This window comes from Melospiza melodia, chromosome 9, assembly GCF_035770615.1.
Source record: "Melospiza melodia melodia isolate bMelMel2 chromosome 9, bMelMel2.pri, whole genome shotgun sequence".
Lineage (NCBI taxonomy): Eukaryota > Metazoa > Chordata > Aves > Passeriformes > Passerellidae > Melospiza > Melospiza melodia.
In genome coordinates this window covers 30,119,928-30,192,016 of record NC_086202.1, presented here as the reverse complement: position 1 = coordinate 30,192,016, position 72,089 = coordinate 30,119,928, and the positions used below count along the sequence as shown (strand labels likewise).

The window sequence follows — 72,089 nt, the reverse complement described above, 5'->3', positions numbered from 1 at the left end:
TTACAAAAACTCTAGATTAATCACAGGCTTATAAACAGTCCAAGATCAAAGGTTTGGTGGACTTATTCATGCCAGAGCACAGCTCCAGTAGTGACTGTCAGTCTTAGATTCAACTTTGGCCCAAGGATACTAATTTATAACACCTATAATGCTCAGACAAGATTAAAACTTACACAAAATTAATCCATATATACATAGAGCACCCACCATGTATCAGATGCACTGATGACAGGTACAACATTCAATAGTAACGCATCAACCTGACACAAAGCCAACTGAAATCAAGGAAATGAGATCCTCTCAAAATTGAGGGGTTTGAAATGACTATAGATAGGCTCCTCTGCTTCTCACTCTTCAGGATGAAACAATGGGTGCTGAGAGCTACTGGTGTGAAAGCACTCAGGGTCCACTCCTCAAAGAAGTAAGCCAGCAGTAACATTAACCTACAGAACAAATTGACAAGACAGCTCTTTCCCTCTCTAGTTTGTGAGAAGGATCATTCTGCTGAGAAAAGCATGGGATTGGCAGGGGGGAACATTATTTCGTTTTTATCTCATGGGGCCATAGGAGACTCATAGTTTTCAGTCTTATGTATATCCAGTAATTTATTTCTTTTAACAATTCAAAGTCCAAGATATCTAAACTGTCATACAGAGCAAGGTACACATGCAAAGACAAGACTGTTGGAATAATGGAAGCACTCTTATGAGAAAGCTGGAATGAATTTTGCAGGCAAGAGCAACCCTCCTGCTCTCATGATTTTGTATATTCTCAACTCATTTTTGACGCAGAAATAAATATAGAGCATAACTCACTTCCTTCAAAAGTAAGACTCTCCTTCCACCAAAGAACTGCAGCACCTGCCAGCAGGAACTAAAAATTTCTGTAATCCTGTAAGTCCACAAGCTACTCTGATCATTATCAGAGGCAGGACATAAGGTTAGGCAGACTTTCAGTCTGAGCCACCACAGTCACCCTTAAGTTATTTCAGTATTCCAAACAGTGGACACTTACATATGTAGGACCTGCCAGTGAGTACACAAAACACAGCATTGCTCAGGGCAAAAGCTAATGCTGAATCCAATGCTCACTGAGCAGGTATGTGTGCTGCAGACTCAGTGCTGTGCCAATCCCCTGGTGCTGTGAATTGTTCCAGCCTATGGCTATGGAGTGCAGCCTCTGCAGCGCAAGCTCCAAGGGCAGCACGTCATTTTTTCAGGTTATCAACCACCCAGCTCAGCTAACAGGTCATTTATATGTGGGTCAGCACACCAAGGCTCAGTGGCTCAGGGCTAAAGACCTGCAAGAAAGATAACATTTTAAATTATTTAAGGCAATGCAGTGGAAGGATTAGAAGCCCCTGACTGGAGAACTTACAAACAGCACATGCCCAACTTTATTTCAGACATGCTACACAAGGCTAATATGAAACAGAACAGAGAGAACACAAAAGTGTAAGGTGCAAACACAAGTAGTTCCAGAGACACACAAAGGAGCACTTTTACCAGCAGAGGTTAGCAAAAACAAGATGCACTTGTCCAATAGAGAAGTAAAAAAAACTGTTCTGACATAGGGCTCCCCTTCAAACTGACTTCATTTTCACACTAGAGTTCCCACTGACAGATCACCCAAAACTTCCTTTGGAGTGAGAGGTCAAATAGCCAGAGACAGAGAAAAGCACTTCCTTACAGACTGCTCTTTGCTTACCTATACCACATTGCTCTTCATTTGCTCATCAGGCTGGGCCTAGGTTTTTAAATTAAATTCTTCCTAAACCCCCAGTGTGGGAGTTTGCTATCTTGGGGACAGTTTCCTAAGGTTTTAGGTTCCCAGTTTGCAAGTTCTTTAGCAGGAACAGCATGTAGCCTAGGGATTTGTATGTTTAAAGGGAGTCACAGCTGAAACTGTGAAGTCCTTTCAGTCTAAAATCTTCTATAATCCAGCTTGGGTATTATCCAAGCAGCAATCAGTTCATAAAAAGAAAAAAATCTGGGCAGGGAGGAAGTGGAAAGCAGGCACGTGACTTTACCTTAGTGTCAGAAGATCCCCAACAGCATGTTTAGCATCAAATTTTACTTCATCAGTGTAAAAGCATCATTCCTCACATTGCTGGTGACTCTGGCTCAACTAAGATAAATGACACCTAGGATATTAGCAGCTCCTCTTTTTAAATAGCTTCTGGACAATGGGACACTGAGATGAGACTCTGGCCTACATGTGCACTGACAGAACAGACTATTGCTTGTTTGGGTTTTCAAAAAACTTCTCTACCTGCAGATAAATCCTGAGAAAAATCTCTTTCATCTGTAGTTATGTTCAATGAACTTTAGAAAGAAAAATGGTACATAAAATGCTCAGTTACAAGAGTACAAAGTTGGTTAACCAGGGAAATAAAGGAAAAATATTCTGGTAACAGAGAAAATAGAGGAAGGAAAAAATAAACGTGATGTCTTGCCTTTTTCAAACCTACACACACATTCTCATCTGTTATGAATTTAACTGCAAGTTTTTTATAGGAAAACAGTGTTCATCACCTGAGCTGGATTTACCCCCTCCATGTGGCTAATGAAAATTATTTTGTCACATACAGTCACTGGGGAACCTGGCAAAGGGTTCCTGATTACCAATATCAGTGGAAGTGAGAGAAAACAGAGGCAGACCCTGAATTCTGTCAATTACTTAACAGAATGCAGCAAAGCAAAAACAGTGCTTTTCTTCAGTGGGAAAAAATCCAACATTACACCACATGATGGCATTTTGTGCTGAAGATGGTATTGCATTCCGTTTTCATGATGGGAACATTTGATAGGTATTTAAGGGATTTGAAAAACTCAAAAGAGCTCCTTGAGAAATAGGGTAATATTGTGGTCTTCAGTGTTATAATCAACTGCTGAAATTCAAGCAGCAAAAAAAGAGAAGCATATTGTCAGAGGTATCAGCTCAAATTATTAATCTGCCTGTCTATATTGTAACAAAGCAAGAAGTAAATTAAGTTTCACCTGCTAAATCTGTACCAAAGTGAAGAAGGTGGTGTGGGTTTTTCTTTTTCATAAATATCTGGACAGTGAATGCTAAAAAGAAGTGCTTTTACACCAGAGGACAGCTTCCCCAAAATACAGGGAAAAGCCCAACACAGAGTAGACATTTATCTACTTGGAGAGATAATCAGTGCTTTTTGCATTTCAATTCTTGTCTTCATCACCATGGCTTCCTTTTTCTTTTGTTCCCCACACAGAAAATTTGTACACTGAGCACAGCTGTTCAAGCTGCACAGACACAGGTATTTCTGGTGCCAGGAAATAATGTGCAAATCTCCAAGTATAATAAAATTCCCTTTCCCAAGCAGGTGTTTTAATGCTGGTCTGGCTGCAATCCCAAGCTGCCAAGGCCCTCTCAAACTGGCCTTTGGCGTTTGCACATTTGGGTTCAGCTTCTGCCCACTCCCCTGAGTGGAGACCCAAGCTGAATTCCCATCTTTACACCTCCAAGTCATCCAAGAGCTCTCATCCCAAACCCTGGCAGCATTCATTACTTTTGCAGCTTATTTAGGACTCTCTAGGTTTGAAAGCCAGGTGCCTGCCAAGGAAGGCAGGAACCTCCTTTGGAATGGAGAATATTAACCCCCTTCCCTCTGAGTCATTATAACTCTGAATTTAAATCTACAAGCAATTACAGCTCATAATAACTTGCAAAAGCACATACATTAGAGCAAAAGCCAACTATTACAGAGCTGATTAAAACATCTCCACCCCTCCAAAAGAAACTCTCAGATAAGAGAAAGGCAGCCAGATGCCCTCCTCCCCTGAGCTTTTCCACTTTTTCTCTCTCTCATTAGTACCATGTCATTATGCCTCCTTAGAGACAGATGGGACAAAATTCCATGAGAGAGAGAAACAAAAGGACAAATCCTAAACCCCAACAATGACCTACAACAAACCCAAGCAAGAACAGCAACAGACTTAGAGTCTCTCTTTTCATCCCTCCCACATTTGATTTCTGGAAAAATAATTTATTCTGCAAAGACTATTTGATATAATTAGTTCTTAAACAGAACCATGGTGAGACATTATTAAAAATATATTTCTTTTCCACATGATTCTTGCAACCTTATGGAAATACTAAATTAATTCAGGAAGAAAAGATACAGCAGCACTCAAATAGTCCTAGCAGGAAAACAGATTTTAAAGTGCTGAATTTTTTTTTTTCATTTATAATTACTTGTACTTCTTGACAGCTGTTCATCAACATTATGGGAGCAAGGCTGGGTTTGGGGGTTTATCTTTAATTGTTTTTAGAATCATTTGTTATCCAGTTCCCTTTTTATTTTTAGCACTTGAAGGCTACAGTCAGATAATATACATAAATATTTCCCATCTCAGTAGGTACAGCTATGAACATAACACATACTACGCTCTGGGAAACACAGAAGATTTAAAAGCCCCTGCAGTAATCCTTGGAAGCACAAACCCTGGTTAAGAATCTATCGCTGGCATGAAGGTGACATAGCCCAAGGTAACACACCTCTTCTAGAAAACAGAGATAGAACAGAGGGGACCACAGAAATCCTGTCCCAGCTCTTTGCACAGAGTAAAGGAACAAACAATAGAGTCAGACTTCTTTTAAGTATAGCTGAAGAAAACACAAGACTATTTTGAATCGATTTTTGTACTACATTCAGAAACTTGCAAATTTTTTTTTTGGTGTGTGTGTTGATAAACTTGTCAAGTAAGTACTAGGACCCAGCTCAAATATTTGACCTAAACCTGCAAATCAGCCCTCTGGATTTCAGTGGATTTTGAGGAAACCACATTGCATACTTTTATATCTACACATTGCCACAAGGAGCAATTAGTAACTTGTCCTAACAATGGCTCTCCATAATGCAGAGCAGACTTCTTTCACAGAGAACATTAAAATCCACTTGAATGCAGGAAATATCATAAGCAACTAGCCAAAGACTGGCACATTTCTTGATGTGGTACTCAGTGGTTCCCAGAGTCCTTTCTAACAGTGTCAGAGAGCTGCCACCTTATATAGGATTTTTCTTCATTTACCCTTGCTATCATAATTAAAGACACAAAAATGCCCTAGTATTCTGAAATTCCTCTCCAATGCACTCTAGATAGATATTGCAGAAACATTATCATAAATATAGAGAAAAAATTGCTGTCAGGGCAGAACTCAAATTTTAAGAAATACCTATAAAAAGTAGTACAGAAACTCAATGCAGTTCAATATATTACATACTAGCAGCTGCTCATAGCTGGCTGGTTGGCCAGACTGCATTCCTGATAGCCCCCAGGCACAAGTCAATACAGAGCTGGCGGGTTGCATCCAAGTACTCTGTATTTATTTTAAAAAATTAAAATAAAAATAAAAATCAGCGTACTTATCTCAGTGAGCACTGCAGACTACATGAACTCCCCAAGGGACCCCCAAACCACCTCACCCAGTGACAGATGGAGACACCTCTTGGACACCTCCAGGGGTGGTGACTCCACCACTTCCCTGGGCAGCCCCTTCCAATGCCTGACAACCCAAACAGAGAAAATTGGGTTTTTAATGTCTAATCTGAATCACCCCTGTCTCATCTGAGGCCATTTCCTCTGCTGGAGGAGAGACAGCCCCACCTCAGTGCACCCTCCTGTCAGGGAGTTTGGAGAGTGATGAGGAGCCCCCTGAGCCTCCTCTCCTCCAGACACACAGCTCCCTCAGCCATGCACCAGCCTTGTTTTCCAGCCCCTTCACGAGCTTTGCTGCCCTTCACTGGACACACTGCAGAACCCCAATGTCCTTTTTAAAGTGAGGGGCCCAGAACTGGATGCAGCATCCCAGGTGTGGCCTCAGCAGTGCCCAGTGCAGGGGGACAGCCACTGCCCTGCTCCTGCTGGCCACACTATTCCTGATATTCAAGATGCTCTTGGCCTTCTTGGCCCCCTGGGCACACTTGGCCATGCCCAGCTGCTGTTGGCCAGCACCCCCAAGGCAGAAAGAGCCTGCCTGCTGAGCCACTCTTCCCCCAGCCTGGAGCTGCAGGACCTGGCACCTGCTGACCCTCATGCCCTTGTCCTCAGCCCATTGATTGAGTCTGCCCAGGTCTCTATGCAGAGCCCCCCTGCCCTGGAGCAGATCCAGACTCCCACCCAGCTTGGTGCTGTCTGTATATGTACAGAGTGTGCACTCAATCCCCATTCCAAATCATCAATAAAGGTGCAAAACAGGATCTGCACCAAAACTGAGCTCTGGGGAACACCACCAGTGACCAGGTCTATCTCCACTTTGTTACTTCTATGATGCATGGCAGTATAACAGCACAATACTTCCTCTAACTAGGAAAATACTAGTATGAACTTGGAAAGAAGTACAGAACTTGAACCTACTGAGTAGATATTACTTCTGCCAATCAAAAATCACAACATAAGTCTCTAGAAATGCTTTAGTTCTTCATCTAACAAGCTAATCCACCTGTAAAAGAGGGAGTGGGGGAGGATTCTTTTTGATAGATTTCTTGGATGAAAAAAAAGTGCAAATGCAGCAATATTATATCTGAGAACTGGTTTCTGGTAAAGAAGGGTAAGTGTTCCTACTGACGGGGGATAGAAAAGAGAGCAGAGAGAGGAAGAAAGAGACAAAGAGAGAAACAGAAGACAGCAACAGAACATCCCTGCTGTACCCCAGGAGCCCTGTGAGTGTTGGCTCTGCAGATGGAGCAGGTGGGCTGTGGGCAGCAATGGGCCTGCACAGCTCTTATGACCAGCCACGTGCCATTTCCAAGGGGCAGCAGAAGGCTCCCCTTTGTTATAGATGAAAATCTGATGATTGGCTCCCAGAATTCAGAGACAAATACCATGTGTACATTGAGAGAAATTTTGTTGATGTATAGGTATATTATTTTAGTTTGTTGTTTGGACACCCTCTGCTCTCCTCAGAGTCTTTTTCCCCGACCCCATATTGTTGTCACTGGACAGCCTGGGTTGTCAGGGTCACATGGAGGGAGGGTGTGCACATGTGCCCCTTGCCTGGGGCAGGTGGGAGTGGGCAACATCTCACCTCCAATCCAGCTGCAAGAAGGTCTCCAGCAATGGACAGCAAAGAAGAGTTGACTGGGAGATTTTGGGTAAGGCCAGGGTTGGCTGATGCAACCCCCAGGGGTATAAAAGGGGGAGCAGCCATTTTGGGGGTGAGCCTCTGGCAGTCAGCCACACTCCCAGCTTTCCTTATTCAGTCCTTTGTTGAGGTTTAATAAACCTTTGAGATTTGCAAGTGAGCAGTTGTTTCTCACACCATCACCTGCACAACCCCCTAGAATAATTTTTCACCCTATGTATAACACATGTTGTGGCACAAATAAAAATCTATCATCAGCTAATAAAAAAAGACATAACACTTTGAAACAACTGGTTGCCCAAACTGCAAGGACCTCTTCTGTATACTGCTAAAAACTACTAAACATAGTTTGACTTATCTTAGCATCTTTAACCTTCAACTACAAAGGCCCTCAAAACATTCTAAAGAATGTTTTACTGCAGCAGGAAGCATAGCATGATTACTACACAATCTCCTGGTCACAGCTATAAATGAAGAAAATCTCATTATTTCTGAACATTAGCCTTCCCAAATGCATTTATAATCAACATTGGAATGGTCTGAGAAATAAGGCCGTGATAATAAAGGCTTTGAGAAATGAGGTAGAAAAATCCCACCATTTCTGGGCTTCCAGATAATGCAAATTATTTGAGTAAAGCTGTATAATGGAACTGCAAGAGACAATTCCATTCATGAGGGTAGAATGAAGTATTTCATTATCAAAAAAATAATCAAATCAAGCATTACCTAATTAGGGATTACTTATGGAAGCAGCACTGGCAAAGATTCAGGTGTGTGACCACAGTCACAACAGCAGGAGGGCTGGGAGTCCCTCTGTGACACACAGGTGGAGGACCAAAGGCAGTGGGGACTAATAAGAGCATCTCTTCAATGTTTTCCCTGCATGTATTTGAGTTATTTCTCTAAAACTAACTACAATTTCTTTCCCCCTTTCCAAATCCTTAATCCAAACTGCTCTAAACTTCATGGCAAGTTCCTACTCCTGCAGTACAACAAGGCAAAAATATTTTTAGGAAGATCACTACCCCTGCCACACTTGGAATTTTTATGGGTTGTGTTAATAAGCCAGTTTTTTAAAAAGTAATTTGAAATGCAGGATAAAGCAAGCACTGCAGAAGTGGCTGATGACTGCCCCAGTTCTTTGGACTACCTGGTGGATAAGTGGATTTAATACCACCTGAGTTATAAGTTTCCATAATGCATTTTCAAAGTGTATCTGTCCATGAAGCTTCAAATCATTTTCCAATTTTATGCTAAATAAAAAACACATACAAAAATACTGCAGATAAATCTTCCCTGCCGGTATAATTGAAAAAATGCCACTATGCAAAGATAAGTTTGTACAGAACTTTCTTTTTAATAAGCTATACATGAAATATTATTTGAAATATTTCAACTGAAATATACTTTTTCCCTTTGGAGGTGTTTTAAAGATCACATAGGTGTAGAGATTGAATAATTTGGCATTGCTTAGCCCCAAGAAAAGGAGATGAAAGAGGAACAAAAGGACAGACTACAAAAAAGGTTGCTGCATAAAGGCAAGGAATAATCTGTTCAGTGTCCTTGTGGATAGGGACAGAGATAACCCACTTCCACTGGTGCAAAGAAAACCTAAGTCAGGTAAGAAGTGAAATTTTTAATAATTAAGGCCAGGGCAGTACTGGGGTTAGGCTTCCTGAGCTGCCCTTGAAATATCTGACATGGGAGGTGATGAAGAAGCAGAACAGGGCAAACATTTATCACTCAGGACTCAGGAGCAGCTGATTCTGGAAAGAAGACAAAAGACAGCATCTATTTTTGCCACTATGGATTTCTCCAGTTGTCTCCAAACCAGCAATTACCATCACCAAGCAGCAGCACCCTAAGAAAATTCCAGCACACAATACAAAGAAAAACATGGAAGGGAGAAAGCCATTTAAACCTCTCTTGAAAAGCAGCTACTAAAGGGACTTATGCCAAGGGTTTTATGCTTTATCCTGTGTGCAATAGTGGAGGAGGGGTTTGACAATGCAGCTCAGATGTGTGATTAACAGCATCACCAGATGGACACAGTTTTGCCTGAGTCTGAGGCAGAGAAACACAAATTTCAGCACAGGCACAGGCTGAAAACCCCAGTGTTCCCTGGTTTGACAGCAGAAGCCTCACTAAGAACCTCTGCCAGACTGGACAGGGGAGCCTCAGCTCAGCAATCTCACTTTTATCAGCTGTCACACACCCAGCACTCATGGAATATGCTGAATTGGAAGGAACTCACAAGGATCACGAGCTCCAACTCCTGGCCCTGCACAGCACCATCCCCAAGAGTCACTTCTGTGATTGAGAGCATTGTCCAAACACTTCTTGATCTCTGCCAGGCTTGGTGCCATGGCCACGTCCTTGGGGAGCCTGTTCCCGTGCCCAGCCACCCTCTGAGGGAAGAACCCTTTTCTGACATCCAACCTAAACTCCCCTGACACAGCTCCAGGCCATTCCCTGGAGTCCTGTCACTGTCACCACAGAGCAGAGATCAGTGCCTGCCCCTGCTCTTTCCCTCATGGGGCAACTGTAACTATGAAAACACAAGGAGAACTTGTTTGCCCTTATTAAATTATTCAGAACCATAACTCTATGCAAGAAGAACTATCAGAGGTCTTAATCTATTAAATAAATGCAGCATACTAGGTTAACAACTGGACTAGATCTTAAAGGTCTTTTCCAACCTAAATAATTCTATTCTTCAGCATTGACCTTCTTTTCTGGTACTGGGAAGGGAGGAACTTCTTTTCATGACCTGACCCCACTACCACAAATATGAGCCAAGAGAAACACAGACTGTTTCCAGATTGATCACCACATGGACTGAAGAACGCCTTCTTGACACTGAATTTGCTTAAAAAGATATCTTAATCATCTCACTGAGCTAGTTATACATAAACAAAAAGCTCTTAAACAACATGCAAACCAGATGGTGTCATTGTAAGTGCTGGCAGAAAATACACCTGTTAAATAAGAGAAATAAGTAAAACTTGGGGTTGAATCAGACACTTCTCTCAACCCTCTCTCTCCCTCTTCCCTAACCTGTCCCCCATCTTCTCCCTCCCCTTTCTCTGACTTTTACAGACCTGTTTTCTGCAAATGCTTTCTCAGAGCACATTCATGTCTCACATATCCTTTCATGCCTTGAGCTGCACACCTAAGCTCTTCACACTTTTCATTTCAGCTAAGTTCTGGAGCCAAGCTCCCCCAGACCCAGGGAATCAGGACAGATTATATCCTTTTTACTGACATGCATTTTACTTCCTCATGTGCAGAAAAGCACAGGGCTTTCACTGGAGACATAACATCTCATTAAACCACGTGCTACTCCTTGTTCCCACCTCAAGCCAAAGCCTTTTTGCCGTGAGAGCACACTCAGTGCCAGCCTGTGCATCAGCAAACATCCTGCCCAAGGGCAGCTGCATGGGGCTGATGTGTTTAGCACATTACTGACTTCAACATAAGGTCAGACACAATGCTACTTGACCACTTTGTGATGCCAATGCTTTTAGAGGCAGCTCAACTCCTTTTCTGTCTCACTTCTAAATACAGGGTAATAAAATTCTAACTAAACACAGAGTAATAAAATTCTAACTGTAAGCCACTGGAGTGCTTAAAATGATCTCCAAGTTTGCTGTGAATAACACAAACCTCCTATCATTTGAAGAAAAACAAGAATCAGGCTCCAAATTTAGGCCTCTTTTTGTTCCTTTTATATCCACAATAGTATTCAAAAAGCAGGTCAAGTTTAGTAGGTGCAATGATTATATTAAAACACATTTCATAGCCCTGCCTACTATCCTTAAAATATAAGGATAGTATTTTTATTCTATTTCAATACATTATGCAAGACAAAGAAGCAGCACCTGGAATGTTAGCACAATTTAGATATTTGTATCTTATACAGACTGATACTCTTCTGAGCTAGAATTTTGCAGTTTCACATACTCATACCACATATCTATAGGATTGAATCCAGAGGTAGAACTGCTTCCAAATAGTATCCTACTCCTTCTAACCACAACTGGTGAGAGACCAAGTCATTTTATCAGCTGCTCACCCTGTAAATGAGATGCAGAGGTTAAGTAGCTTATTGAACTGAAACTCTACAGATGATCTAGTTTTACTTGCTCATTAATGATAATTTAAGTACTTAGTTAATCCTTTTCCCCCCTCAGTTAAATAAAAGGCTTTGGTGACAGCAAGGCTTAAATAAATACCTAGTCTGTTTCCTTATGAAGAACTGCACATGCCATTTCACATCCTTCTCACCTCTAAATTTGCTGTTATGGACCTACAATGATTAGGCTGCATATTACAGATTAACAATAGTAGTAGCAAGAAGCTTTACAGGAAATAGTTCCTGTGCTTGTTCAGCAGTTTCTTTCTAAACTGTGTATCTGTACTATTTAATCTGAAGACCACAGCAAGCACCTCAAAAAGCTGGGCATACCTATTACATCATTCACCTTATTTAAACAGCCTCTTGCTTCTCAGCAAGCAAATCACACTTCTGTAACATGTAGAGCTGAGAAGCAGCATACAAAATCCAAAGTGAGCTACTACTTACATACAAAACTACAAAGTGAACTCTGCAAAGTTTTACTGATCCTGAAAAAAAAAACCAACAAGAACTTCATCTCTTCAAGAGCAAAGGCAGAAGTGCAGGGATTATCTCACTGGAGGTTATAGTCACAATGCAACTCACCTGAAGTGATAATGTATTTTTAATCAACAAAGCTTGAATCTAATATTTATTGATTAAATTTAAATGTTAATTCAAAGACAAAAGAAATGCAACAGCTTTGCATAACACTTTTAGTCTAAAGGCTGTATTTAGACACCTGTTGGGCTTAGACCACATTTGCAATATAGTTCTAGTAAGATTGTTCCAGTCGTTAAAACATCATTATAAACAGCAGTTTACACCATTAATTCTTCTCTTAAATGTAGAATCCATTTTACTACAAGCCAGTTGGAACAAGTGTCCCTGGCACTGCTATTTAAGCTGGTAATGATTCATTATGATGAGTCATTTCAGAAATTATTTTCCAGTAATTTCTTCTCTTTTTTCCCCCCATGTGAAAAATAGCAAATGCTTTGTACTGTCCAGAGGTGGTAGAACTAATCATCACTGGTGCACTAATTAATCCACTCAAAACACCCAGAACTCCTTCCTTGGGATAGGAGGAACACACCATATCAACAGGACAAACATTTAAAGGATTTTATCAAAAACTGTGTGGCAAAACACTATCCTAAATCCATATTTAGGCACAGTAAGATATTTGACTTGATCTGATTCACTAAGACAGATAAGCAAAATATTTTGATCAAATCCTTACTAAAGAAATCAGGTCAACTGAAATGATTCACAGAAAAATTGTATTCTGTATTTCACTCAACTGCAAAGAAATCCCATTGTGGGTTTTTTAAATGTGAGAATCAAAAATAAAATGTTCTTTCATTTCTAAAAATATGAGTAACTATATTTGCCTAAATGAAACATTTTCATTTCAAGGCACATCTTACCTCAAAATTGAAAATTCCAACACTTAGAAAGTAGAAATATTTTTTACTCCATTTAATTCTTACTTTTGTCTATGATTTTCTTCCTTCAATACACCAGTTTATCCACAGCATCCTGCTGATTACACAGGCAGCATAATTCACTTTCTGAAATACAAACTTGAAACCAGTTGAAATCCAAAACCAGTTACTGAGGAGGGGTCAGTGGAAGATCAGGCAATGTCCAACTCTCTACCACCACTGTGTTCCCTTTGAGTTTCTCCTTTTTTGGCTTATCCCTTGGAGCCTAAGCCAAATTTTTAATAAAAATGAGAGTGTAAAAGAAAAAAATAATAACTAAAATAAAATATTTCTGTTGTCCCACATGAGTAACAAGTGTTTTACTAAACTTGAAAGTCTTGGGGAAGTCAATAGATTTCTGCCAAAACAGTTCAACTCTGGAAATCAACCATCCAAACCAAAGTTCTGTTAAGAAAACAAACCACACCAAAAAAAGAAAGTCCGACAATGACAAAACCCAAACAAATTAACAAAATCATTAAAGAAATCAGGAAAATATTGTTGTCTTCTCCTTTCAAAGAAGTTCAAAGGTAGAACATAGGCAAACTTACAATCTCAGAAACAGATTCTCCTTCAGGGAAATTTTGCAGGAACACAAAGAAATACGATTCTGTGCTTTTGTGTGCCTACACACACACAAAAAAGATTTTACAACATTCAGTCTTCAGCAGACAATCTCTCATGTGGATCAGCAGGACCATAAAAACTCCCTAGTTACAAAAGTAATCAGCCATAGGTGGTTTTTTCTCATCGCCTAACTTTTTTTAAAAGTGTAGATTATTATTATGTCCAGTCAGACTTGTTTAACATGTCAAAATATTATTTTCCTAAAAAAAAAGGCAGAAATCATTTTCTTCATAGATAACAATTGTAGGGTACAGTAGTATACTTGTCAGATACAAGTCCTCCAGAGCCCATGTGCTTTCCTATCACATTCCCCATTATAACAGAAATATTGTAAGAACTCAATATCTACTACAGAGCTCTGAGGAGAGACACAGAGGAGCTCAGAGGATGCACTGACCGACCACAGGACTGCTCACACTGAGGGGTTGTGGCATCACAGGTACAGGGGAAGGCACAGAACCCAAGCCATCCCTCCAACACAACCTGCAGCATCCATGCCCACATTTCCCTCTTTGGCCCCTTGCAATCCCACCAGTTCCTTGAACACCTTGCAAGTAAGAACCAGGAGGGTCCCACCATAAAGTTAATTTGTACACCAACAGCATACACAGCACACTTTGAGACTAAAATTAAAGCATGCTGTAACTGAATTATATCCCTAAGGAGACCATATGGCATCCTCTTTGCTAATGTTCCCTCAGCACTTCTCTGGAAAAAGTGCCTATGGCTCAGGATTGAAAAGAAAACATTGACAAAGTGTCTTCTCTGCACTGAATTAATACTGGGAGGGAAAAAAAATCAAATTTCACCTCCTGCAGTTTTGAATATCAGGTTTGGATAATAGCAAATCTTCTTCTATCAAGCCTGCACAGTCTGAAGGAACAGATATGCCGCTGTCCTTGTTTCCCCTGTACAACTAACCCAGAGCTGCTGGAATGTTGCTGGCAGTGGCAGAGCCCTCAGCATCCTCTTGCCCCACAGCCTCCTCCTTTCCTCCTGTACCATTGCCAAAGCTTCTTCCAGCCTGAGTTGACATTTGGGGATGTCATCGGGGCCCTTTTTCTACTCTGACACCTCTCATCAATGCCACCTGTCTGTTCTCTTCTAAATCACATCTATCTCTAATTTGCCTTTTCAAGATCATTAGGAGCAAAATTGCCAATACAGTGCATTTTGTGTGGGTTGCCTTCCCAAGGGGACACTCATTCATGCTGACTCCATTCCTGCATCATCCAGGCTTCATACATCTGCAACCCATCACCTCATTTGGAGCACATGCAGACAGTCCTTATTCTGGGCTCTGCCTTCTTGAAATTCTTCCAATGCATGAATTTCTGTGCCTGCTTGAGTCTGACAGCAGGTCAGGGTTGTTATGTGCTCTTTGCTCGTGAGGTTGATTCACCTTTCATGTGGTGTCACGCACTAAATTTTTAATTCTCATTTTTAATGCCACAACAGGTTATCACTAGGTGTCATAAAAGTTAACAGGGGTACAAACTTGCCCAGCTGTATGCAGCTTCTGAGCCAAGCCCTTCTTTAAGAAGTTAGTAACCCTCTTCTGTTAGGCAGCAGCTCCAAGGCTTCACTTTTCAGACCTTCATTAGCTATTCATTAACATGGCAAAGTCCAAGTCATTCAGCACAAAAATGTCCCTTTTCATCTTATGTATCAAGCTGGGAAGAAATCATTTCCACATTGTGAAGGCTCTTTGAAAACAGCAGCACTGAATAACCATTAAATCACAGCCAACTGAGGCTCTACAGGAAACATTTTTGCACATGAACACAACACTGAAGGATAATGGATCTCCACAGAGCCAGCAAATTCTGCAGAGGTAAGAGATGTTTTACCTAAACAAATAAGAGCTGCCAGAACATCATTTGGAAAGAGAAAACAACAGAAAAACCTGTCAATAATGCAGCATGGAGACTCCAGCATTGCAGGGATCCTTGATGTGACACAAAATGCAAAGGCAGGCTGGCATTGCTGCACCACTGCAGCACAATGCCATGCACGTCACTGCATCACAACACAGGACACAGTCCCTGATGCCACAGCACCGAATGCCAGCCTGACCCAGCTGATTGCCACCTCCTGATGAAAGGCTGCACACAGCCCCAGAGGAGCATTCTGCAGAACCACTGGACAAATAATCTCAACATTTTTCTATAAGTGAAGGAAACCAGCATGTTCTCTTCCCATGCTTCCAGCCAACCTGAGTTCTGATGGCCATAATGCTGCAAGGAGACAACTCCTCCTAGTGAATAGCCAGGAAGAAGAGGAAACTCCCACCATCAAGCTGTTGTTAATGTCTGATGTTAATTAGAGAGAGATATTTTATAATGCAATGTTTGACATCATGAAACAAGAGTCAATGAAAATTGGTTTTAAGGAGAAAACAGTAGTTCCCTGTTCATCCTGATACAATTCAGAAAGATGCTAGCTTAGATTGCTGTTTCTCATTTTTACTACTCTGAATTTAATTATGCTAAACAAAACCCATCATCTAACCATTTCCTATTTAAGTCATTCAGAGAAAAACACAAAATGAAGGGGACATATGAACTGACTTCATGAATCAGTACTCTAGACTGACCATTAATAAATTTTTTCTCTTAAAAAAAGCCCCAAACATTAGTGGCAAGCTAATTTTTTCTACTGTGCTTCCTCAAAAAAAAAAAATCACTTCTGTTATAGTTCAGCATTTCCTCATGAAAAGCAGAGCTGAGAGCTTAAGTTTTCCCTCCTATGCCTGCATTGCCTCATTAACTCACCTCTCTTACCTGTCAGTGAAAAGAAGGGTTAACTTGGCAATTTTCTCTGAGAACTCCTAGTGTCACTCGATGTTCTATTCACTTCCTACAAAGTATACTCCAAGTGTATTCTTTATTCACAATATTTTAGTACTTTTGCAGCTTTGTTACATTTTCTCCCTTGTGTGATGCATCCTCCTTCTCAACACCTTTCTCCGCTAGGAAAGAGATCTAAAGCTGAAGGGAAGGGAGCATTTTGCAAAGAGACTAGAGTGACTGTGGATGTCTTGGAGGGAATTAAATGAGTTTCTGCAGGGATCAAGAACACCACACTAGTTACACCTACCCAGTGCAAAGCAGTTGGATTTTCCCTGATGAGCATTGGCTTTGCTGCAGATTTTTTTGCACAGTATCTCAGAGTGAGGAGCTGCACAGGGATCCATCTGTGGCAGCAGAAAGAGGGAGCTACAGGCCATTGGTTTTCTCTGGGCTTCAGCACTACTGCACAGAGCATTCTGCTTAAATGAATCCAGAAACAGGAACTTGGCAGAAAGCTCCTGAAATTCCCCACAAGAAACAAGGTGTTCACTGTAAAATCAATGAGGGAATCACTCAAACTTAAAACTCATATGGATTGGCCCCCAGGAGTAAAAAACATGAGCTATTTTCTCCACTAGAAGGTTGGTAGCTCGTTTTGCTTTCCCAAATCTCCCATGAGGACTGGGTCACACTGTGCTAATTGCTGTATAGAAACCTCTTCCAAACAAGTCACACTCCTGATTGCCTCAATACCACAGGCAAATATGAGCAGAGCTGGCAGCACAAAGATACAGTGAAACGTGGTGGTTACTCACACCACTCCCATGGGGCTCCATGATTCCACAATATCATCTGGAAAAGTGTTAACACTAAAATACATAAAGTGACACCTTCATTTTAATGAAAGAAATGGCATCTGGATGTCAGAAATCCAGAGTGACCCAGCTATTATCCAGGTTTAAGTTGTTACCTAATGTTTTGAGTTTTCAAGGATAAAAAATTCATGACTGCTATATTCTACCGTAGGCAGAAACCTGAAAGGCTCAGGGAAGAATGAAGAACCAGACAAAAACTTCAAGATTTAAAAAAAAAAAAAAAGCAGGAAAAGTGGGAAAACAGCTCATGCAAACAATCCTTTTACTTCAGCAGTAGAGGATGTTGTTTTGCAGATATCTCTTCTTTTATGGAGCAGGCAACAGACACACTCAATAATATTTTAGACAGTAAAGAGAGCAGCAGCTTTTTTATTTTTTTTAAGCATGGCAAAAATGCAGTTGAGATTGAATGTATCTGCTGTTATGATAGTCCATGCCTCTTGCTTGAAAGAATGAAAAATCAAAAAGCAAAGGGAAGGAGTTTCTGCTTGAGACAAGCTGCTTTCTTACCTGCAGCCTCCTGTCCTGAGGCTGGAAGGTTCAATGCTTAGGCTTAAACCCCTCCAAAAGCTGGACACTGTTCAGCTGCTTTGTGGTAACAAGCTCATAGCAGTGTTTAAAAAAGTCACCTGAAGGTTTCTGAAAGAAATCAAAGAAGTCCAAAGGGAAAAAGGAATAACATTGAGAAAGATGAGGAGGTAGGCAGGGGTTGGAGGATAAAGGGCAGTAGGTCCCAAGCAAGTTCTCTGCAGCTGGTTAACCTTACCCAAACACAACCCTGCCAGCCTACATGTGCACACAACAAATGCAAACTTTCTATGAGTATAAAAATTATGCTTTCTGGTACAAGCATGGCTCCTGATAAATGCAGTCACAGTTTCTTCACCCACTCTCAGCTTCAGCATATTGGAGGGAGGCTCCCCAACTTCCACCCAAATTCAGTCAGATTTCAGGATATGTTTCAAAAAGTGAAACTCTAATGCAAAGAAAAGTACTCAGTTACTCCATAAGATATTGCAAATAAAACCCACTCAAGCTTTAGACAAGAGGAGACAAATATGCTTATGGAACTGCATTTAGAAATCCTACTGTCCAATGGTCAACTTTTCAAAACAATGGGATTCCCATTCCTTTGGCAATCTCATAGTTTTACAGTTTGGGTTTTGGGTGAGCTGTCTACAAGGCTGTTAGAAAAGCCATAGTCAATATTCCCTTGTTCAAGCTATTACAGCAGTATTTTTCCTGAGAATGTTACCTAACTTTATGTATCTATCCAAACATTGGACTTACTCCTACCTTTAAGTATTTCATTATAGTTGTTTGTCTTTCAGCAAGAAGTCTGCAAGAACAACAAATGCAGTTCCTGCAACATCATTCTTTTCATCAGCTCACATGAGACACAGACAGCAGCAGCACACTCACAAGCAGCTATAATATGGATCCAGGTTTTAAGGAACAATGCAGGTCTGTCTGCAAGGTTCTGGCTTGTCATTCTTTTTCCTTCTAATTCTTTATTCCTCTAAACACCCAGAGCCACAGCAGCCACTTCACATTCACTACTGCCCACTTCAAAAAGCAAAGGAGACCAATGGGCAGCACCCACAATTTCAAACCCCACAGGCCCCCAGAGGCAGGCAGACACTAAGCACACCAGGAGGCAGACACAGCTGTTTCCTCTCCAGAACCGTGCTCCTCAAACACCCAGATTGTTCAATGCCCCAAGAATTAATGAGATTCTTGAGCACACTTGTACATAGTACAGAGGTGGCTGAGAAGAAATTAATTTGGCCTGTGTCATGCAGAGAAGGAAAACCTTGCACTGTAATATCCTCTCTTTACATGTAAGGCCATGGGGTGAATCTGCCACCTAATGACCCTTTTTATTTGGTTAATGGCAGCAGATGAGGCAGCCCTGAGGTGCTGTTGCTCTCAAACACTCACTCACCCCCTCTACTGCATTCCAGCAGGATTTTTTGCCATGGCTTTTGCTATCCAGCAGCTAAAAATCCTAAAATCCTAAAATCTAAAAGGGTTTCCTTGCAGGATTGAGGGATTCTCCACACCTAAACATCTTCTAAAACAATACAAACCTTGGCCAAACACAAAAGCATCTGAATTATACAAGCACCCTTGTAGAAAACAGTATCAGTGAGCTAAATTTACATATTTCAAAAACTTTAAGAGAACAAAAAAGCCCTTCTAACCTGCCACTCCCAACTTCACTAGAGGGCACAGACCTGTGTCACAGGGAAGACTTTGACCCTTGTGGCTTTGGAAGCAGAGAGAAATTCATTCAGGGAGTGCCATAAACTGAGTAACTATCCCCAGTGTTGGGACTGGGATGTGATATAATGCCTTTCTCAAAACACACAGCTAACAGAGTGCTCTTCAGGAAGTGCTTCCAGTGTTTTGTTACTGCTGCTGAGAGACTCAGATTTATAATAAACACTGGTTAGAGGGAACACTGAGTCTGCTTCTCTCACTAAAGAGCCACCCCATAAATCTGGATTGAATCATCTCTCTGCACTTTATGTACAGATGGGATCCCACATTATTACCAAGAGGAATAGTGAATATGTGGAATAGTGAGTATGTGGAGTGGCTCACTTGGAAAGAGTCAGAATACCAATCCAATTTGTTAAGGAAACCAGTATCTAGGCTACCAGCATGGCAGGTTGGGAAAAGCTTTAAGGAAGTTTCTGGTAAATATATTCCTCACTGTCTTGGTCTGTTTAATACCTTTCAGTTTGTACTTACCAAGGTAACTTTGTGAGGCTATCTGGGGAACACCTGGTGTAAGTGTGCCTTGAGGTCACTTGAGCAATGAGGCAATCCCAAATTATACTGTTGAACTCTTATTAACCTTTTCCAGCATTCTGTGTCTAATATGTGCCAGTGTAAGGTTTCCTATTCTTTGAGCCAAAAATCCTTTAGGGAGTCCATCTAGAACTCTAGATTTTTTTTCTCAAATGCTGAATTCTAACTTGCTATCAATAAAGTGATGGAAAGTCAGTATTATTACAATAAATGGACACCAGGGAGAGCTCTGGGGGCATTGCAAGGCCACACTCTCCTGCTCCAGAGAGAGACATCTCCGGGGCATTGGCTGCTTCTCCTTAACCTTGCACAGGCTGTCAGTGACTACATTTGCTTAAGAGCACTTAGATATGGAAATAGTTGTGCTCAAAAAAACCCAAACCCCAGATATTGCCCACAGTTCATCCAATCACTGCTTTCTCCAGACAGAGAGACCCAAAAGACCATCAAAATAGGCTCAAGAGCAGCATTTCTACAGCAAGTAAAGGAAAGCATAGATGCTCTTGCTGCTGCAAAGACATTTCACTGAATCTGGACCATGACAAGGATGGCAGTGGCTCCCCCAGAAACTCAACAGCAGCTGCAGAGGCATGCAGGAGTACTGTGAGGAAAAAGCAGTGTTCAATGGCCCAGCAGGTTGGTTTTGGACCCAGCTCCAAGGACAGAGGGACAGCTGTTGTTAAACACTGTGCATTTGCTCTTCTCTAAAAGTGGCTCTCACAAAAAACTTACTTTGTGCTCAGATGACGATGTATTTAAGTGATCAACACACACATTCTTTAGAAATAATTATCATATCATTGATATCATGTGCATTAACATTCACAAGCATCATTTGTGGTGATGCTTGTAAAGCACTCAGAGAACTTTCTAGTGCAGAGGGGCTGCAGAGCAATACCAGTAACTTCCACTATGAAAAGCAACTTGATGCAGACAGTGAAGACATAGCCTTACTGAGAAGTTCAAGTCACAAATCTTAGAATAGTTTCATCTTACAGACTGCTACCCACATTTCCCTGTGGATTAAAAAAGGCAGGACAACAAGAAAAAGCAAGGCCACCACAGGATGCTGTGCAGAGCCTCTCCTTAACACACAGACTGACCCCAGCTAAGGAGGGTCAGCCCACAGGGACAGACACAGAGCTGCACTTTGCTGCTAATCAGCCCCACGTGCCCTGACAGCTCCAGCACAGTCAAATCTCTCAGGCTGTTCGTGGGAAGCTGGAAATGAAAACAAATTGCCCAAGAGGTGGGGGAAAAGGTTGTTTTTCTCCCTTGCTCAGAGCTCCAAATACTTGCTTTTAATCCTCCCTCTTGGGCTGGGTTATGTTTCCAGCCACTGTCAGGGACTTGACAGATTTCCATGCTGGCATCCCCAGTTGCTTCACTGCTGATCCCATTTCTCACTTGTTCCTCACTGTCCAGCCTGACCACCTCAGCTCAGAAACAGCAGTCAAAAAACTCACCAAAAACTTCCCCACCTCAGCACTATTTTTCTGCTTTTACCAGTTTTCCTTTTTTTTTTTTGCAGTCTCCAGAGGTTTTCCCCACTGACCTTTCTTACGCTTCTCTGATTCAACAGCACACATTTCAAGGCACAAAATCTGCCTAACAAACATGAGCAGAGTCAAGAGCCAAAAATCAGTAGCTTTATTCTGGAAAGAACATTGATATGAGACACTCCCAGAGTACTGAGACCCTCAGGCTGCATCTCCTAGTGATATTTCCTGCAGTGGCTGTCAGAAAGCTTCCTGTACAACAGCTTTAAAATCTCAGGCTCCCACAGTGGGTATGGGCTGGTCACCCATGACCACAAGCTGCTGGGCGAGCATCCTTAGCCTTAGTCCAAGAAGCTGTGTTGGTTTTTTCTGGGCTGCTGGGTGAGCATCCTCAGCCTTAGTCCAAGAAGCTGTGTTGGTTTTTTCTGGGCCCATTTTCTCCAAGCTGAAGGTAAATACATGTCTTGGTACAACACGAACTTCACAGGGGCTGGGGGATCACTGATGTGCCCAAGTCACACAGTCCTTACTAAAGCAACACCTTCCAGAAGTGTTTGTTCCAGGTAAGGAGATCCCACCTGGCGCACATCACCACCAGGACATGTCTGGCTGCAGGAGATGCCCACACCACGCTGGTTCTGTTCCAAGTAAAACATTCTTTTCAAGTTAAAAATCTCTGCTTCAAGGAACTCAGATTTCATTTTTCTTTTCCTAGCAGCTCACACACTTGCTTCATTCCTTATCGTCAGGTATTTTCTGCTTTTAAGTTACAACAAACCAGCCCTTAAAACTTTTCAAAAGCCACTTTTGATGCAGTAGGTAGTTTTCTTTTATCTATAAACACAAAAGTCTTCAAGCTTAGTTATGTCAGTGTATCACTACAGAGAGGAAGGCTTGAATGTAACAAAGACTCCAACCTTCTTCACTCATTTCCAGCAATTAGCAGATGTTAAAAACAGCATCATTTCTGAGTGAGCCTTTCCACACTTACATTCACATGCAGGAATCAATCTGGAAACCTAAACTTAGTACAGCCTCATAGTTCTCCTGGCTGCAGGAACTCTTAGGATGGTGAACCAACCTTTCTGTTAAACACCACAGCATCAAACCTCTCCCAAATAGCTGCTGCTGCCCTGAATTCCCTCTCTGGTACAGCAGAATGCTTTTCAAAAAAGGAATTCTTTATATCCAGAGCACTGCTGCCAGCTTAACATAAACAGCACCAAAGAGTGCCAGCTCCATCACATCCTCTACAGCTTAACTGGGCATTTTAAAGATGATTTCTATCACAGAAGTGTTTTTCCCAACAGAAATCTCTTCCCAGGTGCTTATTCTCACAAAACCTTCATTGTTTCTTTACATAAAGATGGAAAGCAGGACAGGTGGCAGGGACAGAAGGACCTACTGCCTGATGTCCCAGACAAGCATCATCTTCTCCCCATGTGCAGTCTCTGCTGAGGCTTTTGCACACCATCTCCTGCTCCATTGATCAGCAACACTTGCAGTTCTTATCCCTGATCTATCTTTATCAAACATCAATTTTTATTCCCTTTTCCAGCACACAAACTTTTATAGCCCCCAGTAGGAACAAACTCTCCAGTTTCACTGAACTTGGTGTAAAAGACATTCCTTCCCCCAAACCTGCCAGCTATTTCATGTTACATTCCCAGCTTTTGTATTAGGAGAAATTAGGAATGCCTTTCCATCTCATTAAATCAAATGCATATTGTAAAGATTAGTGCCCTTGGTATATAGCAAAAAATAGAAATTTTCAAAATATCAGCATGTGGCTTAGATTCCTGTGTATTTGATGAGCTTAAGCTAACTCCCTCTATACCACTTCCTTTTTTTTCCCCCTAAGTTTACATCTCTCCTCCCCACACTGTCCCAGTGCTGTACCTAAGAGGGGCAGCTGGGATCAGAACCCACCCAGCACCCAAACACCCAAGGACAGCAACTGCCCAGAGAGGCTACAGTGATTCTGAGGGAAGAAAACAAGGCTGAACATTGAACAGATTTACATTTTAAACTCCATTCTGAAGTCAAACTTTTTGATACAGGTTGAATTTTTACAACAGCATATCCCTGAGAAATAACCACATCTCCACAAGCTCTTCCAATAACAGAAATTTGAGGTCAGAATTTTTATGTTAACCTATTCAGTATTTCTTAGGGAAAAGCAGCATCAATCACAGAATCCCAGAATGGTTTGGGTTGGAAGGGACCTTGAATACCATCCCATTCCAACTCCCCTGCCATGGGCAGGAACACCTTTAGACCAGGTCAAGACCAAACCCTGACCAATCTGGCCTTGAACACTTGCAGGGATTGGGAAGTGGCTCTATTATCCAGTCCCTGTCACAACATCAGCCACAGTATTTTTTTACTAAGAATTATGAACCAGGAAACATCTGGGATCACCATGAAAATGTACTTTCTGCTTTAGAGAATCTTTAGCAGAAAAATCTTTGTCTTCCTAGCAATTATGCCATCACCTTTTCATGTTAGCTTTCCTGAAGTGTGATAAAAAGCTCTTCATTAAAGCACCTTGCTGGCAGTGGTCCAGTGTTAAGTTTAATAAAGGCAAGCAGCTGAACCAGAGTTTTTAGACCTAGAGGTGAGAAATAGATTTGTAAAGAATTTTTTTAATTTGACAGAAAGTTCATATAGTCTTGAACATTTGTAGGTAAACATTGAGATAAAGGGTGTTGACTTAAGAAGGTTATGGAATAGAGATGATGTTGAGGGAGAGATTGAATTAGAAATAAGTTTAAATATGTTTTAAAATACAGCTTTGTTAGAAGATATTTTAGAGCATTAGAACTGTGAAAGATGTAGTAGGACTATGAGGGGAAAAAAAGTAGGTGATTGGTGTTAATAATAATGTGTGGTAAAAGTTAATAGGTTGAAAAACATAAGGTACCATAACTAGGAAATAGGTTCATTTCTGATGGAATAACATTGACTTTTATATTTCTTGTGTCTCACTGTTGAGACTAATAATAGAATAAAATATTTTTAAATGCTTCTCAGTTACCCTGTTTTTGTAAAAGTTGAAATAATTAACAAAATGGTGTTTCTGTTGTGAGGAAGCAATAACTCAACTATCACAGAATCACAGAAGTTCAAGGCTGGAAGAGACCTATAAGATCATCAAGTCCAGCCAATGTTCTAACTGTTCAACTAGATCATGGCACCAAGTGCCACATCCAGTCTTTTTTTGAATTCTTCAAGGGATGATGACTCCACCACCTCACTGGGTAAATGATTCCAGTATCTGACCACTCTTTCTGTGAAATATTTCCTTCTTAATTCTAACTTGCATCTCCCTTGGCACAGCTTGAGACTGTGTCCTCTTGCTCTGTCTGTTGTCGCCCGGAGAAAGAGGCCGACCCCAGCTCAGCACAGGCACCCTTCAGGAGGTTGTATCTGTTGAGCAGTTGGAAGGCCTCAAAGTCCTTTTTGTTCAGTGCTACTGAGAGGAAGCAGGACCCTGAGGAATTGATTCTGCTGCGAGGGAGAAGCAGAGAGACTCCTGCCTGCATCCCTGGCTCAGCTCAGAGAGAGACACCAACATCACCTTATTGCACAGCACCAGGTGGGCTTGGGGACATCACCAGGCACAAGGTGTCCAAACAACCCAGGGACCTTTGTAAAAGCCTCAAGGCTCTGATCACCCTAATTCTTATCATGATGCAAAACAAGAAGTAAAGAATTTATCTTGAGTTGAACAGCAGTTTCCAACTATAGATAATATTTCTGTGTTCACCTTCTAAGATGCAGTTAAACTCAAACCATGCAATGCTTTTACCATTAACAGAAATAATACCAGCACCAGGCCACTCCCTGCATACCAGACTTGGATTAACATATTTAAACAATTCCCAAAACTGTATTCCCAAAATTTCTCTCCCCTTCAGTCCTAACCAGAAACCTGAAAACCTCAAAGAGAACCATGGTACCCTCACTGCTCCCTGTTTTTTCAGCCTACAAACACCACTGTTACCCCCACCTCACCCATGGATCTGTCGACCCCACCTTACAAAGAAATAAGAGAACTCTTCACAAAAGAGAGAGAAATTACTCTATTAGCATTTAAAAAAAGCCATTATCTACCAAAAAAGAAAAAACACATAATTTACAAACTTATTGGTATAGAAATCGAACAAGACACAAACTCTAGTTCAAAAGAAGAGTCTGACCCATCACATCCTGGCCCCATAAATACAAAAGAACTAAATTCAATTCCTCCTACTCCTATCTCAAAAAATAATTCAAAAAGACTAATTAAACTAAGATTAGATGTAATCTCATACAAGATTTTAATTCACCATACAGAGAACTCATTATACCAGTTAAATATAAGAATACTATTCCTCAGTAAAAACCTACATCATATTATAATATTAAAGAGTTAACAAAACTAAAGACAACAACTTCAACTCCCCATATTTTAATAATGTAATGAGAAATACATATGATTCTTATTAACCTAACACCTTCAAACTACCATATCTCATCCATAATTTTAACAAACTCAAGATATTCTGTCATGTTTAGAATAACAAAAACACCTTAACAAAGTAATAGAAAACTATACTGAAAATCCTAATACCCAACTAACAATTAGTTAATTAACTAGAGATCCTCCAAATGATAAAGCTAAAAACCAAACTAAATCTCTTTCTAAAACCATAATAAAAGATGTTAAAAATACAACACAAAACTTTTAACTGTACAACATACAAAAGCCCATAAAAACACCTATTCTCTAAAACTAGACCTTACAGTACATTTTAAAATCACTTCACACAAACAGTTCCAAAACCATATCCTAATAAAAAAACACATCCTCATTTAATTAAAATCCTCACCTTTTCAAACACAAACAATATAAAAAAGTGATTTTAACTACACCAAACCAACTAACAACACCACAAACACTCTCTACTTACAATAAACTAAACACTCCACAACATATTGCAACCATACAAACTAATATACTAAAAAAAACTTTAAAATTCCCAAGATTCATTAAAAAATAAAAACAAAAAAAACTATTAAAACTCAAACCAAAATTATTTTTAAAATGTTCAATACTTTATGAGTAAAGCCCATTAAAAACCTATTTTAACTATAAAAAAACTTAGCCATTAAAAAGTTATGAAACAAAAAACCAAAAATACCTGATATTTACCCTCAATACAAAAAGAGACATCACACTAATCACTATCACTGTAAACATAAATGAGAAACCTCTATCAAGAAACATCAAAAAAAGCCACACACCACCACATAAAACAAAAACAACTCAATCATAAAAAAACCCCAAACAACCCAAACCAAGTACGATTTATAAAATCACCAATCCCCCAAACAACCCCAAATTTTTACCCCCAAAACCACAATATAAGCTAACAACTTCTAAATTAACATATTTTTAAAAAATGCTTATCATTAACTTATACCCACAAGAGTAACTAATACTACACAACCAAACCAAAACTTTTTTCTTAAATTTTCAGTTCTTCCAACTATTTTTCCAATCAATTATAACAAAAAACGAATAGTTTCAGCTCTTACTTACTATACTCCAATAACAATTCAACCAAAACCAGTAATAACTATTACATTACCAATCAGTAATAACTATTACATTACCAATCAGTAGGGTACCTTTTTACAAATAAAAAGTTCTTTGGTAGTGTTTGAATCACTTTGGCAACTTTCACACCTGCATTTTAATGAGCAATTGTGACAAGAGTGCTGTTTTGGCCAATTTACAAGCCCAGATGCAGCTTTTATACAGTAAGAACTAAACAGCCAGTGCATGGTCTAGGGAAATGTCAGAGCACAGGTTATGTTTGAAAATTGGTGACCTAAGGTAGTTATTCACCAAGGACAGCAGGGTAAGAGAAAATATAGTTTTGAAGGCCAGTGTATTTGTATGTATTTATTCCTGAAAATATGGAACAAGAAAAGGGCATCATGTGCCAAAAGCCAGCAGCAAATAAAACCTGCAAGGGCTGCCACAGACACTGGCAAAGCATTGCTGACATCTAGTGCCACACCACAGCTTGTCAGCATTCAACATGCACCACAGAAGCACCTATTTCCTTCTAATGCAGAGAGAGAGCTCACAGCTATACTTGAGACAACACTAAAATAAAGTGTTACTAGGCAGGACTTCCCCCATTTTGGCAAAAACTGGAAGCATCATTTCACAGCCATGCACTACAAAGGAGCTGCAGTGCCACCAGTATGTGGAAATCTTGGCTTCTACAAGATGTTGTCTCACCTGACATTGCTGCAGCATAAAAGCAAGCAGCAGCTTGCTCAGAGTGCTGAATCCTAATTTAGCCTCTGCTTGACCTCCCTCTGCAGGTCCCTACAGGAACACAACAGCCAGGAAGGAGGTGACAAAGTGCAGGCAAACCCTGCCAGATCAAAGCCAGGCTTTTATCACAGCATAAGCCACATGTCACATCAGAAGGCTTCAAGTGTCTCTTCTTATTCTTCAGCCCAGCCTTTTATACCCCTCAATGTTCCTGCCTTGCACCTGTGTGCCCTCTCTACCTTTTCTTGAATGATCAGTGCACCTCAGCACTCCATGGCTCATTGCTTTTGTTATAGATAGATACTGTAACATTGGCTTTTCACAAATATTAAAATGGATATTATATGTGTAGTGGCAAAGCAACTTTTTTATGAAGATATAGTTTTTATTTCTGTTGTTAATAAAGCTTAGACATAGTAGTAAAATAGCTGATATAAGTATGCTCGTGTTAAAATGCCTGGATGGGATAACATTCAATGAACATATGAAGAGGACACCTGTACAGATGTGCCAACTCTCAGCACTCACCATCTGGAGACAGTGTGGACTCAAGCCCAAAAACTGGAGCTGATAAGAATGGACTAAAACCACAACCAAGGATTACACATGCTTGGAAAAGGCAGGTCCAAGGAGGAGATATGCTAAAAAATTCTTGGAACATGTAAACTAGTTTGGGGAAAAGTTTACTGGGCATAAGGATCTATGAATATGCAACAGGCATAAGGGAAATGGTATTTAAGGGGCCGAGTGCCAAGACACACCCGTCCGTTTTTAACCCTTTGCTTTATTTCTGTCTCCTACTGTCTTTTTATTAAACTTTTTAAATTTTACCAGCAAAGTGAACCTTGTTTTTCACACTTTCAATACTGTCCGCCTGCTTCCCACAGCTGTAGCCCATTGGGGATGAGGCTCGGCCGCAGCCCCACGCCCAATTCCCACAAACTGTGTGCCTACCCACAAGAGTTTAAACACAAAAAACATACACCTATATGCCCACCATACCCCTTAAATATGATTCTTCCCTTAATGATGAACTAATTAAGACAGTCCCAAATTACCACAAATTCTGTGCCGACAAGATCTGAGCCCTCAGCTCACCTGATGGAACAGCATCGCTCCCGCTGGCAGCGCTGCGACAGGATTTACCTCCAGGACTCAAAGCAGATCCCAGCTTAGATGAAAGCAGCGTCCAGCAGCACACTGATGGGATAAGCTCCAGGCTTTATATTTTTTGCACTTTCAAAATAGTAAAACAAGCGACACAAGGGAGTCCTGCCCCGCAAAACCCCATGAGAGCCGCTCCTGTCATTGCACAGCCCAGCCTGCAGCTCCCCTGAGCCGGGGGGAAAACAAACGCCCCATGAGTGGGGTTCCAAGGGCTAAAACAAACTCTCCGTGAGCCAGGCTCCAAGGACTAAAATAAACTCTCTCTCTTGGAGCCAGGCTCCAAGGCTGTGGTGCAGGCAGACACCTGAACATTGGCAAATTTGAAATTCACCTCTCGATCCGCAGCTGTGTGCCCGCGGAACGGAGCGGCTGCGGGCGGCTGGGCCAGCCCGGCACCGCGCTGAGGGCACCGCGCTGAGGGCACCGCGCTGAGGGCACCGCGCTGAGGGCACCGCGCTGAGGGCACCGCGCTGAGGGCACCGCGCTGAGGGCACCGCGCTGAGGGCACCGCGCTGAGGGCACCGCGCTGAGGGCACCGCGCTGAGGGCACCGCGCTGAGGGCACCGCGCTGAGGGCACCGCGCTGAGGGCAGCCCCAGCCGCTCCCCACCGGGCCCAAAGCGCGGCCTGGCCCGCCCGGGAGCCCAGTGTGTGCTAATTAATGTGCGCTAATGGCTTTACTAACAATTCCAGGGCTGAGGGCAGGCGTGCCAACGTCTTGGAAAGGCGTCTTCATGTCTCTAGCAACTTCACGACGCGGGTTTGTCACAGAACGCAGTGTGACTGTGAAACTGACCAACAGCAGGGTACAAGCCTGAGTTTGTGAGCTCTGAGGGAAGCGGCACACACCGAGAGAGAGAAAACCCTGCGGCGGTGCACTCTCTCCTTTTATTCGAATAAAATTGCAGGTGTATGGAAAATCACACTTCAAAAAGCCAGTGTCCTTAAAGGAGACAGAGAAGTCCTCAAGGTTTGGGAGGACACAGCCCCTTTTACCCCGAACTCCCAGCTGCATTTTGCCCTCATCCTTTCCCCATGGGCTGAGGTACTAGCAAGGTACAGCCTTCCCGAACCGCCTAGCACATATTCCGCCTTAAATGTATCATTTTCTCCCACGAAGTGCAGAAACTCAGGCTTGTGTGCGCCCATTTGTCGGTTCTGGAGTCAGACTGCCCGGGTTCTGTAACAAACCTGTGCCTTGAGGTTGGTAGAGACATTGACATTAAGAACGTCAATTTCAAAGACATTGACACCCATCCCCTCACCCATGGAATCGTTCGTAAAGACATAAGCACACACCATTCCTGTCACCAGCACAGAGCCAGCGGCCCCAGGGCTGGGAACAGCCCTCATGCAAAAGGAGAGCTCTGCAGCCTCCAGGTCAGCCTCTGCTAGGACTTTTTCAGTGATTTTAGCAAAAAAAAAAAAAAAAAAAAAAAAAAACAACAAACAACCCACACCTCTCAATACATAGTTAATAAGCATTGCGAAACTTGGCACAGGCAGCTATATGCTAACTTTGGTCAGTTTTGGTTTTTAACATCTCAGGTTTTAAATTTAACCATCCCCTCCCCTAATCACCATCTCTGAAACAGCAGTAGCACTCGAAAACCATGACAATCCATTAATAAAAATCCACATTCACTGTCTATATTTTCTAAGCTTTATCAATTCCCTTTTTTATCAGTTCCAGAGGAAATTGATACCTAGCACAGAAAACAGAGGTGGTCTCATATACACTGATGAAAACCACTAAAGCTTGACCAGCAAAGGCACAGGTGAATACTGCATTCAGAGACCTCAGTAATACATTTGAAGCTTGAAGGTGCAGGACTAAGTAAAACTAGTTCATTTTTAATCACTCAAAAATATAACTACCTTCAAATGGCCGACATGCCACCTCTTGAAAGTTTCATTTTGGCTGAGAGAAAAAAAAAATAACAATAAAAAGAAGCAGCTGTGCTGAAACACTGAGCTTACAGCTCCCTCCAGAGTTTCTGCTGCTGGAGTCAACTTGGAAACGCTGCTATATTTTCACCAGGAAGAAGAAATTTTCCCAGCCACTGTGACAATAAAATTCCCACTGCCCCAGATTTCACTGCTGGGATCAAAGCTCCTACTAATACATGTCAGTCACACATTGCACTAAACATGCACCTCTGGGAAAGTGCTCCTGCTTATTAGTAGTAATTAATCATTAGTCCAAAGAGTATTTACCACAAATCCACTGATAGAAGAGCTCTATTACATTGCCACATCTGGGGAGATAATCCCATTATGTATAGATTGGTTTCTCTCTAATAGACATTTATAAAGGCAGCAGATAAGCAGCAGCAAACCTGTCTTGGTCAGGTTTAATGCACTGTCTCCAGTATTTATTGAGGCAGAGCAGATCTCCTTATTGTTGGCAATATCTCAGCTGCTGCCTCCAAAGAAAATAATTGTAGATGTCCCATAAGGGGAGGGAAATTCAGAGAGGTTTCCAGCAGTTGTTATCTATAATATTGTTGTCCATTCAGGGAGGTTTTCAGCAGGCCACGCAGGAAACCCCCTTTGTCCTCACCTGTTTGTACCCAACACACAGAGTATGTCCAGCACCATGGGAGCTCCACCAAATACTCTTGACAAGCCAAAATTTTAGCCTTATCTAACCAAATCTCCACTTGAACCTGAATGCTGTACAAAGGACTGACAAGTGTTGCCAGTCCTTTGTTGTCATAATTGGAATGCTGATTTTAAAGACATCCCACACCTGAAACACAAATACACAGCATTTTTGAAAGACTCCTGAAGGATGCAGAGCCCAGCTCATGCATCTGAGTGGGGGGAGAAAAAATTTTAAAAAGGAAAAACAGAAAAAAGATAAATCATCACTAGCAGCAGTGCCAGAAAGTGTAAGAGAACCTGGGAGGCTCCAAGGCCTCCCCACTGTGCTGGCAGGCAGGAAAAATGCAGAAGATACTGTCTGCCCAAACCCTCATTTAGTCTCTGTGTGTAAGAAAGCTGCATGATATATTTCCCATATTTAGGGTTGCACAAGCCTGAATAGCTGTTAACATGTTTGGAAAGAATGTGCCAGTGGTAGAATTCAAAAGCATCTCTTGGTGGTGAATTTAGCTCCTGCTGACAGAAAGACAAGGAAAAAGAAAAACAAAAAACCTGAAGCAAGAGAAGAATCTCAAGAGGGTCACTGGAAATGCTGGAACCAGGCAAGCTGAGAGGCACTGAGCCAAAACAGGACCAGAATTTCTGTTGCTACACTGTTATGCTGGTGTGCTGCATTGCTATGTAAAACTCTTCGTTTTGTTAAACTTCTTTTATTTCAATGCACTTTTCTTTAAGGGAGAATGCCCAGTTTCCTTTAAATTAATTCCTCCTCTTCATCCTGCTTCTCTCTCCCTGCCCTTTCTTTAGTTGATTGTCCATTCTGCCTTGGATTCTATGTAGATATTTTCACTTGAGCAAAGCTAATATAATTGAGGACTAAAAGCTGAACCTTCCTTTCCTGGTGGCAATAAAATTTTCATTTTAAATACCTCCTGGTTCACTTCTCAGGCTTCCCTGGCTGTCCTGCTGACTGCTCTAACACATAGCACAGCTACCAGGTGAGGTGGAAGCCTTTAAAGCAAAAAAAGACTCAATAAAAAAGTGCAAATCATGGGCATACTCAGGACTTCTGTGTCTTTGCTATTTTCCTAGAGGCACACCAGCCTTTGAAAATCAAACAATTCATCATTTTACCTCTGCAGGCAGAGGTTTAATAGTGTTAATACAGTGGTGCTTCTGGTCGTGCCCCAAGCAAGTGGATGTGGAAGCTGAGCTGGGACAAAGCCTGGCTGGTTCAGCCTCCAGCAAGACATCACCATTCTGGGGGGAGACTTGTACCCTCCTTGCTCCAGATGTTGGGCTACCAGTGTTTGAAATGGACCCAAAAAGCTTCCAGGCAGGGTAAGAAGCTGAGAGTTCCAGCTGATTAAATGCCAATGTGTGGTTCCAGTCAGTGGGCCGAATTCTGCAGGAGTCCTCATGAGGGGAGGTGCAGGGGAAGAGCTGCATTTGGACCGTTTTCTTTGCAGCTACTCCTGGTTTCTTTCTTTTTTTGAGAAATAACTTGGCAAAATTAGTACTTGGGCATTTTACCTGTTTGACAGCTTCCCATCTGCTGGCCCAATTTATATCCACTGAAACTGCTAAAAAATCAAGTTTTTATTACCAGCCACATTGCAGTTTATATAGCTGTGGAAAAATGGGCTGAACTCAGTTCCTCCTTATGCTTTATCAACCAAAAAGCGTGCTCTGACACCAATCCTTTACTGCCATCCAGGGCTACAGGCAATTGGCTGCCCTTCAGCACACTGCACAACGCACAGGTGGACTTATCTGCTCTGTTCAAGGTCAAAGAAAGTGGAGAGATGGCCAGAGAAAAATGTGTATATGGCAGGTATTTTATAGTTGTTATTCTAGATTCTGTTTACCCTCAGATCTTATGCTGGTCTAAACCACAAACTACAGTTACATTTGGGGATGGCAAGAAGGATGAAAAGTAAAAGCAAAACCAGCAGAGCAGCAACAGGGGATAAGGGAAATATCTGATGTTAAAGGTGAGACTTTTAAACAGCTCTCTAGACCCTCCAGTGTTAAGGAAACTTCCCCGTCTGAGCATCCAGGACCACTCTGACACTCACTCTTGCACCAACTGAGCTGGACCAAAGCCCCTTCACAGCTGCACCCACACTCACACTGGGTTCCCCTATGGGCTCAGACCCAGGTTTTCCATGGCAGACACTCAGACATTTGAATTCTTAAATTTAAAGTTGGTGCAACTAACCAAATAACAACTCCAGCCAGTTCCTTTGAGGAGAGATCCCAAAAAAGGAACCCTTGGCTTTTATCCCCTCACAGTCTGAGGGCAAAACTCTGGGGTCCTCTGCTCCTGCTGTGTCTCCGAGTGTCCCCCGGCAGGGCCACAGGTCCCCAGGCCCCTCATTACACAGAGGGGCAGCAGGGCAGAGCCCCTGGCCCCGGGCTCCCCTCAACCTACCTGCACTGAAAGGATCCTGTAACACCCATTCCCCTCCCACAGCCCAGCCTTTCCTCCACACAGAAGAGGAAAAAAACCAAGCCAAACTGATGAAGCCAGGAGAGCAAAAAATTACTCATTTATGTGTCACATAGGCAGGACTGTAACATTTGGCACCTGCCAGGCATCAGTCCTGCTGTGCACAGAGGCAGTGAACACAAACCCAAGAGCTGTGCTAGCAGAGACTCACAGCAGGTCTCTGCACTAAGGAACAGGGGCTTGCTTGTCACACAGGGCCAAATCTCAACAGCCTCAACTCCCTGCCCACCCTTGTCACAGATAAGACAGCCACAATACAGACTGTCACCACACAATTTCAGAAGGTTTTAAGCATTCCCCCATACACAGTAACCCCTTACCTGATCAGAAGGCTTCAGGTGTCTGTCCATACAGAGCAACATCACTCCACTTCAGAAGGCTGCAAGCAACTGCCCTTCTTGCTCTTCAGCCCAACCTTTTATCCCCTCATGTTGATGCACTGCACCTGTGTGCCCTCTGCTCCCTGGGTGATTGGTCAGTGCCCCTGGGCTCATTAGTGGCTCATTATCTCATTATCACCTGTCCTGCACAGCTGCAGCCCATTGGGGATGAGGCTCAGCCCCACTCCCAATCACCACAAACTCTGTGCCCACACATCCAGGATGGGCTGTCCCTGTGTGGGGGCTCTGTGCAGTTCCCCAGTCTGAGGCAGTTCTCAGCTGCATCAGCTCCCTGAGATCTTTCACTGTGCACTGTTCAAACACACACGTGTGTGTGTGAGAGAACAGAGACAGTAACCCCAGCCAGGCAACACCCCTGACAAGTGATGTGAGCAGGCAACCAAGGAGTGTGATTCCTTCTTCACTTTAAACCAACAAGGAAATGGGGATTTCTTTACAAGATTCTTCAGTGCATCACCACTATTCATTTTTCAAATCCACAAAAACCCCACATCCTCACAATACTGTGGATTTTGAGTTACAGCCTTACCCCATCATTTCTTCCAATTCTGGAGCATGGGAAGGAAGCGCCATGGGACAGCACTCAAGACTACTAATGAACACATTTAGAAAGCTTTTTGTAGACAGGCAAGACAACACATTAAAAAAAAAAAGAAAAAAAGAAAAAAAATTCCCAACATAATCCCCCCTCCAAACCAAACCAACTTAAAAGTGAAGCACTAAGGCTGTTCCTGCATGCTTTTGGAATTTGGGACCAGATGTTGGATGCAAAAGGACTTGTAATCAACAACATACACAGCCTCTTGTGGTGCTGTTAAGGGTTTTCCAGGATGAGTTTAAAGGATTGTGGAATTTCTTATTTTAGTTTAGAGATAATTCTTGTATACTCAGCAGGTATTCCCATAAACAATGGCTGTGACAAAAACATGGTGGTAAAGCAAACCTGGTAAATACAAGGGAAACCCACTACAGAGGGCACAGAAAAAAAGGAGAAATAAAGATGGAAAGAAAGAAGGATTCATCATCAGTGCAGGTAACAGTCGAGTAAATTTTTTCTCAACGATCTTCTTATATTTAAAAGAAACCAATTATACTTGCAAGTCACTTGCAGAAAATTTTAATAATTTGCCAAATATACAGCTATTAGAATGACCCTAAATATCACTAATAATTGAGTTACAAAAGTTGGTAGATAGCACAGTACAATGTTCTATAAAATAAACATGGGTAATATTAACAATACTCCCTGTGGTCCAGGAATGTCAGAAAATAGCACAAAGAAATTACAAACACATACAGATCAGAGGAGATTGAGGGGCAGCTTTAGACACTTGGATCAAAGAAACTGAGACCAGACTAGACACATTCATTCATCAACATAATGAATGTAGAACTTTAAATCTCAAAACCAATTAACAACACAGCATCAGGTGCAATTTCACATGGTTTTAGCTATGTTCCAGTACAGTTCCCAGAGGATTAAAGTGCCTTAGTGCACTGTAGTTTCATTTAGTCAGGTGCAACACACATTGTGTTTGGAAGTTACTTTCTTTTTTAAAAAGTGACCTATGAAATAACTACTTGAACCCGTGTCCATAATTCAAACTAAGGTGTTTTAAAAGTTTCTTTGTTCTGACTTTGCTACTAAATGTCATGTAACAAAATAAACCCCAAATCCACAAGGCCCATCTCCACTAAACAAGACCAGAGTAAAAGATATTTATTGAAACATGTTTCCTGTGATACAACCCTTAGTTTGCTTATTTTCCCCTTTCAAACATGTTTACCCTTTGGATGACAATTTTCCACTGCAGTTTCCATTTCCAGGTTGCTGTGAACATGAAAACCAGCCAGATTTGGCCCATGGCTATGATGATGTTATTTCCCAGATGAGATCCTGCTTTAACCCAGTGAATAAGCACAGCACATTCTCTCTGTGGGACACCTGGGGATCTGCAGCCTTTGGATCCTCCCTGGAGCCATTCCCTCTGCTACTGCAGGGACTCAGTGTCCTGTTCAGGGCTCCTTAGGAACTCTCACTGCTCTCTGCTGTACCACCTCCTCCTTAAACCCAAACCTCACTGAACTGCTGTGAGGGAAGGCAAACTCCACACAGCTCAGCTGTCACTCACCTTGCCCCCAGAACACCCTCTGCAAGTCATGAGTACAGAACTCACTGAAAGCCTAAAGGCAAACTCCACACAGCTCAGCTGACACTCACCTTGCCCCCAGAACACCCTCTGCAAGTCATGAGTACAGAACTCACTCAAAGCCTAAAGGGAAACTCCACACAGCTCAGCTGTCACCCACCTTGCCCCCAGAACACCCTCTGCAAGGCACAAGTACAGAACTCACTGAAAGCCCCCAATCCAGTCTCCCATCAGATCGTGCTGCCCTCCAGCTCCCCTCCTGCTCTCCCAGGGGACAGAGTATTCCCACAGCATCTGAGGCAGCTCATGGTGGTTTGCAGTAGCAGCACTTCAAGAAGAGTAATGGGGCATGAGCTTTTTAGGAAATACAAATTTCCATCAGTGATGCCATCTGTGCCAGGGGCACTCAGAGGGGGAAACTGCATGTAGGGAAAAGAAACTGAAAAGAAATTAGGAGGATGAACTAATCCTAACTTGAAACAGCAAGTGTGGATGTGAGTCTCCACTCTTCCAGCATCTTCCTACATTTGACTGTGCTTCACATCATGAAGGAGCAAGTCACTCCAATGATTTCAGGCTCACAATGTGAACACTCCTGCACACCCCATGTGGCCAGCACAGGTGATGCTGTTCCTGCAGCACTGCTGCTCACACACCTGAGGCCATTTTAAACTCTGCCCAATCCAGATCACATCAAGAGCTCTCTGCAGGTGAGGAACTTTTACTGGAGTTCTAGATTTGTAGCATGTTAACATTACTCACAATATTACATGCACTGAAATAGTTTAAGAACATATGCATTCTGTTAATCAAATTAATGGAAAATAGTGGTTTCCTAATCTACTCAGTACTTTTAGAAGTTCTCCATGAAACTGTGAGATTATGGAAAAGAACACCCTGGTTATACATCACAGTAGAAAAAAACAAAACAGTGCAAGTTTCATCTGAATCACAACTACCAGTAAAGTCTCCAGTTCATAAAACAAATTGATTAAATAATGTGAAGTATTTCATAGTGGTATAGTAACTTCCAATGCAATTTATGCAACAAATTTCACCCATATTCAAAAATACATTTGTAAATGCTTTTCATAAAACTTTATACAACTCAAGTTCCCCTCAGGTAATCCCAAGCACAGTCCTCACTCCACCTAGGCAGAAGCCTGTATTCATTCTCAGAGTCCACAAGTGACAATGCTGTGTGAGCTCTTTCTCTTTGAGAGTCAGCTCTGCTAAACCCAACTCTTATTGCTTAAAACCATCAGTTTCCTCAGCAGGCCTAGCACCCAGCTACACCTCACCAGGCTGGGGCAGCAACCCACTGTTGTATGGACATAAACACCTGCAAGCCTTGTAGCCATTCCTGTAAAGATTTCCATGGGATGGGTGCCTGTCCAGAGAGCAAAAGGGGCGCTGCTGACAGGGAGGGAGATCAGTCATTGAGAGTGCATCAGTTCAGTGACCCATTGTCTCCCTCTTCATCTTCTGATTAATTACATATTCTGTTTAATGATTTCTGTGAATACATTTCCAACTGTAACTGAAAACAACTGGCTCAGACACAAGACACACCAAGCCTAAAATCTGCAAGAACAGAAGTGTGAATATAAGGCCTCTGCAGGCTCAGACTCACAGCTGGTACTATGCCCAAACATCTCCACAGCAAGCTTTATTCACACAATTTCCAATAAAAAATACTGTTACTTCTCAAGCTACATTTTAAATGATCAGAAATACATTCAGAATAACTACTGGTACAAAAACCATGATAAAATTTTTTTATTCAAAATATTCTGACAGGTTGACAATATTCCAGGCATGTTACAAATACTGCCATAGCCAACAAAACAATCAATACTTAGAGAGCATTCAAACACTGAGGACATGTATCTTAAAGCAGAGACAGGAGAGTGCATGGTACTAAGTGCATACTAATCATTTTCCAATAACTAACTTGAGGAAAATACCTCATTTCTCTGGTACAAAATGGATTAAAACCCAGAAGAGATGAATTAGAGAGGACAAAAATGATGATGTTAAAATGTTTTTGCCCATACTTTCCTGTAAAACCTTGTAGCTTTATCATACAAGGCCACTACCAGTCTGGACTACTCTAGTGTTGACTATTTAAGGGATAGAACAACAAAATCATAACAGAGAAACCAGTGACAAAGCAAACAAAACCACAAACTCTTTCTAGAATATGGCTTAAATTAATTCACAGAGAGTTGGGAATATATTAACTATAAGGTACAAGAGAAATACCAGGTAGGAAAAAAGCTCCTTTTTTCCTGGTACTTTCCCCCTCAGACTTCACTGTATTTCACATAAAAATTTTAACACACTGGTCTCACCCTTCCTGCAAGCCCCTTTTTCCATGTTTCTAAAACATCATGTTACTGAAAGGTTGGTGTCATTCTTGAATGCATTGGCCAAACATGAGTTCTAAAGTTTAAACCACGTAATTCTACACATAGTAATACCCTGTTTCTCCCAATTAACCCAAGTTCTCAAATAGAGCTAAAAATTCAGCTTTATTTAAAACAGCATATCTGCTTGAAAAAAGTATGAATCTCTTTGTCATGTAGAAAACAGATGTCCAATGAAGAACTTGTCAAGATGTGAACACAGCTGAGTGCATAGTGCAGAACATCATACAGAGAGAGCAGCAAGGCCACAGGGTCACTAAGTCCACATGAAAAAGATGTATGTTTCCAATGACCAAATCCATTCTAAAACATTTTTGTCCTGGAAATGCTTTAAGCATTAAAATCTTGCTCTAGGGATGGCAGGACTCCTCCATTCCCACTTTTCATAGAGCTCACTGTAACATGCATGGCAGCACAGCCACCTACACAGCATACAGAAGAGACACACCAAAATTGCTTTGGATACATCATCCTGACCTCAAGTATTCCACACAAATGCTGAATTTTTCTTGTGAAAAGGAAGGAAATGGGAGAGCTTTCAAAAGACACAGCTTGCCTGTGTGTCATTAAGGAAACCTGCAGTTTGGAGCCCAGGATGGAGAGCCACAGCTCCTCTGGCACGAGCGGTGGCACAGCTGGTGGCTCCAGGGCTGAAGGATCTCACAGGAGGCTCCTCTGCCTCTATTGCTCGAGGTTCCATCAGTGCTCCCCAGCAGCAGAAGCATCAAACACTCACTGCACAAATGCAAGTGGCTTACAGCCAGCAGAGCTCTGCACGCTCACCCAGAACACTTCTGTCCCCATTGCACTGGTTTGCTTTTCAAAGCAATGTTGTTGGAGAAGGGCCACAAGAACAACAGTGAGACATTTTCCTTAATCACAGCATCAGACACTCCATTAACAGACTGACATAATCTCCTAAACCAAATCAACTCCGGGAACATCTTGCATTTGCCTTCTTTTGCTCCTTCCTAGGAACAAACAGTTTCTCTGGAAGTTGTGCAGTTTAAGCCTGTTACAGTATTGTACTCCAGCATTTCCTTAGCACCTCAACACAAATTATATGGTAGCTCATCTGTGGTGAACATCAGCTACACACATCCACGAAGGGGGAAGGGCTGAAAGAACAACAATATTGTCCCATGACATGGAAAAGCACTTTGGGATGCACTGGCTTCAGGTGAGACTGCTGACTCAGAATGGGATTTCTCTCCAAGCAGAGTTACTCCAGTTATTCAAATACAGTAAACACAAGGGCAGTACTGAGGACATCAATCCTGCACCTTACAACTTTCAGTCTATTTTCTAAACACCTCTTAATGGAGATGTGGCTCAGTGTCAAGGCTAAATGGGCAAAAATGTCATCTATGCTAAAGTCATTAGAGGAACTAACATAACCCTTGCTTCTGGTAGTCCTTGGACTTAAGCCCACAACATACATTTCATTCTATTAGTTTACCTATCCCACTTTATCTCAAGCATCTTCATCCTTTCACACTTTCTATGTAACTATCAATATTTTTCCTGAGTGAAATTATAAAAAGTTAAACCCTTCTACCAAAAGTACAAAGACAAATAAAATATAGAACAATACAAACCCAGTTATACAGCATTACAAGTGCAGAAATTCTTCATGTTGTTGCTCTTTATCATTGGCCCCCAATAAAAAACATAGCAAAGAATTTAGTTATCCAAAATATTTTGCAGTACTGTGATGAGATTCTTCAGCCCATAAATATAGCCCTCATCCTTTGTGTTGCTGGGAAACACGTGAGCAAAATCGATCATTCGCACCTCGACCTTTGCGCTTTCCTTGGGCTCTGCTGGCATGTGATAGAAAACTTTTTCCAGTTGGGGTAGAACATTTCCATTCAGGTGCTCCTGTGTGATGCATGTGCTGCTTTTCCACACATTGTCTTGCTCTGAGTCCTCAACTTTTAGCGAGAGCTGGCTGTGGTGCCTCTTGGAGCACGACTTTTTGTGAAGTGCATAAAATTTAGACAAGCCTTTACCTACAGAGGCTTCAATTTTTCCATTCTCTGTAGAATTTATTACATGAATATTATTATTATACTCCAACACATCTCCACCTGACAAGAGGCCTTTGGGTACTCTTCTCTTCTCTGCCAAGGTGACATCACTCAGCCTCACGGTTGTTGCTTGGCATGAGCCCTCATACACAAACAGCAGTGAGCTTGCGTAGAAGTTGAGCTGTGTCTGGCCCTCAAACCACTCCAGAATCTTTTCAACCTTCTGAATGCTGGCAGCTACCACATCTTTTCTCAAGCAGTACCCACTGTGGAAAAACTTGGAGATCCCTGCAAGAAATACACACATATTGGAATTACTTTCACTTCTGAACAGAAAACAGATGAATTTTTTGTCTTTTAGGATGAGAATAGTTCTTATTTGAAGGAATGGACACAATTTAGGGAATTTCTCTTCAGGCAATTACTAACTAAATCCAAAGTGAACCTAGGAACTCTGACACCTTCAGTCACTGCACTGCTATTATAGCCAACTGCACACAATTTAAGGTTGGCAGGCAGTTCAAACACTACAGGGAACAGCCAAAGACCCATCTGAGGGTCTTTGAGGACAAAAAAGGACTCTTAAAACAGGAACACCTAGAATAATAGTTTTTCCACACAGCTTTATGAATCAGTCTTTAAATGAAAAGATCCAAGCACACCCCAATTCCCTTACTTACCATCCTTTACTGTTTCCTTGGTCAAGCTCCTTCCATAGTGCTGGTTTTGTGTCTCATAGCTGTCTGAAGACACATGGTACACCTGAAAGAGGCAAGAAGGGGACTCCCTATGTATTTTGAATCACCAGGATTTCTGCAGAGCAAGAGACACCTCAAAGGCCACAAAACATTTAGCCTTCACAGTTTTTACGTTTCTTGCAGTGCCCAGCAAAAAAAAAAGTGTTCTCCAAAACTCTCCCTTCATCCCTTGGGCTCCAAGCTACAGCTTTCCTGTGCTAGGGACATCCTGGTGGTGGCAAAAAGCAATGTACCCTTTACAAGGAACTCTTTATGGTTTTGGAAATCCCAGCTGAGACCTAAAACTATCAGTCCTATCTGCGTTACGGTAGATGTTAAATCAGTAAGACAACAAAGCAAAAACTTCAATGCAATTATTCTGAGTTCTTTAAGTTATAAAACTATTTTAAAACAGAAAAGAAAGAAAAATAAAAAGTAGAAGAAAAGCAAAACAGTAAGAATTACTGTATGTGACCACCAAGGCCCACCTCCCTAAGACACATCTGCCACTGTCAGCACAAATGAGGCTGCACTAAATAAATGGCAGCAGCCAGGCAAAAGCTGGTTCCAGCATCAACAGCAGTACTTCAGCTCTCATCTGAAAGGGAGGCAGCTCACATGGGGACAGTTTTGTCCATATCAGGAATTGTACAAGCTTAAGAACTTAATTCAAAACTGCCTCACATATAGACGTACTTTCTCTCACACTGAAATATTTCCACAGCAGAAATGCGCGAGGCAGCAAGGCCCAAGTATAATTTGTTTATGAGAGCGCAGACAATTTTTTATTTGCAGAAATAATGGTGTTACCAAGCAGGCAGTTGTCTCTGGCAGGAACTTGGTGCTTGGCACTTGTTCAGACCACCCATCCCTGTGGCATCCTCCCCATGCACAGCCTGCCCTCCCTTCCCTGCTGTAAATAGAGAGGATCCCACTGGATGAGTCTGGGCACTCTGCTGAGGTGCCTGCTCCTCATCCCTCCTCTGGGGCCTTATTCTTGCTGAAGCCAACCAGTAAAGTCCTCAACAGTGAAACAGCAGCAATAAAAAGAAATATTAAATAAAAAAAAAAATTGAATTCCCTGTTTTCTTTATAGCCCACCACCTCGAAATGTCTCTTCCCCATCCAAACAACAATAAAGTTGATCGCACAGATCCCCACCTCCTGTTCTGGGAAGAACACTCTCAAATAGCTTTTATTTTGACAAAAAGATTGATTTTAAGTCACCAGCCATGAACTGAAGGGGCTGTAAACAGTCCTCATTATTCTAAAAACACAAAGAGCTGTAATTCTAAATGTTTGAATTCAGTAGCAGAGACACTTCACACTGTTATGATACTTGGAGAAACTGAGGCCTCCATGTCTATGGAATGAAGAAGGCCACAGCAGAGATGAGTTATTCTAAAACTGCATCTGAAAAATGTGATTTTGGCTTCACAAGAACAATAATTTTTCTCCACATAGTTTTTGCTGGGTTTTTTTCCAAAGCACATGAAAAAAGTACCAGCGTACAACACAGATACTCAAAGATTACTTATGTAAATACTTCAGGTACCAGAGTAACCTTCGAAAACATACCAAAAGTTTCAAAACTTTTTACAGAGCCACAAGTCAAAGGCAGTTAAATAAAGAATAATATTGCTTAGGAAGAGAATCAAGAGTCTGAAGACTAAATTTAAGTTTTCACTAATTGTGCCTTCATTTTAATGATATTAAGTGTTGTCATCCAGCTGGACTAGGGGCAGCTTTCTGCAGACATCAGCACTGCAGCAGTACCCAACCAAATCTTGTTTACCAGAACCTTCCTTATCTCTTCCTGTAGGAGCTGCAGTTTTTCTTGACATGGGCACCAGCTCAAACAAGCTGATCAAAATCTGCAAGCTCATTCTGTTTTCCAAAGAAACGCTGGAGCGGCACATCAGACCCTGTGTTTCTGAGCTGGGCTTCCCAAGAAGGCACCTCACCTCTTCTCATAATTTAACAAAACCATTCCCCAGATGTCTTTCTATATAGCTGACAGACAGACATGCATGCTGCATTAACAGCACATTTTTAACTATACAAAGCAGTCAGAGACACAGCACCAAGTCCCAGGGCCACAGGATGAGTGTAAGGTATGTGTTTAATTCACTGCCTTGTGCACTCAGAAGGCACTGGGTCACCCAGAGGCTTGGGTGCAGCCAGGGGCACTAAGGGACAGCAGATGTGCATCATCACAAAAACCTCCTCTGACCAGCACCTTGAGAGTTTGCACAGCTGCAGGAAGAGACTGGCTGAACATTCCTGGAAAACCTCACTCAAATACAGCTACATCACACCCCATTCTCAAAGCCAAGCTCAAACAGAAACCATCTCTGACCAGCCCTTGCTCCACCCTCACCCAGCCAAACACAGAGTGGCTGTGCTGGAGGAGCAGGAGGCTAAAATCAACTTCCTGACTGACCTCTTGCTCTACTGTGCTTTTGTACACATGGCCACCACCCATCATCTGCTATTAACCCTTCCCAAAATGACACTGTGCCTCTGAACCAAGCTTTTCCTGCATCCCTGTTGTTGCAGCTGTCTGTACTGGCCCATTTCTGTCAGAACAACAAGTCAAGCCAGATCTGTAACCTTAACAGCAGCCAAGAAATGATTAGACAGGGAAATCTCATTTCTTGTCCACCTGCCACAGCTTGTTATGTGTTTGCTCTGTATCCACTGGCAGGTCTCCTGAAGGGTGCAGGACAAAGAAAACTCCTTCTATTGAGCTGCCACACACTGCCTGCAAGAAACTCCTGCTTCATCAGTCATTTTTATATATTCTTACTATGCAAGATCACAGCTGCTGTCAGTACCCAGCTGCTACCAAAGCTGGAGCCACAAGCTGAAACTGGGGAAAGCAGGTGGCACCCCAACTCACCGAGGCACATCCCAGAGCAGCATCCATCCCCCAGGCACATCCCAGAGCAGCATCCATCCCCTAGGCACATCCCAGAGCAGCATCCATCCCCCAGGCACATCCCAGAGCAGCATCCATCCCCTAGGCACATCCCAGAGCAGCATCCATCCCCCAGGCACATCCCAGAGCAGCATCCATCCCCCAGCTCTGCAGGGACCCTCCTGTGCCAGGCCAAGACCCACAGCCATGCCTGGGCACCTTCTGCCTGTGCCCTATGACTGTACCAATATAAATACAAGTTTTCTTCATGCTCAAGTAAGTCAGGTTTCTCTGCAGGCCCTTCATCCTGCCATGGTGCAAGACTTAAAGAGTTTCAACAAGCCTTATTTTTTCTTTTCAAAAAGAAAGTAAAGCAAGGATTTGAAGAAAAAATAACAAAGGGAGAAATTTTGTTAAAAAACATTCTCTTTTTTGATATGTCTACTTTATAGCAATGCTCTCAAATTACCACTGCTGTTGAGAGCATGCCCCATTGTCCAAATCCATTTATCTAAATATCTCCTATTCTCTTCTCCTATTTATCTAAACATTCCCTAATTTTTACTTTTTTTTTTTTTTTTTAGCTTGATTTGTTGTAGCTAGACCTAGACCACAGGTGACGACAGTGCACACATCCCTGTTCCCTTGAAAATGCAGCACAAGAAGGCTGCATCCCTGCTCCCTCATTTCCAAGACTACACTTTGATATTTCTCTGCCCATTTTGCTTCTTTACTCCTCTGGACTGCTTTGACTGAGTGCTTCACATGACTAATTTCACCCCCAATGCTCTGACAGTCAATATACAGTTTCAGTCAAGTCCTTACATAAATAAGTTGTAGAATGAAATTATGCTGAAATTTATCCAGTGGAAAAGCAAACTATTAATCTGCTAAATAAAAGAAACTACAACACTGCAATTAAATCATGAACCATCTTTAAAATAGCTTAATACAGTAATTTTAGACTCCCAGAACTTTCATGAAGCATCTCATTAGAATAAATTTCTTTTATGTAATAAAAGACCACCTGCTCCAGCTTGGAAGATTTTTTTTCAGGGCTTTTGGTTGGTTTCTTTGGCTTAGGGTTTCATTTAATTATTTATTTATTGTTTCATGGATTTTTTTTTTGTTTGTTTTCTTTTAGGTTTTGTTTTGCTTTGTCTTCCTGTTCCCTTAAACATCAAAGCTTGAATTAGACTTACAAATGTAAAAACCCCCGTTCTGGTAATTTTTCAGTCTAGAAGAATCTGAACAGTAAATGCAAAATTTAATATTTTTGACTTCCCTCCTAAATCTTGTTACTAGCAGATCAGAGCTTGTGAAAATTACCATGATACTAGAAAGAGTTCATAAAAACCTCATAAAATAGAGTCAATTACAGTCTATTTCTGCAGGAAAATATCCTGCAGAATCATGTGCTGTAGATTAGAAAATTCACTTGTAAAACCAGCTTTGATTATTATACATTACTGCCTGCATGTTCATGGGCACTAACAATAGAAGTCAATGATGGATTATAATGTTAAAATTACATAATCACCAGTTTGTGCTTTAAAAAAGCACTTCAGAAATATTTTGGAGTAAGTGAGATTGCAATCGATGCCTGGAAACAAAAGGAAATCTGCAGGATCTGGGAACTGTGGATTCCAAAGGGCTGTGAATGTGAAATGAGAGCACAGCCCACACATTGTGCTCACACTCAGCAGCATGAGAATGCTCTGTATTTAACATTGCCTGTGCTGGGAAGAGATTTCTTACCTGTTTGCATGTGTGCTACTGAAACCATATTGCAATTTGTATTTTTGCCATTGCCACAGTATCTGAGACTTCCAACTTCTTTATAAACTCTAACTACTTCCATAACAAACCATGTCCATTCTGACAGAATCCCAGAATGATCTGGTTTCAAAGCTGCAATCCCCTGCCATGGGCAGGGACATGTTTCACCAAACCAGGCTGCTCCATGTCCTGTCCAACCTGGCCTTGGACACTTCAGGGATCCAGGGTTAAACTTCAGGGATCCAGTGGTTAAAAAAAGGAACTTCTCCACTAGGTGCAGAATTGTGCTTTTAAACAATGTTCTTAAAATAACTGTGCTTCCTAAATGTGTCTCCATGCATTTATTCTGTCTATTCAATGTGTTAAGCTAAATACAGATCACATGCCAGAAGTGTGTACATAAATTAATGCTGGGCTAGACAGGAGACTCCTATTTTTAAGGACACACCACACATATTTTATATATGAACAGATGACTGCTTGTTTACCAGTGCAAAAGAAAAAGCTGTTTCAATAGCCTTTTGGGTAATAAAAATACACTGTAAATAGCTTTTGGGCTAAAACCCCCACCTGTAACACTTTTTTGCTTGTATCTCTTCATGACAACTTATACAATGGGTGCTTTAGAAAAAGCTCAGTTACAGTCTCTGTTTTTCCTGGCCCTCTCCTTCTTGGCCTTGTAAAAATTTACCCCACAAGCCTACCTCCCTGGTAAAAAACCACTGAAAAAAGGAGAGATTAAAACCAAACCTCTGTACTTCTTTGCTACATCATGTTTTGTCCAGTGAACAGGAACAACCTTCATCCAGCCATGAGCTGTTCTGGGCTGTGTATAATCTGTGCAGGAGTGTTTTATAATATAGCCAGAATGTTGCAAAAATAAAGCAAGCACAGAGAACACCCCACAACCAAGAGGCAGAAAACATGCCTTGTGAATTCAGACTTTACCAAGTGCTGTGTGAGGGCAGGAGGAACCTTTTCAGTTCTCTTTGGAAAACAACTTCCAACTTGTAATTGGGCGCCAAAGGCAAAAATCCAAATCTCATCTAGTTAAACACTGCATGGAAAACTGCACTACTTGGGAGAATCATCATTACACATCCAGTCTGAATTAGGGGATTGAAAAAAATTCCGCAGGACAAAGGCACAAATGAGTGACAATGTCAGAAACAATAGTCACAAGCATGCCACAGAAGCAATCAATCATCCCTTTTGCACTGTCATGAAACATAGGACATGAAGTACATTGTTTTACCAATGAGATAAGAAAGGTCACATAATGACATCAACCAAATCCAAAGCTATAATCTCTAACCTTCCTTTTCCATCCAAACTGTTTGGCTGTTTTTTGATTTAACTCCAACATTCTTGCTCACAGGCTTATGTAATTACTACTCATGACCACTATAATTTATATAGCAGCTTATCTCAAGGCAGACTGAAGGGCTGGGAGGCTGGGCAGCTCTGCACAAAACATTACAGAGATATTAGAATTATCTGAACAATGGTGCAATCTGGCTGCTGGTGCTATTGAACAGCAAAGGGGAAGCTTATCAAAGTCTCCAGCCATTTATGCTGCACAGCTTGAGGAGCCCTGGCTTTGTGTATGAGAAGAAAAACAAAAATCCCACATCAAAAAGAAAACTATTCCTGTACCTATCATTGCAGAAAAAACTACTCTGGAATTCCATCAGTGACATCAATACATTTCTCTTACTGAGCCACAAATGTTCTGTACAGCTTTTCTTTACACTGAAGTTTTAAAGTAGCCAATACACACATATTGACTCTTAGTATTTCTAAGAATACTAAGAATTAATAGGGATGTCTCCATGTCCAACTAACCTTCCCCTGACAGCTGCTCCTTGAGTGTGTAAATATCAAAAGAAGTTTACTTCTGATGGAAAAACTTTTAAAATGTAAAACGTAAGCAGCTGTTCATGGCCATATGCATCACCTCTGAGAGCTTACTTACTCTTCCTTAGACAGAAAAAATATCTAATATTGTTTTTATTTAAAAGCAGAGTATAAAGATGAAAAATGTGGAGGATACAGCTCATTACTGAATTATTAGAAAGACTGGTTCAGTATACAGATCTCTGATATAAGCCTGAAAGAACATAAACACACAAAAATCTGCTTAATAATTTTAAATATCTGTCGTGGTGGTGAAGAATGAATTGCAACTACATTCAATTTTAAATACTGAATATTAGCCCATCTCTTGTACACATTTACAGTGCCCAGGTTGCAAATAGCTTGTCCTAATGGACACAGCCAAGTTAAAGAATGGTTTAGGGCAGTGCTTTGGAAGTGATTTCACAGCTGATCCCAGCACTACCCAGACATTCAGGTGACACTGTATTTATGTACAGCTCAAGAGGATTGCTGTCTGCTAGGAACACCAGTTGCTGTACCTGGTGTGGGACAAGAGGAGCATAAACTAAAAGTGGAGACAAAACAAGTCCTTACCCTCATTCCAAGAACCAAAAAGCCAATCTCTTCCATCAGAGGGTACTTGCTGACCTGCTGCTGTATCTTCTCTGCTGAAGCATAGGGATCATAACTTTTCTGACCTATTTTCACATCCATTATGCAGGGCTTGTTAAACTTACGGGTCACATCTTCCAGTTTTAGATATGTATCTGTCAAAAAAACAAAACTTCTGTTAACAGTGGGTCACAGCAAAATAATTACATAGCTTCTGCTGAGCACCTGTGGAGGAACGTGAAGAGTTTAAGGCTTAATATCACATGAATTCAAGAGTCAAATTTGTCTCTGAATGCAGGCTAAGTCATGGTCACTGACACCCACAAATTGTATTGCTATGAAAATATACATGCTTTCTTGTTTAGAAAATTGTATAAAATTAATATGCATTAACCTAGCATTCAAATTCCAATTATTGCCCAGATAAAATCCCCGAGTAGCTTTTATTAGGTCACTAACATATCACAAAGAGCATTACTAACCACATACAAATGCAGGTTTGCAGCTGTGTGGCTACTTTTGCAATTCAGTTGGTCTCCTGTGTCATTTTAAAAATGAAGAGAACATTTCAGTCCTGGCCTTCAGGGGCTGAAGTGCAGCTCATTTTGTTTCTTTTTATGCCACTCCCATCTACACTTGTTTCTCATGGACACCTTTTGGGGAAAATGCTCTTGGGATCCTAGGCTGCCTTTCATCCATTTCTAACAGCTCTTTGGCTGGACTAAGAAACCCCAAAAGTACTTGGAGTGCCTGAAGATTTAAAGGAGTATCTAAACCCTGATGGAAATTATCATTACTAGCATGACCCCCACACTCACTATCAGAACTGAACAAGGGAATTGAATCAGTACCCAGCCAGCTCCCAGACAGCTGCACCCACCTCCAGCCCTTGCCAGGACACAGCATAACCAACACAGCCTCAACACTGGCCTCATTCTTCATATGTGCTGTGTAAATCCACCTGTCACCAGGCACAAAATTCAAGTCTGGTTTTCCTTCCAGTACAGCCTACTCCACAAATGTATTTTTTTTGGCTTTAATGCAGTTTGAACACAAAAAACCGTTGTATTATACCCCATTCCTGCAGTATGATCTAAAATGGGATTGAGAGAGAAAGCAAAACTAGCTTAAAGTTTAAAGAGGCACAAAGTGCCTCATCTGAAAGCTGTACAGCCAGGTAACAAACCAGTCCCACTCAAGATAAAGGGAACAAGCAACATTTCATTTACACTTAATAAGCAGAAACACTTTTTTAAGGAAAAGAAATAAAAGGACTTGTACTACTTTAAGTGACTACCACTGATTGTCCAGAGCTGTGATCCCAGAGCCTGCAGAGCAGTGACTGCCAAGGGAAAGGTCAGGCTTCCAATATCAAGTCTGCAGCAAACCTACAAACGTATCTTCTATCTACATTTAGGAACAAGGTACACACACACTCTGCTAAGCTCCATCAGCTGCAGCAACTCTGATTTCTATCAAGACTACACAGAGCTCATTAGCACTACAGATAGCAGAGTTGGAAGTGCAGTGTTTTGGTTGAACTGTTGCCACAGCTTTCTATGAAGAGGACTCATGATAGTGCACAGCCTTTTCAAGAAGCAAAACAAACAAAACCAAAAGTTTCTCTTCTTTAAACAGTTATTCCTACTGCCTATGTCTGATTGACTGGGGGGGCCTCCCAAAACCCAACCCCACGGTGCACAGTGCTTTTGAATCCTCAAAGCAAATGAGCAATGTGCTGAATTACTGTCTCTTGGTTAGACCACATATTTTCACATCTTAAGATCACACTGCAAACAGAAAAAAATTATTTGCAATTGAGATGGAATATTAAGTGAACTCCATGACAGATTAAACTGTGAGGGAAGGAAAAAGATAGCTCTTGTAGAGATATTTGAGTTAGTGCCAAACAGGAAAGCATGAAGGCAAATCTGAGCTGAGAAACTGCTGGTACTATCACAATCTTGCTTTCAGTTTTTCCTGTAGATATTACACCATGTCTTTGGATACTGTCCTACTACTTCTTTGGAAAACAAGCCTGTCAAGCATAAGCAGAAGACAGTTATTTTAAAGGAGCATGACATCTAGTTTGATGCCCACATATTCAAAGAGATTCCATGGCATCCCTTTGTGTGTTCCACAAGCTCCATTTCCCCAGTGTGAGTTAGAAAAGCCCCCAGAAGAAAATCTAGTTTCTAATACAGCAATATCTATTTTCTCTTGAAGACACAATCTTCCAATTGTTCTACCAAAACCACCCTTTTCTTCCTGACTCCCAATGTTATACAAACACAAATTTTAAGACACTAGATCTTTATTTCATTTAAACCAGTAACAGGGGATGACAAGCAGAACTTCCCACCACGACACCTGCTGAATTAAGTGCTTTGGGTGGTAAGGCACAGTGATGGGATCCAGGCTCTGGAGAAACAGCAGCAGATTCCAGTCTGAATGCTTCCCCAGCCCCAGAGTATCCATCTTTCTTCCACACCCACAAAGTGCTTCTTCCTTTGATCTCCTGGCTGCACATGACCATGGAACCAGCCCACTCCTCCACCACAACCTCACCCAGAGCAGGAGCAATGGGCAATGTCCATCAGGCCCAGCTAGTCAGGAAACCTCTGCTGTTCAAACAGCCACACCCCATCTTCCTGGTGAGGAAGACTCCAAAGATCTAATCCAGCCACCAGACTGCAAACTGGAACCAGTTGTTAGAGGGAATGGCAGTGGGTTCTAAAACAAGTCCAAAAAAACCCCACAGAGCTCACAATTGCCAAAAATTCATCTCCAGAAATGTTTTCCAGGAGGTTTGGATGAAGAGGTAAAATTAGAACAGTACCATTTGGTGCAGTAGGTGGTGACCAGACACCGAAGTATTTTGGCAGATATTCCCGCAGCTCCAGCAGAATTCTGTCGCAACAGTCGGAGTCATAAACCTGAAATAAAATAGGGAGGCTTGCAGAGATCATTTTAAACATTCATTTCTGCTGCTGGGGGAATGAACAAGCAGCTGCATGGCACTTGGCAGCTGGCTGGGGCCAAACCATGACAACTTCCAATTGTCCCATAATTATATTTTCTTACAGTATTTGTTTTCTTAAGTCTAAGATATTTACATTACATTTTAAAAACATACAAGATGAAGATGATAATTATCCCAGTCCAACATAAATGAGTGGCATACTTTCTTTCAAATTTTAAACTGCAATTGATGCATCAACCCTAAGCACAATTTATGGCTCAACTTGAATAAAAATCTAAACTGTGATTGTTAACTTTAAAGCTTAACTTTTGAAAAAAAGTGTTCTCACATTTGCATTCAAGACTGTGTAGGATTACTGCATTGTATTATAGATCCAAATCTTTTTAATTTCTATCAGGTAAAGTATAGAAGCTCAGACTAGACAGCATTTTCTCATCTTCCTCAAGACAATTCATGTAGAGACTATGCACATTTCAAATATATTTCTTTTCATTTGCTTTTAATGCTTTCAGCATTTTTTTCAACTTCTGTAGGAAAAACAGTAACAGTTTGGAAACAGCAGCTGGTTTCTATTTCTGAAGGAACAACTCTGCAGGTTAAATGAAGCTTTGGATACTATCTGTTATGGAATTGCATGACTGTTACCAGTTTGCAGCATGCTAAGAGGTTTCAAAACCATTCCCTTGCCCAGATTCCCCCATCCCACCCAGTGATGTAGTTGCAGACATAGGGGATTGCCTCCATCATGCTTCCACAAGCTTTGTAGACTGAAAGATCCATATCTACACCAGTTACAATGACTGTCCCAGCATTTAGGAGCCATCTCACCCCACTCCCCACAGAGATGTCCCAGCTGTGCTGCCATCACAGTGGTGTCGTTCCCTCAGCCCTACCCAGGGTGCTGCACAGTGACCTGCCATGCTCAGGGTTCTGCTGGCACTGCAGGGCAGCCAGAGCCCACTGCAAAGCTGGCAGCAAGGCAAAACAAATATCAGGTGCTAACAGCTCTGCAGACTTGGCTCAGCTCACTGTCAGGCCACGTTGAACCACTCTGGGGGATATCTGCCAATAGCAGCTACAAAGGGAGGTAATGCAAAATACAAACCTGGAGTGTGATGTTAATGCAGCTAGAGAGAAAAAAAAATGGATCTGAAGTCCACAGGCTATTTTAGAGCATGGAGGCAAGCCTTGGCTCTGCTCACCAGTGCCAGGAACTCGACACAGCACCTCATACAGCAGCACTGTTAAAATTAGTTATGGGAGTTTGTCCTAAATTGAGGCTTCACTGCAAAAATCTCAAACTAGGTGAACTCAAATCACCAGTGTGCTTCTAACAGAGGGACTTCTCCACAGCTGAAGCAGGGCTCCCCTGGCCTTGCACCAGGCACAGTTCTGACACCCTCACTGTCAGTGGGCAGTGATCAAGAGCATGATACACCCATGCTGACTGTGTGCTAAGGGATGGAATTTGACCCATTCCTTGAACCAACTCATGGTATAGGCCCCATTTAAAAGAGACTAAGGCAAAGGGCTGAATCCTGAAAGCTCAAAGTAGACAAATATTGCACAGTGTATTGCAAAACTCTGGGGTACACCCAACACCACACCCTCTGCCACTACTGTTGCTATCTTAAGTACAGAGAAGTTGCTGGGTGTGTGCCTTTACGTCACAGTGTCACATCACAGGGCACTGACCTCTCTGCACATGCCATGGTTTGACAAGCTGGCATGGCCACTGAGGACGACACATAATTGTATGTCTAAGTCCAGTTTCCCTCCATTTTAGCATAAGCTGGTATGCAGGTACATTGATAAGATAAAAAACCTTGCTTGCCCCTGTGATCAGTGTATTTATACAACATTTCCTCACTGAGCCTCAGGGGTGCCAGCAGAGGACAGTGTGCTTTCTCCAGCAGACTGCAATGTAGCTTGATCGTTTAATGAAGAAAAGAAGTTAAGGGTGGAAGAGAGGGGAAGATGAGCAGCAGGCAGAATCTGAGGCACAGACCTGATCCCTGCTCCCTCTGATAACAGCTCAGACAGCTCTGCAGGCAGCACTTTCTGGGCCAGCACTCCAGGCACTGACTGCTGCCATCACTTCATGCTGTACACAAGTAGTACAAACCCAATTTTTGTTTACTGTGGTAGCTTATGATCACAGCACCTTACATCCAAGGTAGGGCACTCCACTGCACTAAAGGGGCACTAATGCTCTTTTCTCAGATGAGTTTGAGGAGATCTGAGAGGCAGAAACCATCATATCTTTTACATGGGAGCAAGTGCATGTAAACAGGTCAGGACTGAGAGGAGCAATGGAAACCAAAAGTACAACAGACAACAAGGAGAAACACTGAATGCAACTGAAAAAATAGGCAAACACAGAAACTCATTTACTTAATTTATTAGCAAAAGATTCTCAGAAAGTGGAATGTCAGGAGACACTTTGGTTTTTTTAAGAGAGTCAGGACCCTTGACTTACTTTTTAAAGTAAGTCAACATTAGGCCATTAAACTTTGCAACTTAGCAAGTAATTCTGAGTATGTTCCTGTGTATTTCAAATAGCAGGATACAACAAAGATACTCAGATAATTTATAATGGGATGTAAGAGCCCAAAGTTGAGACCAAATGAGGAAAAGAGCTCCAGAAGCAGTATCTTCCAAGGAGTCTATTCCTCAATAACCGGATATAAAACATTTTAAATGGAGACAGAACTCCCAATAATGCATTTTCCAGTATCACTACTTTGACATAACAGAACTAACTGCATTACTTCTGTCTCTCAAGAAGTTATCTTGCTCTCAGAACCAGTAAGAAACTCCCCTCATAACTGACATAACATTTACAAGGCACTTATTTGACCTTAATACAGACCTCAATCTTAGCCTGTAATGTATTCACATGTCAAACAAGAATAAGCACTCAATTAATAAAGATCAGAAGAAGTCATTTGGTGTGGGCAAAGCAACAAAACCAGACATTTCAAGACTTATGCTCATTCCTATGCAGGACAGAAACACTTCTGTTCATCAGAACTGGGCCTCATGAGCAGAACACATGTCATGGGCATTTGTTCTTATTTCATACAACCTGGCAGCAAGCCACAAAATACCAAATATAAATGCAAACATGATAAAACCATCCCTAAAGCTACAGGAAATGCACCTCATGCCCCAAAAGGTATTGCTACCAATACTGCTGGAAGATTCCTGAAAAATACAGGTTATCACTCACCTCAGGAAACCCTTAATAAATAACCCATTAGATTTTTACTTACACCAGCAATATTCCAATTTTACTTCAAGAAACAGAACTTTTTTTTTTTAATGTAACAGTGGAGGTCCATCTCTCCAGCCAACACTGACAAATACAACCAATTTCTGTGTTAGCATATATAACATCTTTATCCAATAAATCAAGAAATGCAAAACAACTCTATGCCAGCTCAGCCTGGGGAGTTATCCCCTCTACATATCACAGGCCCCATTCCTCCAATTGCACAGACTGAAAATGTCCCCAGAAAAGCAAGTAAATAGGATGCTGACATCTGGAGAGCTCACAGCATGACCATTACAAATTACAGCCACTAACTCACAGGAGGAACATGCTCCAGATATGTTCTGTGGCAGATACTCTAACAGACACCATGAAGTCATAATTTCCAGTCATGCAGGACTTTTAATTCTGAGGCTTATTTACCATCCCTAAGTTTTTTTATCCAAAGTACACTCTGGGGTTTCCTGTAACAGATTAAGCTGCTTTTAATGCAAACAGGGGCTGCTCAGGACAATGGGAATGTTCTTTCCCTTATTTAAAACACAACATTTAGAGTTTTTTTTTCTAAAGAGTAGCTAATGAGTTAAATGATAGAAGGAGGGTAAAACAAGTGTTGAAATTTCAACAGGAAACTAACTATAGCAGTACAGACCTGTCTTGAAATGTCCTGATGAAAAAATATCACTTGGACAGAAAAGTAATCCATAGAGAACCTTCTAAAGTACATTCAAGATCTAGTTTAAGAATTTGTATTTTAAAGCTGTATTTGAGTAGGAAACTTGAAGTGTCAGAGCAGGCATATCAGTCTGAAGCATCACCTTTCTTTGCTGCCAGCTACCATAAACTGTCCCTAAAGGCAGCAGCACTACAGCCTGCAGAGTCCCACATTACACAGCCAGCTGCCAACATCAGGCAGAGAATTCACTGCCCACCCTGGGATTTGAGACTTTTTTGAGCAGTTAATGCACCTAAGTCATGCACTTCAATTAGCAAATGCAAGATTTACAGATGCTAGGGCAACCTCAATTCCCTCTTCCATTGGGTGTGTATTATATCCCAGACTTTAATTACCTGAGCACACACTGCATTTCCCTCCAGACTCTTACATCAGCCAGTTACACCAGGCAATGGCAAGGGTCAAAAAATTGAGGTTGAAACAGCAGCTGTGATTTTAGCAATTCATATCTGCTTGGTTCTACAACTCAGACAGCCCTGGGCTTTTCCTGAAGTGGTGCCATCATGGTTTGAGCTGTGTCACAGAACCTGTTTCCACAAAAATGACTGTCATTGAGCCAGCTCTGCTTGCATTCAAAATCTCATACCACAAGAACTTCAGAAGTTAAATATCTGTGAGTGATGTTACACCAAATACTACCATAGCAAATTGCTTAATTTACTATCTAATGTGCAGCCATATTAATGAAATTGCAATCACTTCCACTGAAAACACACAGGGAGCACTCCCTGCCAGCTCATGGTGAGTTTTTCAACAACCATCATCCCCAAGTCCTTCTCCCAGGGCTGCTCCCAGCCCCTCTCCTCCCAAGCTGTTGCTGTGTCTGGGAATGCAGGGCAGGACCCTGCACTTCCCTTGCTGAGCCCCTTGAGTTTCCCCTTTCCCACTTCTAAAGCCTGTCAGGGTTCCCCAGGATGGCCTCCCTTCCCTCAAGTACATCATCAGTGACAACATTACAAGCCTGTCTGGGTTCTTTTTAAATCTGGAAACTAGAATTCTTTTTGGAGACTGAACTTAATCTGTTTTTCTTTCAAGTAGGCAACCTACACTTTCCTCATTCTGTCAGTTCACCAACCATATCTTACTTTTAAATGAACTTATAATGAGAAAGTATTTTCTGTCTAACACTAACATGTATTAGTAAGTTGATCTATATTCTAAAACATTCATAATTAAAGTCTGAACAGTATTTGATCCAAGCTGAAAAAGCACTTCCATGACCCTCCAGCAGAGCAGGAGCACTTTGCTGGGTCTTAATTCAATTTAACATACTGTGCATTTTCACTTTATTTCCAACCAGATCTACTCTTGGTAAGGAATAATCCTCAAAATCAGGTTGCTGAGAGAACTGGATTTTTTCCTGCTTATTTGCATAGACTACAGACTATTCAGTCTGTTCCCAACTCCACCCAGTAGTTCCATAATTGCATCAAATTGCAATAATGGCCTTTTACTGTCTCGCTTTTTAAAGGGTTTCCTAGATTGATTAAAGTGGGTTGTAGTTGATTCTGTGATACACAATCCTCAAAGAGCATGGGAAACAGACACTCACCAGATCCTCCTAGGTTCACTTTCTACTGTGTGGTGTGTTTCTTCCAAACTGGTTTTTGCTGCAGAGTGCAAGAACCACAAAAATCTGCCATATTTTCCAAGTCCTACTGGCCAGTCATTTAATAGTACAAAAAAAAAAACATTTATAGAGAAGTAGTAGGAGCTCAGCAGATTCTTACAGCTACATTTCATCTTTCATCTCTGTTAGACAACTCCTAATGTGAAACAAGATCTGAATTCCAGCTGCCAGTATTTCACAATTTTATCAAAAAACCATTTTTCTTCTCATTAGTTAAGAATTACTATGTGTCCTTGCCTTTATTACCATTACCCAGGCTCATGGTTAAGAGGCAACTTCACATGGTGGTTTGCTCATTTCCCCAGCAAAAGAGGATCCCTTCTAGACAATTCCTGAGCAGAGGAGTGATGCTGAGGGCAGCAATGAACTGCATCAGAACATGCTCACTGTGCTTGCCAACAGGTAATGTGGACACTTCAGCACCAGTATCTCCTGTGGCAGATCCAGATGTACCAGAATGAGGCACAGCCAAAGATCCTTTTGAGCTACAGCTCCCAATGCAGCAGCAATGAAAGGCATGGGCAAGGCATTGCTTCCAAAATAAGATGTTAAGAAAAGCAGGCATCCTGTATTTATGTCCATACAAGACTGCAAATCAAAACCTCAGCCAGAGACATGATCACAGGATAAGGATATTTTAGTACACAACAGCAGCACAATGGCCATCATCCACTCCTTTTTCAGCCAAGGATTATCATCTAAATCAAGAGTACAAAAGCACTTGACTGAGCTTACAAAATAGGATAACTTCTCCTGAAACAAGACGTACTGTGCCTCCCCAGCCCCTTTCCTTTCCTGTCAGTAGCACAGAACAGTTTATGGAACACAGGCTGCCTTATCATGATTTATGCTATATAGGCTTCAAGGGAGCTGAGCCTTATGACTCAGTTCTTGAAATTCTGTGCAAATTCAGGCCAAAACCCATCTTTCAGACTGCTGCCTTCATTTTATGCCATTTGGTGGGGTGGGGAATCACCACAACTCTTCTGCACTGCCTGAAGCTTTTAGAATACTAATTAAAATTAGTAAGAAAATAAGCAAGCATTGAGCAGTAATGAAAATACATAGCCCAGGAGCTGCAGCAGGTTATTGAGAACAAAATAAATAAAGCAGTAAGGAAAAGACTACTGCTGATGGTCCAAATGGGCACAATTCCTGAACATTTCTTCTCTTTAATCCCAGAGGCACAAGAACTGTGGTTTCAGAAATATTAACATAACTGGGTTTCACTAACACATGATCCCCTGGGTACAAACTCAAAGACTGACTGTTAAAAAAGACAGCAGCAGTTGCACAAACAGTATTCACCCTGCCTGGTATCAGGCTGTAAAATGAGCTAGTGAGTTATGAGAGAAAGCAAAACAAACACAGGTCATTGCCCTATGGAAACTGCTTTTCAATGCATCCAAAGGAAACTTCAGAACAATTGTGCAGCAACCACAAAACCATTCCTTCCTAGCTTTCAAGTGCCTAACTCTCACCTAACCATTGTAAATCTCTTCCACATGTTGGAGCTATTTGTGTCTCCTATATCCTGGCTTTGTTTGTAGGACACATAACAAGAGTGAAAAACATTTTCTGCTATCTCCGCTGGTAACAACTTCCTTGCATTCAGATTCGATGTCAGCAGGACTCAAACCCTGACCTGCTAGAGCAGTTAACAGAGCCATCACTAACTGGGCAGGGTGGAAGATTTGTTAACCACAAGAGCCAAGTGATTAGCGGAATTATCTTCTCACAATGCTGTGCAGTTAATCATCTCCCTTGGTTCACAAGCATTGGCCAGAGGTAGGAGTTACCAGAGCTGAGCTGGGAGAACCCTGTCCACCTTTTCAATCCAACTTCCCAAAATCACCCTTGCACCTGGGACAGAACTCTCTGAGAATTTGGGTACAGCTTGCATTACAACAGCCTTGGAAACCTTATACCATTGCAGCAATGAAATTTGGAGCTATGACATGGCAACACCAGTAGAACCAGCTGTGACAATTCTGAGTTACAGCCAACAGGGAAAAAGAAAAAGAAAAAGGTACCCACGGGAAGCTGCCCAAGCTGCAGGAGCTTTCCCAGGACAGTTTTCAGCAGGTAGCAGGAGGAGGGAAAGTGTACTACACATCCCCCAAGTGTCACACAGTCACCACAGTCAAACTGAAGGGCAATTCTAATAAAAGTTTACAGGAACACTTATTGATCTGTTAAGCATAAAATCCCAGTTTATTAGCTGTTCCACTAGCAAACTTTAAATTTCAGTAGGCCATGCTCTGAAAAGTTACACACAGTAAGAGGTTTACAGCAGCACTGAGTGAAAGCCAAGATCAGAAGTCAGAGTAGCCATTTCCAAAGAGTTCACAACCTTCTCTTGTTCCACTGAACATTAACAAACACTCCATCTCTTCATGCTTAACACACAGCTTGTAAGAAAGCACAGTCACAAAGATAACAACTCTAAATTCTCTCTTCCTCAGTTTTCATAGAATCACAGAATGCTTTGGGTTGGAAAGGACCTTAAAGACCTTCTTGTTCCATCCCCCTGCCATGGGCAGGAACACCTTCCACCATCCCAGGCTGCTCCCAGCCCTGTCCAACCCGGCCTTGGGCACTGCCAGGGATCCAGGGGCAGCCACAGCTGCTCTGGGCACCCTGTGCCAGGGCCTGCCCACCCTGCCAGGGAACAATTCCTAATGCCCAATATCCCATCCAGCCCTGCCCTCTGGCAGTGGGAAGCCATTCCCCCTCGTCCTGTTCCTCAAGGTCCTTGTCCAGATTCCCTCCCAGGCTCTATTGGTCGAAGTGGAAGAGGCTCTAAGCTCTCCCCAGAGCCTTTTCTTCTCCGGGCTGAACAACCCCAATTCCCCCAGCCTTACTCACAGCAGAGGTGTTCCAGCCCTCCCATCACCTTGGAGGCCTCCTCTGGACTCACTCAAAGAGCTCCATGTCCCTCCTGTGCTGGGGAGCCCAGAGCTGGAGGCAGCTCTGCAGATGGGGTCTCACCCATCCCCAGCATCCCCTCCCTTTTGGTGCCCACAAAAGCAGCTGTCCTGTTTAAGGCTTGACATTCCAGCACCCTCCCTCTCCTACAGGACAACAGTTTGTGCAATACTGCATTCCTGACATGACAAACTGAGGAAAGCCTCGTGCTGGAGAGCTCTGAAATGCAAAGGCAGAGCTGTTCTAGCACAGAGTGCAATGGGGCACAGCCTGCTGGGGCTGGGACAGGAGCCCCACACCCAGCTGAGCACTGGGTTATCTCACACTGTAACTTTTTCAAAGCACACTATCCTCACATTTTTCACCTCACCTGGTGCAACAGATCGCTGCAGGAGTGCTGATAGGTTTCCTCCCTCTGTCAACACTGCTGAACTAAATCAGAGCATTTCAGCAAGGATAAATGAGCCCTGGCATAAATCAGGCTGAAGCCAAACCCAAAACACACTGAGGAGCAGGCCACTGCTGTGCATTTCTCAGCGTGCTTGCTTAGGCAGCCTACCATGAACTCACAGTGCCTTTAACCAATTTAGTCTCTCTAACTGGAAAGGCTACATTTTCAAACAACACTATTTCCCTGTTCCCACATCCCTGTATATTGCTGCCTCCCAAAACCCCTTTAAAAGAAGTCCTTTGGAGCACCTCCACCTACACAGAGCATTGCCATTACACAGAAACAACTGATCAGCAGTGCAGATAGCCCTTAAATAAACAGCACCTTTATGCCTCAATTAGTTTCATTCCCTTGTTGCTCATACCTATTGAAAACAAAGTATTTTGGAGCTATTCAAGGTTTAAAAAAATGGTATTTTTCTCTCACAGATAAGGGTACCAGAATACCAAGCAAAACACTCCATGGCTGTACAGGCAATGTTTGTAAGGAGTTCATGCCCTCAGGTACTGCAAGGATGTTAGCAGAAACAAAATTAAAAGGTTATTATTTTGATTAGATAATTACTCAGATTTACAGAACTCAACAGCAAGTGGACATTACAGCTAGAAAGTCACACTCCAAAGAGAAGTTAAACAGTGCACAGTAAGCTATTAACAAACCAGTTAAGCTATTAACAAACAGCTCATTGTTTTACTGTGTTTTATCATAGAAGGTATTCATGATAATCTTATCATGCTGGTTTTCCCCTCCCTAAACACAGGGCAAGCCCCTTCCCTAGCAATAGAGAATGAGACAGTGCTCTAGTAGATAAAAGTTTAATTGGTGAAATCATCTCTTACAAAAAAAGACCTCTGTTTTATTTTTTTTTTTGACTGCTAAAGGTAAACCACTGAATGAAGAAAACAGAAAGGTAACCTGACAGCAGCCTGAGTAGGTATTACTTCAGCAATTTTCCAGATTTGACAGAGACCTGTGAAATTCTTCCAAACTTCAGCTGCCACCTGCTTCTGAGCAAGTTTTGGATCATTGACCAGTATTTTGCAGTCTTCCTCAAGTTTCCATTCCAAAACAGAATCCCAGTTTGCTTTGGCTCTACTGGTAAGTACTTAGCACCATGCTCAACAGAAAATAAGCCATCAATAACAAGGGAAGAAACATCTGATTCACTGACAGACTTCTATCTCTGTCATGGTCAATTATCAGGCTGCAAGCAAATCCAACAGTTTCAGAAAAAGAGAATAACAAGGGAAGAAACATCTGATTCACTGACAGACTTCTACCTCTGTCATGGTCAATTATCAGGCTGCAAGCAAATCCAACAGTTTCAGAAAAGGAGAATTTTTTTGTCAAAACAGAAGATAATATCCACCTGGTACCACAATAAATATATCAGAGTTCCAGTCAAACTTGTCCCTTAATGCCTCATTATCATCTATCACGACACATTCCCTGCAGCTGCCAAGTGCTAGGGCTGCTCACTGAAATACCATTTCCTGCTTCTTGGAAGAACTTCTGCTTCAGATCTGCCATAGCTGCTCTGCAGCTGACTCATCAGCTCAAACTGAGACACGCTCCACTTCTTGCTACCATAAACCACAGAGCTTCTCAGTTACTTCCCAAGAGGAGGTGTGCTGGTCCAGAAGGGAAGATTCCCTCCTTGTTTCTCACCCAGGTACTGGGGCACTAATTTTCATTCATGCTAGAATAAGGTGAGATGCAAAGGGAGCAATAACATACCCACAGACAAAACAGTTCTAAGCACATATTGAAAAAAAACAGGAGCAGAAATTAAAAAAAAGTCACAATTAATCCATATATGCTGTTGGACAAACATCTGCTTTGATCTTACCAACCAACCTGCTGTTTTGCCCTCACAAAGGGAGAGCTTGGGACTCATCAGGCTTATTTCACTTGTTTCATTTCTGCACTGTTTCTCACCATCTCCTGTACATGGCCACCTTTTAAACAACTCCTTGTCTCAAGAAGCAGTGAAATTATCCTTCCCTCCATCTCTGGAGGCTCATCAGCCTTCTCCAAGGTGATAATATCTCTGATTACAGCCCACAAGATGGGCTGAACTCAGCCACCAAAGCAGGGCAGTCTTGCTGTTGCTCCCTTTGCTTGTCAGCTTAGTCCCCTAAACTGCCAGTACACTACCAAAAAAAAGGAAGTTTTGCCATCTTTTAAATAGTGAACTTTATATATGAACTTCAAATATGAAATGTCAAATTAGTTCATAAATGTCCAAAAAGCACCATCCTGGTACAAGGTAAATGGCAGGAATGGGAAGAAAGGCATTTATTTCCCTTTTGGCAACAATGAGCTATTGGATCAGCTCGAGCTGCTCACAGAACTGTACCCTACCCTGAACCTCCCAACCCAGAGCAATTATCATCCTATATGATAATATCTAGTGCTCAGATGTCTAAACCCACATCCCACAGCTCTTGCCTGAGAGTAAACATGATTGCAGGTAATCACTGAAGAGCAACAAATCCCCAAGACCTTTCTCCTGTAATTTCACCACCACAACACACATGGGCGTGCTCTCCTTCCCTCCTCCCACTAAAAAGCCTCCTAATGCACACACAACTAACCAGGTCTACATCTTTCCCTTTCTCTGTTATTTTATGGCTTATAACAAAAAAAAAAAAAAAAACAAAAAAAAAAAAAAAACAAAAAAAAAAACAAACAAACCAGTGTTTGAAGCAGCCCAGCAAAGCCTTAGGAGACAGAACAGAAGCTCACTCTGCAAGTTACCAGCATTTCTCCACAGCCAATAACAAGCACACTAAAACAGACACCCCCTCTCCAAGACTCTGCCCAGGTGTTGCTCACAGCTTGTCACATCAGCCTAAGCTTAAAGAGGCAAAATTATCAAGTCTCTGATGTGAAGAGTTCATGTGCAAGCAATGCCTCAACTTACCCCCCTCACCTGCAGGCTCCAGGCAGGGACAGCATGTTAGTGCCTTTGCCTGAGGATTTCACAGCACAGAAGGTAGCCTGGTGCCTAAAGGAGTTTGTTCAAGCTTCCTCCTTCTACTCAGGTTACCAGTCAGGCTGGATGGCATATTTCTTAACCTCATCTCAATGGGAGTCACAGAGAAACTCAGAAAAATATTTACATTTAACTGGCTCCCAGTAACTCAAGACTGCTGTCCTGTCCCATCATGAGAATTATCAAATACTGCCAGTATGCAAACATCCTGTTCTCTTAAAGCACCTTGCTTTGTGTGAGACATTTTCATGAAATCTGCAAGGTCTTTTGGTAACTTAAATAAATACCCTTTTAGGGAAAAAGAAACCTACCAACCAAATCCAAACCAAACACCACAACCAGCAGAGGGTCTCAAGACTCCTCTTGCACCAAGCATGAAGATTGTAATAGCTTTTTGTACCTAATAAGCCATGGAGAGGCATGGCATATCAACCTGACACACAAAAACCACATGACAGACTGCCACAGGCAGGTAGGAGAGAGCAGGCTCTACAAACTGGTCACAGGAAAGCAACAGCTTTCCTGGTGTGCACTTGTTAAAGTTACTGATAAAGCAAACTGAAGATAAGCAACAGGGAAAATACAACTGAAGTCAAATCAACTTGATAGGTTTGATATTTATTGACTTTTTAAAGGAGCTGAGTTTTAATACAGTGAACAGAGCAATACTTCTAGCAGTAAACCAGGTTAGGAAGAAGCATACAACATGCTAAATTTAGATGTAAGCACTTTTGAGAGACTTGGCTACGTGAGAAAGTTGGGATCAAACATACAACCCTTTAAACACAGACAGGAGATAAGGCTTTTCAATAAAATCTTAGATGCTGTCAAAGTCTGCTGTCCTATGAACAACCAAACAAGCTTAAATCCTGTGAGTGCAGCAGGTCTGGCATGCAAGGAGCAGAGAGTTCTAGAGAGCACACAGCATGGCAGGGGATTTAGGCTGCACTTTCCCAACTGCAATGATAAGGATTTACCTCTGCAGGAAGCACAGCCCCCATTTCAGCCTCCCCCACACGGAGGGACCCTCACCTTGTTGTAGAACTCCTGCTCCCTGGGCCCACGGGGTGGTGGCTGCAGCTGCTTCAGGACAGTTCCATCTGGATGCTGCAGTATGCCTACAAGAGAAGCATTTCCTTCAGGGCTTAGTTTTAACAGGTACAGCTTTCTTTTCGCCTTTTCTTCCTCCCAGAAATAGTGATTTCACCATCAAGGACAGCCTATTGAAAAGCTGCACTGGTTCCACAGCACACATAATAGAGAAAATTATCAGAATTATCAGCTCCAACACATAACCCTTAGCAGAGGTTTGCTTGCATTCCTCTTATTTCTACTCACTGAATAATTTCCTGAGTGTAGCTCTGCCCAAGGCCAACACAGTACTGGGATTTGACATTAAAACTTCCACCCCCAAAAACCCCATCATTAACGAAAAGAGATTACACAGACACTCCCTTTTTAAATAATTCATAAATTGCTTTCCAACAATGCCAAGACTTTAAAGGAGTAGCACATTTAATGCATTTCCCACTACTAGAGCAGATATAAATGTCCTGTGGATGTACAGCTACACTAGAGGCACAGACAGAGTATGTCTTTACTACAAGAAGTAGCATCCCCGCAGCACTCCAAGCTATCAGATGTATTTGTATCACTCCTAATTACAGTACAGAATTTCATCTCAGCCAGGCAACACCTCCATCAAGCCTACACAAAAAACCCTCCAAAATGCCCTCATGAAACAGGCCTATGACTCTCCAGTCACCAGTATTTCTGAAGAAATGCAGCTGAGTATCTGAGGATGCTCAAGACATGGATGTAGGCAAGAATGGAGAGAAGTAACTGCATCCCTCTGAAATGTGGGCTGTGTTGCACCATTAGGTTCAACACAAAACTAAAAATCCACTGCTGGAAATGAATTTTTCTCCTAGGATATTCATTTCTAGCATTTCAGACAGTAATTTATTTTGCTTAGAAGAATAGAAAAAATGTCAACTGTATCCAAAATAGGTTCTATTTTCAACTGAGAAAATGTGAGAAAACAGAAGAATGAGCCTGGAGCTTTGCATCCCAAAGAGAGTTTGCAGTTATAACAGCAATTGTGTTTTTCACTCCTCAAAAACCATTATCTATGAATGGCTCTGTTGTGCAGTCCTGGAAACTAAACAAAGTTTTTAGAGACCAAGATGTTTACTTTAAAACGACCACCAGACTTAGAATAGTTGTTTCATTAGTTTGCTATGCCAAAGATTTGCTTTTAAAATTTGCATTATACAGCTCTCAAATCATGTTTCTTGCCTAAAGTTGGATTTTATACACTTTTCAAAGCTAGAAAAATATTGCCACACTTGTGCAGGGTACCAAAGACAAGGGGAGCTTGTGTTCTCCCTCCCTGTGCCCTTCTGCATGTGCTGGAAACCACTCTGCAAAGTGCACCCAGTACTTCAATGGCACATGTTCCACATGGGAATTGTTAACAATCACATTAAAATAAAATAGGTTAAACATTACAATGGGTTTTATAACACATGCTCCTCAAAAATCTGCATTTTGCCTTTGATAAGCAAACAATCTACAAGGCAGAAAGATCAGGCAAAGACTCCTGGAAGCAGAATCCACACACTATGGGGTTTACATATTATTTGAAGAGTTGAATATAAACTGACATCCAAAGTTCCCTCATTCTCTGCATTCTAGAACACTTACTGAATTATTCTGTCACTGAGACTGGGGCAGGCCTGAAAACCAGAACCATGTTTCAACATTCACCACAAAGAGGTAAAATCCATAACCTTCCTTCCCTCTGATCTACAAGAAGCACAGATCACCACCACCTGCAGATCATGCCAACAGATGGATGCTGGCCATGGGTTCAGCACAGACAGGGAATAGGACTGCTTTAATATATGAAAAAGCAAATTAACAGAACTCTGCTGAAAATAAAACCCTGAAATATCTCACAAACGTTTCTCCCTGGCTGGGGGTGCAAAGCTTGCTGCCACTCTGAAATGAGCAGCAAGTCACTTTGAGGGACACCAACCCCTTTAGCTACAGAACCCCACCACTGCCTTGGGGACCCCCAGCATTTTGCAGGCACCACACTCAGGCAGGTGCAGGGGGCTCCACAGGTGCCACATCCCACCAGGTGCTGTCTCTCTCTGCCTGCCTAGGGAATTAAGCTACAACCCAAAGTCATTACTTTACTCACTACACATGATTTATCTGGGAAGCACTACTGCACACAGCTTTCAACAAAAGGGCACTCACAATGCACAGCAGCCTAATGTCCACACATGCAGGCAGAGAGGCTCTGAGAGGCCTTTCTCTGAAAGGCAGTGACAGGGAACAAAGGGGGAAAGAAAGGTTATTCAGGAGAAATTTTACTGTGTACTTTTACTAAAAAAAGTAAAAGTTCAAAATACTTTGGATACCTTCAAGTCCTCTGTCTGTTTGTATGTGGGAACAGAAGGGAAAATCAAGTTATAAAAATGAGAGCTGTGAGTACCAGAACAGCTTTGCTCTTCAATATAAAACAGTTTCCAAGATGAGAACATCAACCATGGAGGTGCCTCTGCAGAAAAGTCTTGGGCTTGCCCATGAGATGTAGTGGAGCAAGCTTTACCTAACCCACTGCAGTGGCACCCAAAACACAGATGATCACCTGTGCTGTCTGACCTCACTGCAGTAAGACTGATGAGCCAAAGGTGAAGCTCTCCCTGACTGAGGCTTTTTTTGTCTGATCCCACCTCATGCTATGATGCATGAAGAGGGAACACACCCACCTTCAAGGACCCAATGCACCTCCACCTACATTTTACTGCACTGGCTGCAATGGGGCAAGAATTACTCTTCTGTGGAGATTATCAGCAGCAAGACATGCCATGGAAACAGCCTGCAGATAAGACAAACTCACAGCGCCCTTACTGCTATAATTCCAGTCACGGATGATCTAAAAGGTTGTGAAGTTCAGCCCTTGGCAGGGGCAGAGAATAATGTTTTTTGTTGAGATTATCTGCAGCAAGGCACACCGTGGATGCAGGCCCTAGATAACCAAACTCCCAGTGCCATTAGTGCTGTAATTGCATTCACTGATAGCTGACAGGGTTCTGTAGCTCAGCCCTGGCCTATTCAGCAGGGGCAGTTCCTACAGCCAGGGTCCAAAGGCAACATGCCAGCAGGTGCCCACTATAGCTCCTCTCAGAGAGCACAGTGCAAACTGAATGGATGCACACCTTCCATCTGGCCGAGGGGCAGGACTTACCCAAAATGCAATGTCCTGGAAAGGCAAGAAATGCCATTTGGCAACATTAACTTGGCCACTTGCTTTGGCACTGCCCACTGCCTATGCTAAGAGGCCCCTCCATCAGAAGGGCCAACACCTTACTCCTCACCATGGAGCTAAAACAGAAATTTAGAGCTGGGGGAGGCATACTGTATCCTCATGTCTTGGTATTATTAGATCGCTTCCTAGCCATTGGCTCCAATTTATCGTCAAATAAACAAGCAAACAACTATAGCTTAGCAATAATTTGCTGAAGTTTCTGGTGGCCACAGGTTCAGGTGGTCCCGTTAGATAAGCCACGTTTCTGACATCTGTTCTGAGAAAAGCAGCATGCTGTCACTTCAATCTCCACTTTTAAAAAGGTGCCTGATAAAATGAAGCTGAACGGCACAAGTCCTTCGGTTTAAGGGTGCCCGATAACCACCACGTCCTGACAGACTAACGCCATTTAGGAAAAGCACCAGAAGAATGAAATTCAGCAGGGGTTTCACCGCTCCATCCGCAGCCCGTGTGTAGCGGGGAGCTCACCGGCCGCCCCTCCGGCCTTCCCGGGCCGGCTCCGGTTCCCCGGCGCTGCCCCAGGCCCAGCCCCGGCCTCCCGCGCTGCTGCGGCCCCTCGGGCGGGCAGGTGCGCCCCGAGCCCGGCGGCGGAGCTCAGCAAGGGCCGGTCCTGCGCTCGGCCCCCGGCGCCGCTCCCGCCGGCACCGACCCTTGCCCCGGCAGCCACAGAGCTGCCCCCGCGCCGCCGGGCCGTGAGGGAACGCGAAGCCAAACGCGCCGGTCGCAGCCGGTCTGGGAGAATTCAGCTAAAGGAGGGGAGGGTGGGGGTGGGAAGAGCTCCCTCGCGGTTGTCCCGCCAGGCCCGCCGCCCCCTCCCCGCGCCCGTCGCCGCTCACCGCCTTTATCCTTGCCGTACATGTGCCCGGCCACTTGGTGCGACAGCGGCACGCATCCGTTCAGTGCCCGCCGCCGGCCGCCCCCCGCCGCCGCGGGGCCCGGGGAGGCGCCGGGCACCGGCTGGGCCGCGGCCTCGGCCTCCTCCGACTCGCCGCGCCCGCCGCCCGCGCAGCACCCGCGCCCGCCCTCGGGGCGCCCCGCCGGCCGCGGGGGCTCCGTGGCCATGTCCCGGCGCTGGGGGGCTGCCGGCGGCGGGCGGGGGATGGCCGCGCTCTGCCGGCGGCGGCTGCGGCCGGGCCTCAGCGGGCCCTGCGAACCAGGACGCGGGCGGCGAGGGCCCGCGACTCCATCACCCCGCACCGCGCCGTCCGCCCACCCCGCGCTAGGGCTGGGGCAGCGGCAGCGACCGCCGCCGCCCCGCCCCGGGCGTGGCTCCGCCTCCGCCGCCCGGCCCGGCCCGGCCCGGCCCGGCCCGCAGCGGGACCGCCGCTGTGCTGACGATGACGGTGGCCCTGGTGGCGCCGCGTGGGGCGCGGCCCCGGCAGGAGGCCTGGGCGGGCAGCGCCGGTTCAGCGGACGCTGGAGAAGGGAGCGGGGCCCGGCCGAGCGGCCCCGAGGCGCAGGGCGGCCGGGCAGCCCCAGCCGCGGGCACCCCGGCCCTGGCTCCCCGCGAGAGCCGGCAGAACCGAGCGCTGGCGGGCAGGGGGCGTTCCCTCCGCTGGTTCTCGGTAACCTGAAATACCCCCGACTCCTCTTCGTTTTTAAATAAATCTACCGTCACGCCGGGGTTTGTTCCATTTCTTCTGCAGCAGATCGGAGTGACTGCAGGGAGATCCAGGGGAGGGGTGCAGTGTAAACCTTGACAGCTGACAAGGAGCCCTTAAAGCAGCCTAAACCAGAACCTTTCCACAAGCTCTATGTGCTGGTTGTGCATTATAGATGAGTGCACCTGGCCCAACAGCAGATTAAACTGGATAACAGATTAATCTCTAAATTGAATTTTACCTCCCCATGATCAGAGGAAGGTGTGTATGCCCCTGCATTCACTCTCAGGACCCCAAAGCTTGGCTAGGAGACTTCATTAACACTTCACTAGGGCTCATATTACCTCTATTTGGCAGCCTGTAATTACTGCCTTTTCTTTTTGCTGTTTCTATCCCTTATAAAATGAGCAGATTTCTGTGAATACTAATCTGTACTTTCGCTATCATATCTGCCAGTATCAGGTTCTGTTTAGCATTAACAGGACACAGAAACAGAAAAAAAAGGCCAGAGACAGGAAAATTAATTTTAGCAGATATAGGTTGTTTTCCCAGGTTTTATAAAATGGCCTGATGCATATTCCAGAATTGGCATTAACATCAGAGAAACCTCGATATGACGAGCTTGGCTATTTCCCACCTCTTCCTCATCCCATAGCTGGGAGATGTGGAGATGTGGCAGGGGCTTGGGAGAAGTGGCAATTTAAGGAATTTACTGGGGACATCAAAGTATCAAAAGAGCAGGAAGGTCACAGGGAAAGTTAAAATTTGCAGAGTGAGAGAAAAGAGCAAAACATAAATCTGTTGAAACTGAGTTTCTTAGTTCATTGTTCATGGAAGAGTTTGTTGTACACACTTAATTGGCTAAGGTGGTGCAGAGAGGGGTTACAACTCAGCAAGATCCTTCCTGAAGTAACAAGGCTGGGCAGAAAACATTTCTTCCTCCTGAATATCCCCTTCTCATCAGTCATTACTGTACAGCCCTAAAGATCAAGAGCCAGATGGGTGCAAAAGTCAGCTCCTATCTTCAGATACCCAATGATGAATTTTCTCAGGGAGGTGCTGGCACAGGAAATACCACAGATTGGCCAACCCTTGCACAAGAACTAGTGAGGTGTACAGTGAAAAAATGCACAAGTGTGTGTGTCTGGCAGAGAGAAGGCTCCCAGTCTTGACAGCAATAGCTGCAACAAAGTTTGGATGCTAACCTGAGCCTTGCAGAAAGGTATTTCCCTCTGCAAAGATGTGAGGCACTTCAGCTAATCTGGATCCAAACACTGAGAGAAAAACAGAGATGGCATTTCAAAGCTAAGTGCCCATCTAACACGGCAATCTGCCTGAAGTCAAAATCTCGGTGGAAGAAAGAATGGGATTAAAAGGCAAAAAAACCTGGAATTTAAAGATTATTCAAGCACCTAGTCCTCAGTGGAGCTGCTAGATACTCTTGCAGCTAACAGAAGTGTGCCTGGAGGGCATTAAAAGAAATACAAAAGCATGAGTAATTGGAATAAGTAAACACTGACTCTTTCCTTTTCCCTGACATTTGCTTTAGTCAGATTTATGCATACAGAAATCAAGTGACATGAGACTATCCTCCACTCACTCATTCCACCCTCACACTTCAGCACATGGAGCTCACTAATCTTTCTGGGAACTTCTCCTAAAATGAAACAAGTGAAACAGAGAATAGCAGAAATGACAAATAATTCCTTTCTCCACAGTGTGATCCTGTAAGAGATTGCACTGAAAACTGAACCTACCAGCAAGATTCCCAAGGAAATTTCTCATCTCCAAGCTGTGTGACTGCACTCCAAGAGAAAGCAGAAAAGCCTGTGAACAGCTTCTAAAGGAGTGGTATTTGTTTGAGAATCTCCTCCAATTCTCCTGACAAAAGGCATTTGGCAAAATTATACTTAATTCTGGATGACTCTTTCCCAGTCTTGCTGAAGATCACTCTTCCCTCAGTCAGCCTGATGACAATGTACAGACCAACAATGCCTAGAAAACACCAGGACTGTGTTTGTGCTGTGCAAGGATGTGTCATGGGCAGATTGCACAGCTGCCCTGAACTGAGTGAGGATTACAAAAGAATCCCCTTCTGCTGAAATGAAGGCCTTTTTCAGACACAAAAGCGAGTTAATAACTAACCACAAGACGCACAGTAGTTTAGAACAGGAAATGAGCTCCTGTTTAAGTGGAAGTGCAGCAGGACATTAGGTAAACAGAGCAGTGGGGCTGGGTCTTTGCCAAAATATCAATCCTCTAGAAGT

At 42.7% G+C, this 72,089-nt stretch overlaps 1 protein-coding gene across 1 annotated transcript; it reads right to left on the bottom strand.

The window, feature by feature from the left end:
• Positions 1–38,249: 38,249 nt before the first annotated feature.
• Positions 38,250–69,283, bottom strand: IPMK (inositol polyphosphate multikinase). The gene is made up of 6 exons (XM_063164070.1): positions 69,058–69,283; positions 64,912–64,997; positions 51,719–51,815; positions 48,862–49,034; positions 41,634–41,715; positions 38,250–41,241 (listed from the first exon to the last, which is right to left on the bottom strand). The coding sequence occupies exons 1-6, from the start codon at positions 69,281–69,283 to the stop codon at positions 40,607–40,609; spliced, it is 1,299 nt and encodes a 432-aa protein (XP_063020140.1). The 3' UTR covers positions 38,250–40,606.
• Between the last annotated feature and the right edge of the window lie 2,806 nt (positions 69,284–72,089).

Coding starts and splice junctions, on each gene's coding strand:
- IPMK (XM_063164070.1), bottom strand. CDS start 69,283: ATGGCCACGGAGCCCCCGCGGCCGGCGGGGCGCCCCGAGGGCGGGCGC. Junction 51,816..64,911: donor AGCAGGAGTTCTACAACAAG/GTGAGGGTCCCT, acceptor ATTTTATTTCAG/GTTTATGACTCCGACTGTTG. Junction 49,035..51,718: donor ACCACCTACTGCACCAAATG/GTACTGTTCTAA, acceptor TTTTTTTGACAG/ATACATATCTAAAACTGGAA.